Raw genomic sequence first — 72,089 nt, 5'->3', positions numbered from 1 at the left:
ATAATTCTAGTTACATGTATGTTTGTTTGAGATTGGGTGGCTGTCTGTAGGCAATAATACAAGAATAATAATAATAAACAATAAACTTAAAACCATGGAGAGACCTGGTCTGAATAGAGACATTGGATTCTTATCTCATTATACATGATAAAGCTATTTTTCGCCATCTTGCCCCTTGCTTTTTCCTGTAAGGCCAATTGCAGTCGTTAACAGTCGTCAACAGGTTTACCACACCTATCAGTCAATCACCCATTCCCACCACCCTTCTGAGTAATACGCCTCCCCACCTTCTCACTATATATAAGGGCCTGGTGACCTCTGTTTCAGTGTATCTGAAGAAGTCTGCAAGCACACGAAAGCTCATACCAATAACAAACTTAGTTGGTCTCTAAGGTGCTACTGGAAGGAATTATTTTATTTTATTTTAATACACGGTAAGGCTGCTTACACACTGTACTTTTAAAGCACACTCAAAGCCCATTTTTTCCTTCAAATAATTCTGTAGATTATCCCTCTTAGAGTTACAGTTTTCAGCAATCCACAAACTATAGTGTTTATGTCATCTTGTTTTTTAGCTGTGGTTTGAATGTTATCTATTTCTGCCGTGTGACCTTTGGGTGAAGGGCAGACCATAAATATTAATGCAATATGGATTTAAGGGGTGGGGGAAATAGGGGTGGGACAGAGACAGAGTGCAACCCTCTGAACACCCTACCCATGGTTTTAAAATGTATATTAATAAAGTGTTTCCAGGTTGATTTTTAAAGATTTCCCTTTAAAAATCCACCTGGAATGAATAGGACTTACTCCCATCCCCTTTGAGAACTGGGGTAGACTGGACTTTGTTGGGTCCATCCATCCATATTCATAGCTGAGGGGAATTTGACACCAGGTTTCCTGTTCTTAGGCACTTTAGTCACTATAGTAGCTTAGTATGCAATAAAACCAGTAGTAAAACCAACAACAGAATCAATGAAATAGTGTTGTACCTAGAAGCACAACACAGAATAAGAAAAAGCTCCCTTAAAAAGCCCCATCGTTGGCATCTGACAGAAGCTCAATAAGAAGTAAGTCTCACAGGCATCTCCGGGAAACCATTTCTACAGCAAGGTGACAGCTATTAAGGACACCCCATTCCTTGCAATACTTTCTAAGCACTGTGAGGACTTTTGTGGGGCAAAGCAGTTTGTTAGCACTATTTGCTCCCAAGTCACTCCGGGTAAAAGGGTTGGGAACAATAATCGAACGGTTCAGCTTTCTTGGAAACGTCTTGTGTTGAACCTACACAATCTGATGTGTAAGCAAAACCTTAGACTATCTCCACTGCTGTGTTGTAATGGAACAAGCACTTTCCCATTAGCTCTCTTGCTCAAAGGTTCCCTATGTTCATTAGGGAGTCTTTTTGAAGTAGTTTCACATCATTGGGTTTGAATGGTTATTGCTCACTCTAAATTGGGGCCTGAACTGCTGCCTAAGCATCTCCTCGGAATAAATTCACAGCATCTCCGAATATCTGTGAATTAGGATTTCCTCTGTTGCAGCCCCACCCTGCCTTGCCCATGTGTTTTGAAAAGTTGAGTGGATTTTCTAAGCAATTATTACCCAGCAAGCTATTGCTACCACTTCATTTGCTGCTTCAGTTGTGAAAAAGAAAAGGCTGCCATGCAACACTCATCCTCCAGTCTTTCCTTTTGCCCCTGAAGATGGAGAAATGGTAGAGAAACAAGGAGGATGGTCCTCCAAGAAAAAGGGCTATTGAATTATCTAGGGTCTTACCTGTAGTAAGCTTCAGGTGATTTGATGTCACTGGTTTATCTGGTTAGGTTGTTGTCCTGACCACAGGTGTGCACAGGTGAATACCACTGAAAGCTAGGCACTGAAAGAAGGTTGCCACCTAAAATGAGTACGTGCGGTCAGTCCTGAGCTAGGGGAGGACCTCAGCTCAATGGTAGAACACCTGCTCTGGATTCAGAAAGTCCCAGGTTCCATCCCCACCATCTCCAGCTAGAGCTGGGAGAGACCCCTGCCTGGGATCCTGGATAGCTGCAACCAGTCAGTGTGGACCATACTAAGCAAGATGGACCAAAGGCAGCTTCCTACACTCCTAACGACAGTTCCCAAGGCTTGGCCACATCACTGCTCATCCCAACTCCAGATTGTTTGTGAACAAGTTAGGAAGCACAGGTCCCAGTACTGGTCCCTGGCAGACTCCACTTTCTACAGTTCTCATTGGTGTCTAGTATCAAAAGTGGGAAAGAACGAAGGCAAACCATTGATAATCTTACGTCAGAACTACACAACTTGTGATTTAAGAAGCCAAAGGCTCAATCAACTTCATGGTTTTGCTGCCTCTCTGGGAAGTTGCAATGCACCTGGCAAGCTGGGGATGGGAGGATGGCTGATGGGTTACATTCAGCTTGGTGGACCACAAGTTGTGCAAGCTTGTCTTATACCTTTGCAACCCTTCTCTAATTTATTGGATTAATGTACCACCAAGTTTAACAGTCAAAAGTTGGACTGATTAGGCAGTCTACTCCGTAACTGCTTTTCACATATAAAGCAGAATTCTGGTGGATGATTTAGACATGATGGGGGGCTGGAATAGTCCACACTAGTCCTTTGCTAGTGTGGAGTGGGAGATAAATCAAACAAAAGACAGATATGAGCTAATCCTTTCCCACTGCACCGCTCCCCCAGTGTCTGCCCCTCCCAACTGCTATTAGCCACAGACCATAAGGAGTCAGGGGACTCAAACCAGGGAGTCAGATAGCAGGGCTCAGGTGTCTTAATGCCCAGGGTAGCTCTCAGGCCAAGTGAAAAATAGGCCTGCTTTTTCCTATGCTGCAATGCCATACAGATGGTGGTCAGAGAGGAATACTGAAGTTCATCCTGCCATCTTGAACAGCAGGGCCAGTCCTATCAATAGGCAGAGTGATGTGCATGCCTCAGACAGCTGCTTTAGGGTGTCATGTAAAAGTAGCAGATAGTTAATTACAGTGGTACCTCAGGTTACATACGCTTAAGGTTACATACACTTCAGGTTACAGACTCCGCTAACCCAGAAATAGTGCTTCAGGTTAAGAACTTTGCTTCAGGATGAGAACAGAAATCGTGCTCTGCAGCAGGCCCCATTAGCTAAAGTGGTGCTTCAGGTTAAGAACAGTCTCAGGTTAAGTACGGACCTCCAGAACGAATTAAGTACTTAACCTGAGGTACCACTGTAGTTGTAGAATCTTTTACTGCCAAGAGGGGAGGGGAGAAGGACTTGTAGGATTTATTCCTCAGGTGCCATAATAGCTTGAATGGTCTTGAGTATTATGCAGCATGCTGGCATGGAGGAAGCCATTTGGTGCTCAGCTTCAGGCAGCAAAATGTCTTGGAACAGACCTATGGACAAGGTGAACCAAGAAAACAATAAGGCTCTTATTGGCCTTGTATACATTGTTGTTTAAGATTGCTTCCTCAGTAGGGATGAGGGAGAAATTAAATTCAGTTCACATGTAAAAGCAAACTTACAAAATTTGCATTTTCCAAAACAATATGCCAACCAAAGCACAGCTATCCTTTGAAATCTGCATGTATCCGAATTTTGCGATGCTGTGCTCCAGCCAAGTAATGCATATAATGTGGTATATAATGCGGTAAAGTGTGTGCATCAGTGAACTCCTTAATGAAAATAACATAGAAAATAACATATAAAAATACACATTACAAAACATTGCTTTCCAAAAGTGTGTATAAATTGCACACAAAATATGTATAGTAGGAGAAAGGTATGCATATTTCCATAAGGACTTTCAGAAGCACACAAAAACTGTTGAGAATGTAACTTAACATTGGAAAAATGAGAAATCATAATTGACATATCTGCTCCTCCCTATTCCTTAGTCTGAGAAACTCATAAAAGCGTCTGAGTACATGCTCCCATGTCTTGCTTTACCTCCTACCTTTGGAACCCAACTATCTGCCTGACCTTGCAGACTGCCTCTTCTCCTCCTGATCCCTGTTTACTGCTTTGACTTCTTGAGCTGTATGACACATTCACCTCTAGCCCCTTCCAAGTGACCGCTGGCAAGTCTTATATCCCCTCCCAACACTGGTACACACTGGGAAACATTGAAGTACTTCTATCTTACCTGTATGTTTTCTCTTCTGCAGTTAATAGCAATTTGGGGGAGAAATTTGGAGCAGGGCTGCAGTGCTCTACTCTGACAGTACAATCCCAATCCACATCACTTCCAAAGTTACATTTTGGAGTAAGAAATCTAAGGGCTTCCACATCATGTTTAGTTGGGCCCGGGGAGTGCAGGAATGGAGTGATCCCAAGTTGTTTAGGACAGGCAATGATTATTGCACTGAGAAGCCACTTCAATACAGAGAGGAAAAAACAGCAGAAGCTTAGCTACACAAACTCAATAAATGTTTGTGGTCTTAGCCCAAGCCTATTCAAGTTAATGAGATTTCTTAAATTGACTTGTATAGTAGTTCTCAGCCTGCTTACTGTGGTGCTGTCTCGTTCAAATCAATAGGACAACTTCAGAGGGAAAGGGAACAAAGATTACAGCGTCTGTTGAGCATTAATGCATCCCTTGGTTGTATAACATAATTACATGCAACCCTCATTTCTCCCCAGAAATTTTTGATTGTTTTCTGAATGTATTCCGTTAGGTAATGTTGAGAAGCATCTCAACTGTGCTGTGCTTTTTAACTTGTTCATAAATGATTTAGATTTAGGACTGAATAGCGAGGTAACCAAGTTTACTGATGAAACAAAATTGTTCAGGGTGGGTCGAAACAAACATGAAGTTGTAAAGCTAACTCCAAATGGAGTAAATGGGCAATAAAATGGAAAACAAGTGTAACGTGATGAACACTGGGGGGGGGGGGGAATCTTAATTTCACACCTACCCTTATGGCGTCTAAACTGGAACTTTCAATGATGCCAACCCATGGGGAATCAGCTATACAGCTGCCAATACAGTGGTACCTCAGGTTACAAACACTTCAGGTTACAGACTCCACTAACCTGAAAGTAGTACTTCAGGTTAAGAACTTTGCCCCAGGATGAGAACAGAAATTGTGTGGTGTTGGCGCAGCGGCAGGCCCCATGAGCTAAAGTGGTAACTCAGGTTAAGAATGGTTTCAGGTTAAGAACGGACCACTGGAACTAATTAAGTTCGTAACCAGAGGTACCACTGTAAAATGTTTTAAATGTGTTGTGAAGTGCAATATACAAATCTGACACTAGATGGTGACGGTGAGCTATGCTAAATTCAATGTATTTTTCAAACTTTTTAAAAAGCATTTTTACAGTGTTTTTTTTTAATATGTGTGTAGATTCCAACCCAGTATGTGGCAGCTGTGAAAAGGGCAAATTTCATGCTAGGGATTATTAGGAAAATGACTGAAAATAAAACTACTGATAGTGTTGTGGGAAAACCTAGATAAAGCCACAGTATGTTGCAAAGGTTCTGGGTAATACAGACACTTGACAGCAGACAAAAGCACATTGCTGGACAGGAAGTAGAAGTGGATAAATGCTTAGTAAGTGGGAAGGGGGACAGATAAAGCTAAAGGTGAAGATTGTTAGCTATGGCATGGTGCTACGCTGTGAGGAAATGTAAATAAGTGTGTTGCTTGAATTTGAAGTATAAAAGTTACCACATTCTTTTGTTCCGCCTGCCATTTCCCTCACTGACAAAGGAGATTCATGGGCCACATTGCATTGCTAACAAACACAATTTAATAGATCGGACTGGTGTTTGGATCGATTGAACTGGGGCAGCAAGATACTTCTTTTGTATCCTCTCTAACCATATCATAATACTGTTATACAAAGCTATACAGTGACTGCACTTGGAATGCTGTGTATAGTTTTGGTCACCTCAAAAAAAAAAGGTTATTGTAGAGCTGGAAAAGGTCCAGAAAAGGGGCAAGCAAAATAAATCAAAGTGAACAGGAAAGGTTGTAACATTTGGGACTTTTTAGTTTAGAGAAAAGGTTAAGAGGAAACATGGTGTATAAAATTATGCACAGTGTGGATAAAGTTGATAGAGAGAGAAAAAATTCTCCTTCTCTCATGGAAATCCAGTGAAGCAGAATATTGGAAGATTTGGGACAAAAGAAAGTACATCATAAATTATAGAATTTGCTCCCACGGTGATGGCCACCAACTTGGATGGCTTCAATAGAGGAAAGGACAACTTCATGGAGGATAAGACTATCAGTGGCTACTGGCATCGATGGCACCATGCCTCTGAAGGCCAGCTGCTGGGAAACAAAGCTGGAGAGTGTTGTTGTGCTCAGGTTCTCTGTCCAGGCTTCCCTCAGAAATCTGGTTGGCCCTTTTAGGAGAATGATGCTGGACTAGATGGTCCACTGACTTGATCTTCTTAACTGTAAGTCAAGCCTCCCTTGCTTACTTATTAGCATAATTTCCCTCAGTCACTTAAAAAGGCTGGAATGAATGAGACTAAAAGAGCTAAAATCTGTTGATTTCAGGAAGCAGACTTTTAGTATGAGCTAAGGATTTAGGCCAACAAAAATTAAAGCCCTTTAAAAACTGCAAGTTGTGCCGAAAAATTACTCAGGCTTCCATCGCATAAGGAAGACAATACCATTTTCATGTACATTAATTTGGAGAAATTACTAATGTTAATCTTTAAGTATAGTAATTACTTTTTTCTACTCTTGCTCAGGGGTAAAATGAAATCCACATGGGAGCCAATATTGGACTAATTGTCAGTTGTAAGCCTGCTTTGAAATCATTATGTGTCCCAAATGTATCAGTGTTGCTGAAAATATCCTGAATTTGTCTTAATGGAATAACAAATAGTGGGTTCACTGCATAGCAATTGAATTTCGTTAAGCATGCGTGCACGCACGCGCACACACACACACAGTTTGTAGAAATAGATTTGATCAAGATTTCAAGTTGCTCAAATAAAACATTATTATTATTATTGGCATTATAATGTTAAAAAGTGAGTTGAGAATTATGGTTTCTGGTTTAAACTGAAAATGGCAATAGCTGTGAAACTTCAGTTGGAGTTACACTACACTGCACAGGTGGGCAGTAACTCAGACACAAATTTCCTAGTAACTAAATTCTCTAATTGCCCAAAGGCTGGCAATTACCTTACCTGAATGAACTTGGCATTCTTGTTGGCAGACATATTTGCCACCTGTAGGTGATGATTCCAATGTATCTACTAAGAAATGAACTGAGAATGCCAAGTACATAGGCACCAGATGGGCTGTTCATTGTCGTTTTTTGTTTTTGTTTTATTGCTACTCACCTGGTCCAATGATCAAGAGGAAAATCACCTCTACTCTGCCCCCACCAATCCGTCCAAAGTTCTAGCTTTTTATTACTAATCCAACTGTAATGAATAATATAGCACTACAGTAAAAGTGTGGATGTGGTTACATGTTCATTTTTGTACAGGTGTAAAGGAACAAAGGAAGTATTTTTTTCCACTTGAACAAAAAATAATAATGAAGATTTCAAGCTTGAACTGGACTCAGTCTTATGAAAATGAAATATGGGCAATTAAACTGCAAAATAAGACCAGTTATTGGAAATCACCTGCCTAGCTTAAGTCATAATTTTGTTCGGCTTTCAAGCATCACAGTGCTGTTTGTTGCCTTGCACAATGGAACCTCACAAAGCTTAGATAAAGGCATTATCCTGCCCTTCCTTAAAAACAAACTGGATGGTATGTTTCCTGTCTGCTGACGTGTGCAAGTAGTACAATGGTTCATCAAGCTATAAGTTGGTTTATCAGACTTTAATTGAAACACCATTGATGGGAAAATGATGGGTGGGGCAAAGCTTTCTCTGTAGCTGTACCCACTTTGTAGAATTAATTTCCTTAGGAAGCTCAGTTAGTGCCTGGATGTTCTGTCACCTGATCAAGATGCTTTTATTCTGGAAGAAATTCATTTATCATCATATTTTCTTACATTTTAATTCCATCATTCTTCCATCATGGAATGCCAAGCGGCATACCCATGGATCTCAACCTGTGACCTATCAGGGACCTGACCAGATCCAGACCTGCTTAAGTTTCCCTCATGTGCCTTCAGACCGGGGGTCGGCAAGGTTTACCTCATCTGGGCTGGTTCACTCCAGCGGAGATCCTTCTGTGGGCTGGATTGCATGCGTGCACGATTTCCGGTGTCTGCGTTTGCGCAGACGCAGTTTCCAGTGCTGTGGAAGCGAGTCCCCGCATCACACTGCGCTGGTTCAGTGCAGTGCGGGGGACTCGCAGAGTGGGTGGCTTAGTTTGGGGGTGTCTTGTGGGCTGGTTAAATGACCCCTGTGGGCCACTTAGGTTGCCGACCCCTGCTTCAGACCATCCCTTGTAGGACATTGGGTCAAACAAATTGAGTTGCCTGAATATAAAACAGGATTTTTATCTGCTGTTGCCTTGGCCTTTTGAAGGTGTTGTGGCATCCTTATTTTGTAATGTTGTGTTTTTTGTTTGTTTTTAATTGGCATAAGCTGCAGAGAATACTTCTTGATCAAGAAGAAAACAACAGCCTATTTGGGCAGGGGAAGCGTTCAGATTTTCCCTCCATCCATTGTGTGGCATTTTCCTCACTGAGTAGAGATTCAGCAGGAAACCTGCCCAGAAACATGGATGAACTGCCACCGTCACATCTAATTTGGCTCTTAATTTGTTTTTGCTTCAGAGTTTTGGCTGCACAGATTTAGACCTTTGAGCTGCTTACTTGTCAAGGATACATTTTAGCCTAGGGTTATCTAGGAAGTCTTTGCAGATTGGAAAGAGACAAGGAAGGAAGATGAGGCCCTTCTGCATTCAGGTTTTGCCACATATACGGGAAAGACACTTTTCACATTCCTGTATGTTCCTGATGCCTTTTCTGTTCAGATTCTGATAAATGCCAGGAGTATGCCTACAGGCACAGTATCTTTGAACTAGCTGCTATTCTGATTCAGGCTTTTAACACACACACACACACACACACACACACACTTCAACAACTACTTTAGTGTGTTACAAACTCTTCCACTATTATGCAAAAGCTTTCTCTTGAAATTGAACTCATCCTTGGTCCTATTTTTTTTACAGAAGAGAGCTGCTGTAATTTTCACTGGATTAGGAAATTTCATCTTTGTGTTTCGAAAGCAGAGCTTCAAGATATTCTCCCCAGGTAATGCTGTTACCATCAATGAGCTCTGTGAAAACAAATTGATATGCCTGTGAGCGACCTTGTTTAAAAAAACAAAAACAAAACAAAACAGATGCAGAAACTGGTGACTGAAGTGCTAGTAACATTTTAAGTCTAGGAAGTCTTGGGCTGCATTCACACAGCAGTTTATTCTGTTACCCCAACATTTTCCCAACTGTTAATTCTGCATTATATTTGAGCTTTCACATGACAAAAAGACCACTTATGGAAAGCTAGTGGAATGTAGTGGATGTTTAGTGCTTACTTCTATGCTAATTTCTTCAAGAAAAAGAATCTGTTTGCAATCTAGGTCATTTCCAGATAACTTGTTGAGCAATCATCTTGATTTATTGGCAGGGAGGTTAGCTGATACCAGCTCTTTATTCTGATTTGTTTGTGGGGAGGTTATACAATGCATTATGCAATTCTGCATTAAGCATTATTCCATACTTTCCAGTCCATTTCTCCAACATTTTCCATATTTCAAAAAAGGGGGAGTTATTGTGCAAGACTGCCAGATCCATTTTAATTGTTCAACCGAAATTCACCTTATGTGATTGAATCCCACCTAGAAATAGAGCCATTTCGAAAGCAACCCAGAGCACAAAAAAATGCCTTTATGCCATTTTAAGACTATAAATCTAATTGTCACCTGAGGAAGGCAGATTCATAAGGAGTATTTGTCATATGAAATTGACAAGGAACAACCTTGTGATTTAAAATTGAAAACATGGAAATAGGACCTGCACCATGAAACTAAACAGACTGGTTATGCTTCCTACCATTTCAAAATCTTCACAACCTAAGGCTGATATCCAATAAATAAATAGGGGAAGGTTAGCTTGATTATATTGCTGGACCTTCTCACCATTAAGCACTAGAGGTGTTTATAGTGCACTCAGTTCTCATTGAATTTCTTGCATGCATTTTAAACCAAAGGTAAGTGAGCAAGTACTTATCAAAGATGAACCTACAGGCCACTCCTATAGGTGTTTACTTCAACATGAACCCCATTGTGCTCAATGGAACTTACTCCCAGAAAAAAGTGCTTATAAGGCTGCAACCATAATCTCACAACCTTTTAATATTCTTCCACCTTTCCTTGGTATTTGAAATGGAGGCAGAGCAATCAGGCCTTTGCCATTTAATAAACAGAATATGTTTATTAGATTGCAGTCCCAACCACCAGTCCATGCAAATGTGTCCAAAGGTTCTCTCAGAAATGCTGGATGGAAGAAATCATTTAGTAGATGCAGGGATTGGACTAACTGCCAGCTATATTAAGTTGATCTCTGACTGTAGCCAGGCTTTAATTTTGAAGCCTGAGATAAAATACAAAGCTTTCAGATTCAGAGAGGTTTAAATGAAGACAGGAATAACCTTGCCATCTAATGAATCAAGTTTTTCTATTTGCAAATCTGTAATGCTTTTCGTAGGAGTCACCTGCAGCTAAAGGACACACAGACATGAAAAGTAAAACAACCTTCCATTATGTATATTTGACTTAAAGTTGAAATAAACTTGGCTCGATACATTTTATTTTTAATAATAAATAATACACTTAAAATGAAAAAAAAGCCAATAATGTTGGTGTGGGGGCGGGGAAGGAAACACTTTACTTCTCCAGAAGCAAATAAATCATCATTATTTTTTAATAAAGCAACAGGGATAGACTCAAATGAATACCTTGTCAGCACATTTTATTTAAAAAGCACCCCTGATCTATCAGATAATTTTTCTAACTGGATTTATTGCCAAGAAGGAGCAAAGGTGAAAAGAGAAAGTGAGTGAAAATAAAAATATCAGTTCCGCTGTGGGATTATATATTGGATAATATAAACCTTCTGGACTCTATAATAGAAATCAATCTTTGCTGCCAGATGTAAGTGGTACATAAATACACTTTAAAAATTCATTCTTCAATTAACAGGAAAGAGAAATATATTAATAAAATGTTATCGTTGAATAAAACCCATTTAATAAGTCATATTTTGTGTCTGTTTTGTGGCATTATGCTGGCTTTCTGTTTTGCTGTGTTGGATGTCCCCAGTGCAGCAAAGCAATAGGAAGTCGCACGTTATATTGATTTACTGCAACGGTACTGCAGGGGAACTGAATACTGGGACAGCCAATTCTACACTTCTCTAAGTGACATTACTGCCAGATAATTAACCTTGCTGTTTGTTTAGCATCCTCAGAATGCTTCATTACTGACGCAGTCAATTATCCACTCATAATGGGTGCTAGCGAAGGTAGAATTGCTAATTAAAATTATTTGGACCAAAGCAGTTGTTAGATTGGCTAAGAAGTATTGTACAATATTTTCATCTCTGTGAATATGGCTGATAGTGGGCATTCAAACATGGCAAAAGCAGATAAAAAAACTTTTTCACTACGCCGCAATTTGTTATATTTGTACCCTCTTCTTCCTCCTAAGACATCTCAGCATCTAACAAAAGGTTTCCAGATAATATTGCACTGACAAAATACACAGAGGCCAGGAAAGCAAAGCAACTCAAACTTGCTTCAGGCAACCCTCTAAAGACATTCTCCAATCTTAGTCTGTCATACCAAAAAGCAGCAGTGTAATTGATTCACACTCATTATGCTGTAAGCTTAAATGTACAGTATACAAAACCAGTAAAACAGCAAAGCTTGGTGATAGCACACTATTCCTAGGTTTAACACACCTGGAGGGACAGGAAACAATTTCATTCACAGCTAAAAAAAGAGAATTAAACTTTTTGAGATGTTCTAATTGAGTGCTTTCATACTTTGATGAAAAATGGCCACAATCAGGTCATTTTCGAAGTCATTCTCTTCATAATAATAATAATAATAATAATAATAATAATAATACAAATAAATATTCCTGTTCATTTTCACATATATATGTTGTTGTAAGTAATTAATTAAGAGCCTGTTGTGTAGAAGAGCAGCAGCAGTAGGAGGTGAAAGGCAGTCAATCACCTGCATTTAGCTGGAGCCCATAAATAAAGCCATTAGGTTTAAGTGTAAATTTAAGAAATAGGAATTATTGCCTGTGAGGGAAAAATGACCACCTACATGGGGACAACAGCAACAACAAGTCTTGCAGAAACTTTGAAGACAAACAAATTCCAGGAATATACTTGTCAACTTCTGAAAATTCAAAATACAGAGATACAGGTCCTACTCAAATATTGAATGCCCTAATTTTTTGTACTTAGAGAAGAAGCCAGACTATTTCTTTTAATATTTGCATTCATCCTGGGAGTGCCACAAGGAGGTCTCCATCTCTGAACATGTGATAAAAGCAAAAATATTTTAGATATTTTGATGTCATTCATTAAAAGATAGAAGACTGAAACATTCTGCTTTGTAAATTCTAACATAAGTACCTCCTGCTTAGCTTACTAATTAGCAAATTTATCTGCAGTTAAGAATTAAGGAACTACTAATTCCGAGTATAGTGGTACCTCAGGTTAAGGACTTAATTCATTCCAGAGGTCCGTTCTTAACCTGAAACTGTTCATAACCTGAGGTACCACTTTAGTTAATGGGGCCTCCTGCTGGTGCCGCACGATTTCTGTTCTTATCCCGAAGCAAAGTTCTTAACCCAAGGTACTATTTCTGGGTTAGCGAAGTCTATAACCTGAAGAGTCTGTAACCTGAGGTACCACTGTAGTTCAAAGATTCAGATCTAAAGACTGTGTGATAGGCATGCAAGACATTAGATCTGATTGCTAGATCCGAACTAGGGATAGTGAAGAATTCCAGTACAAATGGAACAAGAGCAATTATTGTTGATGTTAGCTTATTTGTCCCAGGTCCGGAACAGAAATCAATCCAGAAAATGTGATTGGTATTTGTTGCTGTTGTTGTCTACAAGTTGAGAACCTTTCTCCCTATTTGCACTGAAATGCATTAGAATAACGCAATTAATATACGTTAAATTCTACAGCACAGATAGTTAAAGGAACATAGTAAGAAATCAAACTGCAGCAGAATAAAAACAGCACTGTATGCAATGAATATGGGTTGAAATGGAAACAAATAACTTCCTACAACCCTAATCTGAGCCACCTCACACCTCAAAGAAAGCTAAATTTAAATGGAATCAAGATTGAAAAGTTGCAGGCATGCGGGTCACCTGATGTGACTTGTTGGAGAGGTGTCTTGTTGTTCTATTAAGTGCCACTGTCCACTGATTTTGCTGGGACCGTTACACATCCAGTGGGAGTGTGCATGAATGCTTTCTTTCAAGGGAGGAGGCATCACAGAAAAATCTCATTTCAGACCACCTTGTTGTGCTCAGTGGCGCAGTAAGAGAAGGCGCAACCAGGGTATACCAGGACAAAGTTCAGGTAAGGATCAGTCTGTGCTCTGGGGAATACAGAACTCTGAAGTTTCTCCAGCAAGGAACAAGCTGAAATGGAGCCCTTACATAGTGGTAGTTCCACCAGCAACCTGGTTGTTAGCCCCATCTGTACTGCAAGATGCTGCTCTACTTAAAGGGCCCAGCCTTTTCAACTACAGTGGTACCTCGGGTTACATACGCTTCAGGTTACATACGCTTCAGGTTACAGACTCCGCTAACCCAGAAATAGTGCTTCAGGTTAAGAACTTTGCTTCAGGATGAGAACAGAAATTGTGCTTCAGCGGCACGGCAGCAGCAGGAGGCCCCATTAGCTAAAGTGGTGCTTCAGGTTAAGAACAGTTTCAGGTTAAGTACGGTGCTCCGGAACGAATTAAGTACTTAACCCGAGGTACCACTGTAATCTCCTGCTATAATTGAGAGGAGGAGCCTCAGGTCTTCCTGGGTCTTCTGCAGTAGTCCTCTGAGTCAAAGGATGCCAGCACCACATCCTCAGGATGTGCATGCATAACCTTCAAGTGTCCCAATTTTCCCTGGACATCCCAGATTATAGAAGCTGTCCCGGCTTCTGATGTGATCCTAGAACATCCTGCTTTCCCCCTCTAGTGCCATTGCCAAGCTTGGGGAGGAGGATGAGCGGGTGCCTGCAAAAAGCACTGGTGTTTGCGGTGGTGCCGTGCTCTCAGCTGGCTCCTGCGAGACCATGACCCCCAAAGACATGCACCCCGAATTTCATAGGAGGAATGTTGGAGGGTATGCCCTTCCCCTTCTGGTTCTCATTCTCAGGAAGAATCTGACTCCAGGGTCATGATACTCCTTCTGTAAGCAGAAGAACCACTTCACATCCAATCCCAATGTTGCCTGATTTCTTTTCAGGTCAAGAGAAGGACAAAAGTGAGCATCTCCTGCCCTGGTTAGGACTTTTGGGAAGAGTGTGTGATGGGCCAGCTTAGGAACTGGCCTTTTCTTTTCTTATATATATAATTTTTATTTAGTTTCCATTTAATAATATACGTTCTGTCAGGGAACTGCCATCAGTGCCGGAGGGAGAGATTAAAATCCAGAGGGATTCCAGAGAGCGTCCCGGGAGTGGGAGAGGCAGCCCATCTTCTGGGGAAGAGAATCAGCATAGCACCAGTGGAGAAGGGGGGCAGATGGGGGAAGCAGCGAGGCGGTCCCATGACTCCTTGCTGGGGACCAGCGGGGAGAGTAGAGGTCCTCCGCTGCCTACGCCCTCCTTGCGCAAAAGGCTTTAGTGCAGAGAGAGTAGGAGGAGACTGGGCGTCAAAGAGCTTCTTTGCTGGAAGAAGTTTAAGAAACGCCCACTGACGGATTCTGCCAGCGATTGAGACAGCCACGAGAGAGTGGCTGTCCGGACAGAAAAGGTTCACTCAGGCAACCCAGCCAGGTGTTTGCACCGGCTTACGCACGAGCAACCCCTAGAACCACTACACGTTCACATCAATACACTCCACTTTACATCCCTGGCTCTTTACAGCCTGTCAACTTCCTTCCCTTCCACCTCATGGCTTTCAAAATTAACCTTTATATCATTGCATTTTGTACATTTTCCAATTCTAATTACACACATTACAAAGTAAACTCAAATAAACTTTAAATAAATATAGAAAGGTAGAAAGTTTCTCATTACAAGTCTTCAAACAACCCTGCTAGTGATGTTAATTGCTTACAATAATCTTTCAGATATTGTATAAATTGACTCCAATCCTTTTGGAATACTTGATCATGCTGGTTTCGGATTTTTCCTGTTAGCTTCACCAGTTTTGCAAAATCCATCCTCTTCATCTGCCACTCTTCTTTCATTGGTACTTCTTGTTGTTTCCATTTTGGGGCTAAAAGAATTCTTGCTGCAGTTGTTGCATATATGAACAGTCTTTTATCTTCCCTTGGTATCTCTTCACCCACTATTGCGTGTCGAGGTCCCCAAGCCACCCCAAATAAACTCACACTTCACACGTCAATTTTTGTTTAAGGTTTTTGGCATGATTTTGGCCACAACTTTATTTAAATACACACATGTGAGTGGTTGCTTAGGCACTGGTTATGGCTACCTGTCCTTGCCCCAGGGACAGAACTGACTTCCGGATTCCAGTGGAAGCCAGTCAGGGAAAACAATATTGGGGAGAATTGAAGCTGGGCATCAGTCCCTCATTTCTCACCCTCATGCCCCCGGGGGCTTGCACGGCTCAAGTCCGATGCCAGGGACTAGGATGAAAGGATGGCAAGCCCCTGGATTCCTTAAACGGAATTCCCTTGCAGCACCACCATTGGAGGGGTATGCACTTACCCCTCCACCAACCAATTTTAACCAATGCCTAACCAAAAACCTTACAAGTTCTGATGATTTGCTACGCAGTAGGCAAAAACCAAATGGCACCAACCAATCAGCCAAATGGACAAAATTCCTACCAGGCCCCTGCCCCAAAAGCAGGCGACCCCATGACAGACATAGCAAGGTCAAAGCAAAGAAACCCCCCCCCCAATTCAGGGAGGGTGGGCGGGTGATCCGGTGCACGCATCCCAAGAGGACGCCCAAAACTGCGTATCCAGTATTTAAAACCTTTGACCCCTCCTCCAAATTGGCAACATCAAAATCTCCCCAGAGACTCGAATCATCCAATCACTGCCTGTGGCCATCCAAACGTATCTGCCCAGCAACAGTGGAGTGGCCTGCTGGCCCCCACCGCAACATGTGCTCTTTGTTAGGGAGAACATGCTTAACCAATAAAAGGGATTCTGTTTTTTAAAACAAAAGCATTTTTTAACATTTTCTTTAACTCATTATATATCATTTCCCAGAAAGCCTTTACCTCTTTACAAGTCCACCACATGTGGTAAAAGATACCTTCTTTTTCTTTACATTTTCAGCACTCATTAGTTCTTGTCTTATACATTTTGGCAAGTTTAAAAAGGTAAAGGGACCCCTGACCATTAAGTCCAGTCGTGAACGACTCTGGGGTTGCAGCGCACATCTCGCTTTACTGGCCGAGGGAGCCGGCGTTTGTCCACAGACAGCTTCCGAGTCATGTGGCCAGCATGACTAAGACGCTTCTGGTGAACCAGAGCAGCGTACGGAAACGCCGTTTACCTTCCCGCTGGAGCGGTACCTATTAATCTACTTGCACTTTGATGTGCTTTCGAACTGCTAGGTTGGCAGGAGCTGGGACTGAGCAACGGGAGCTCACCCCGTCGTGGGATTTGAACCGCCAACCTTATGATCGGCAAGCCCTAGGCTCTGTGGTTTATTTTATTTTATTTTTTAAAATTCTTTTTATTGATTTTCATATACATAACCAAAAAGAAAAGAGGAAAAAATAAATATACAGAAAAAATCTGCATCTAAATTAATCGTTGCATAGACAAAATTCCAAAAGTAAGAAGAAAAATAATAATAATAACAATAATAAGCAATTTTCCTTTCAATTATTAATCCTCTCCTTTGTTTTTTATCTCTTTCATAGTCTAAGTCTCTCTTCACCCCCCTACCAACCTCCATCCCTCCTGCTTTCAGGCTTCTTAATCTTTATGGTTTGGTTCTCCTGCAGCTTACATTTACAACTGGTTTACACATCGTGAGATTTACATCAAACCCGCTATAGTCTTTAAATTTCTATAGTTTTCTTCTATGTAGGTCGTGAATTTGTTCCAGTCGTTAATAAACTTTGCATTCTTTTGGTTCCTAATTTTTTGTGTCAATTTTGCTAAGTTAACGAATTCAAATAATTTTGTTTGCCACTCTCCAATTGACGGTGTGTCTTGACTCTTCCAATTTTGGGCAATTAACAATCTGGCCGCGGTCGTAGCATATTGGAATAAAACTTTATCCTCTTTCTTAATCTCATCTCCTACAATTCCTAGTAGGAATGCTTCCGGACGCTTAGGAAATGTATATTTAAATATTTTTTTTAGCTCATTATATATGAGTTCCCAATATTTCTTCATTTCTTCACATGTCCACCACATGTGAAAGAAATTACCCTCCTTTATCTTACATTTCCAACAATTCTTATCTCCTGTTTTGTACATTTTCCTCAGCTTTGCTGGGGTAATGTACCACCTATACATCATTTTTTCTAAGTTCTCCCTAAGCGCTACACATGCTGTAAATTTCATTCCGCTGACCCATAATTTTGACCATTTATCATACTCAATGTTATAGCCCAGATCTATTGCCCATCTTGTCATTACCCCTTTTATTTCTTCATCTTTCGTATCCCACTCTAGTTAGTATGTCGTACATTTTAGATAATAATTTATGTTTGCTTTCGATTATCTCTATCTGGAACTTCGATTTTTTTTTCATTCATACCTGTTTTTTTATCCATTGTCCATATAGCATTTATTTGATGGTATTGAAACCAACCAGATAACTTGTCTTTTAAGTCCTCATACTTTTTCATGTTCCATCCACTTTCTGATCTTATCAATATATCTTCGTATGTCAACCTTTCTCCCTCCATATTAATTTTTATTATTATTGATATGTCCATTGGGGATAGCCACCATGGTGAACCAGAGCAGCGTACGGAAACGCCGTTTACCTTCCCGCTGGAGCGGTACCTATTAATCTACTTGCACTTTGATGTGCTTTCGAACTGCTAGGTTGGCAGGAGCTGGGACTGAGCAACGGGAGCTCACCCCGTCGTGGGATTTGAACCGCCAACCTTATGATCGGCAAGCCCTAGGCTCTGTGGTTTAAACCACAGCGTCACCCGCGTCCCGATTTAGCTGGTGTTAAATACCATGGAACTGGCCTTTTCATAGCGTTAAGTGGTGCAGGCCTGGACTTAACAAGCTGTAGTGGATGTCATGTTGGAAAGAATGATTTTAACAGCTCAGAACAGCATTTTGTGGAACAGAAAATTGACTTTTTCTTCCTGCAGCCAGCCTAAAACTTTAGTAAGAAGTCTGGACTTGATGTGATGTTTGCTGCTGCTTGAATGTATACAGTTTATATTGGCAATCCCACAAATGCAATTCCACCCTAAAAAGTAGGTGCGAGGAGCACTTTAAATAAGCTCTTGTCATTCAGTGACTGATTTTCAACCAAGTACCCTTAAACGTTCCCCCCCCCCTCCATAGACAATCAACTCAAAATAGACCCTCAAGAGACAGGATAGATGGATACAAATGGATTCAAGAAGATGTCAAATTCTCAGCTGCGGAATACAAACAGTGAAGAGGAGGAAAAGGGTACTTGAAATTGTTTCCTCCTGGAGAAAAAATAAAATAAAAGAATGTAATCAAAGCATAATGAGTATTGAAATTAACAAATTATAAATAACTGGCCACAAAGTGAGAACCCAAAAAATGTGACAATCAATGGTAATTATGTTTTCAGTATTGTAAATGAATTTTTAAGAGGAGTCTCTTTTCATTTCCTTTATTCATTCTATTATCTGCTTTTGTCCTTGTTCCTAAAGTAGTGATTAGGGGTTCTGAATTCTATATAGGATAATATAATAGAAAAGCAAAATAATTATTTAAAGATAAAATGGGAGGTGCTGACAGCGGACTAGTTATATTTTATTCTCTGTTCATCTGTGAAGGAGAAAAAAGTAGAAATGTGTTAAATATTTCTTGCCTGAGCTGGGTGGCATTATTCATTTTGCTAATGGAAGTAATGTTTGTCAGTCATCTTCCTAGAATGCCATTAGATGGCTTTTTGTGGCAAGCCAATTTTGTTGCAACTCTTTAGAGTGTTCTCTTACCCATCCGAAATAAATGGTGAATTAGTGGTTACTTGAAAAATTAAAAATCATTTATTAAAAACATTATGAACATTCATAATTGAAAACAGTCGCATATGTATCTTGGAATGGCCCATTTCTTTCAATTAACACATGGAATTTGGCTTCTGCATATGAATTATCTTTCAAATGAGGATCCATGTGTGCAGCAACCCCAGCCCCCCAAATAGCATCAAATGTGATTTATGTCTCTTGTGGGAGTTGGACAAAGATTGGGAATGTGTTTTGACCCATGGATACTTTTGGAAACCAGGGAAACTGGGAGCAGGGCAGCACATACACATTACAACAATGCACACTACACAACCTATTATACTGGTTACCACACCACTAAATGATATTGCAGATCTTAAAAAAGGTTGCAGAAAAGGACAACCAATATTATCAGGGGGCTGGAGCAACTCCCCCATGAGGAAATGCTTCACCTTTGGGGTAAGGTTACCAGATTTTTTTCAATGAATGCGGGGACACTTTTCAACTTCAATTGATTTTGTATGGCGACTGATCTGTAAATCTGGGGACTGTTCCCGGGAAATGGGGTCATCTGGTAACGTTACTTGGGGAGGGGGGGTCCATTTTCTATTTTTAAAAAAGCAAGGGTAAATGGTAGAGATTTCTAAAATTATGCATGGGGTGGAAAAAGTAGAGAAATAACAACAACAAGAACAACAATTTGTATTTATACCCCACCTCCCCAGCCAAGACCGGGCTCAGGGCAGCTAACACCAAGTATAAAAACAACTGATTAAAATACAACTTAAAAACAAGATTAAAATACAACATTAAAATGCAGCCTCATTTCAGTAGAAACTCAAATCAAAACCTTTTTGGGGATGAAAACCTCAAATCTTCACCAAGGCCAACTATCCAGACGCGGGCCAGAAAAAAGCCAGGGAAGTTCCCAAATAGGAGTTCCATCACAAAAGGAAAAAGAAAAAAGAAAAGAAAAGAGGGGGATCAAGTTGATTCCAAGCCAAAGGCCAGGCGGAACAACTCTGTCTTACAGGCCCTGCGGAAAGAAAGTAGATCCTGCAGGGCCCTGGTCCCATGAGACAGAGCGTTCCACCCAGCTGGGGCCAGTGTTGAAAAGGCCCTGGCTCTGGTTGAGGCTAATCTGACTTCCTTAGGGCCCGGGACCGCTATGGTGTTGCTATTTATGGACCTTAAGGTCCTTCGTGGGGCATACCAGGAGATGCGGTCCCGTAGGTACGAGGGTAGAAATTTCATTCCTCTCATAGTCCGTCCAGTGAAGTTGAATGCTCTGAGATCCTGGGCAGACTAAAGGAAGCACTTCTTCACATGTTGCATAGCTAAGTGATGGGATCACTAATTTAGATGGCTTTAAAATGGGATTGCACAGATTCATGGCAGTCAATGACTGCTTGTCTCAATGGCTTTATACTCCCTCCAGTATCACCAGTAGGAGAGGACTATTGTACAGTGGTACCTTGGGTTACAAACGCTTCGGGTTACAAACGCTTCGGGTTACAAACTCCGCTAACCCAGAAGTAGTACCTCGGGTTGAGAACTTTGCCCCAGGATAAGAATGGGAATCACATGCTGGTGGCATGCGGCAGCAGGAGGCCCCATTAGCAAAAGTACGCCTCAGGTTAAGAATGGTTTTGGGTTAAGAACGGACCTCCGGAACGAATTAAGTTCACAACCCAAGGTACCAATGTACTCATGTCTTACTTGTGGACTTCCTGCAGAAATGTGGGTGACCACTGTTAGAAGAGAATGCTGGACAAAAACTTTGGTCTGGTCTCAAAAAGCTCTTCTTACGAAAGTCAATGGCATATGCAATTAACAGTGCATTCCTTAGGCGCCATGGGATGATCTGACCAGGATCAGGACCATGTTGCAAGGGGGGGGGGAGGGAAGCAATGTATGATTGCATTCCTCCTTTGATCATTTGTGTGTGTCTGTAAATCAATTCTGCCCAGACTAAGCGGAGGGCAGGGGCAGGTAGAAACTATATTATTGATTGAATGGGATGAGCCACTTTCTAGCCATAAAGACCAAAACTGAGAAGCTGTAGCCTTCCTAATAGAAAACTGAGATTTAAAAGTGAGTAACAAAGGTTATTTTCCAATGTTATTTGCAAAAGCACCAGGGGTTTGATTTAAATTTTGTTCATTTGAGCTCGGCTGAGTGCTTTTCTCCACCAGTACATGCGAATGCAAAATATTCAGATTGGGATTTGTTGGTTAAAGTTCCAGAAATTGGGTAAGTGTCCATAAAATATAATTTACCACAGCAGTACAGTTTGGAGGGCTGGAAGGAAATGGGTGCATTGTTCGTGATTAGATGAAATACTGCAGGATGAAAAATTTATTGAAGAAGCTGGAAAAAAGGCAAAAATAGCACATAAACCAAGGTATTGCTAATGCTTCTGATCTGCAAAGGAGATCTCTACTGCTCAAGAAACATTGGCTGAATGCAAATGATTTAAATACTCCTTGAAGAGAGCCAAATGGCATTACTGTAGTCAAATGCTTACATAGGTAGGTGCTACTCAAGATTTTATGGAACTATCAGAAGCACCAAGAAGTTTTAGTAGGAATCATAATTCAGAAGTCATCTTTCTGGTCTAATAAACCAAGATATGTTTACTAGAAACAAGACACAAGCTCAAAGCTCTGCCTGTCCCTCCCCTCTGCCCCTTCCATGTCTGGCTTCCTGATTTGTTGAGCCACAGTTTGGCATCATGTATACACCAGATAATTGTGGTTTAATTAAACTATGATTTGCAATCTTGCTTTGCTAGGACCAGTTAAACAGGAAGGAATGGATGAAAAGAGGATTCTGTGCTAGAGGATGAGAGAGCTCTTCTGTCATCCAACAAACCATTTCTTGGACCAGGAATGTGATATTTGAACCAGGTGTAAATGCACCTCCTAAAGCCAGTTTGAAGTATTTACATATACAATGATCTTATTGATAGCAGACCAGCTATTTCAAAGACTGTAATTTAGCAGAATATAAATTTACTTGCTGTCACCACTAATTCTGAAATTGCCTTGTGCGGTTCTAGAACAGATGCAGGCAAAATAGCTTGGGGAGCAGCATTTTCATTCTATTTGTAATTTGAGTAACTTGCAACATATAATTAAAATTAACACATCTTATTTCTTTTCTTGACCATCTCTCTTCCAACAACAAACCCAAAATATGGGCTATATGGAAAAACCTGAAAAAATTAAAATGAAACTATACTGGTAATGGCTAGTTAGTGTGTGAGCTCTCCTGTGCTCTTTTTCCTTTGTTTTTGCAGTTAGGCAAAGTGTGTTCTCCCTCATGGAGAGCACAGGTTGCGGGTGGGGCTGACAAGACACCTCACTGTTACTAGGCAAATGGTTTGGCCATCCTTTAAGCAGGGGCGGGCTGTTACTGGGGAAATCTAGATGTTGCCATTTGTTGATTGACAGCCCTATTTGTTAAATACAATGCTCGCAGCGAGGAACTTCCTCTTTTCGCTGCTTACTTCGGATCACCCGCCCTCCCTTCCCTAATTTTAGGCTGTTTGCTTGACCTTGCTATGCCTATCATGGGGTCGTCTGCTTTGGGGCAGGGGCCTGGTAGGAATTTTGTCCATTTGGCTGATTAGTGTGTGCCACTTGGTTTTTGCCTACTGCGTAGCAAATCGTCACAACTTGTAAGGTTTGCGGTTCGGCATTGGTCTTGGAATTGGTTGGTGGAGGGGTATGGATTCGGCTGTGCCTGCCCCTCCAAATTGATGCTGCTGCTTCAAGGGTTTTCCGTTAAAGGAACCCAGGGGTTCCCCATGCTTTTGTCTGAAACCCCCTGGCAGGGGTTAGGGCCACGCAAGCCCCTGGGAGCATTCTGGGGAGAGGTGAGGCATGGTTCCCAGTCCTGTCTCTCTCCCCAGGTGACTTACCTTTGCTGACTTCGCAGGGGGTGCGAATGTCAGAGCTGTCGCCGTGCAGGGTCAGTTAGTGCTACCAATGCCTAAGCAACCACTCACATTGCTGTAATTTGAATAAAGTTGTGGCCAAAATTATGCCGAAAACCTTAAACAAAAATTAAGTGTCAATTGTGTTTTTCTTTTGGGGGCGTGTGTCTTGGGGACCTCGACGCGCAAAAATGCTGAAGTCAAAAGGAATTGTGTATTTGTGGAAAAAAGAGAAAAAACAATGCAGAGTAACTATTTTATCCATGTCTCACCTCAAGTATATACTCCTGATACTTGGGCATCATAAGAATGTTTCAGGTGTTCACTGGAACAATGGGAAGTTTTTTTCAGACTCAGATTTGCTTGGCAGTTAACAGTAAACTATTCTTACCATTCCCCCCCCCCGACCTGTTTCATGCAGTGTTGCTCACTGCAGTCAATAGGTATACTGTAGTAAATGGCCAGAGAAGCACAGGAGGAGTTACTGACTGATGAGACAACTGGAAATCTATTAACAGAATACCAACAATAACTGATTTACTTTGTTCAAAGCTTTGGAAAATGGAACAATTCATTAAGAGAGAACCAGCAGAAATGACAAAGTTGCAGACATGGATACTTGAGTATAAAGAAATATAATTCAGTGCCCCATGGTTTCACCAATAATCACATCTTTTCACATGGAATAAAGTATTGGGTAGCTGATTGAAATTGGAAAACATCAGTACAAAGACACGCTTGCTGGTTCTTTAAGCCTAGAAGTCAATGTCCTTCACTACATCTATAAATAGTAGCAGAACTCAAGCTTTTTACACACACAATGTCAGCTTTAGTTCCTTCTATCTTCTGAAAGGACTGGGAAAGATCCCAGTCTGAGACCCTTTAGGTGGAATCCTGGGTAAATTTGCTTGTGGGGAAAGTAGTCAAGTGGGCAAGGTCAACATCCAATGTTGACTGGGCTAAGCACACACACATGTAGCCATTCTCTCATACACCCCCTTCATCTGTTTGTGATATATAAATTGCAATTGTGAATGTGTGTTGTCTGATCACTAAAAAAAATAATAATAATAATAATAATAAATTTTATTTATATCCCGCCCTCCCCAGCCGAAGCCGGGCTCAGGGCGGCTAACAACAATAAAACAGTACAAAAGTACAACATAAACAACATTCTAAAATCATTCATTATAAAAATTAATTAATTCAAGCCACTAGCAACCATTGGGCCAGAGCTCTGCGAAGATTGCCGAGGGAGGGGGTCAGGCTGTGCCCTGGCCAAAGGCCTGGTGGAACAGCTCTGTCTTGCAGGCCCTGCGGAAAGATGTCAAGTCCCGCAAGGCCCTGGTCTCTTGTGACAGAGCGTTCCACCAGATCGGAGCCACAGCCGAAAAAGCCCTGGCTCTAGTGGAGGCCAGCCTAACTTCTCTGTGGCCTGGGACCTTCAAGATGTTTTTATTTGAAGACCGTAGGTTTCTCTGTGGGGCATACCAGGAGAGGCGGTCCCGCAGGTACGAGGGTCCTAGGCCATATAGGGCTTTAAAGGTTAAAACCAGCACCTTAAACCTGATCCTGTACTCCACCGGGAGCCAGTGCAGCTGGTATAGCACCGGGTGAATGTGATCTCGCAGCGAAGACCTCGTAAGGAGTCTCGCTGCAGCATTCTGCACCCGCTGGAGTTTCTGGGTCAGTCTCAAGGGCAGCCCCACGTAGAGCGAGTTACAATAATCCAGTCTGGAGGTGACCGTCGCGTGGATCACAGTGGCTAGGTCAGGGCGAGAGAGGTAAGGAGCCAACTGCTTAGCTTGGCGGAGATGGAAAAATGCCGCCTTTGTTATAGCTGCAATCTGCGCCTCCATGGAAAGGGAGGTGTCGAAGATTACACCCAAACTCTTAACGGACGGTGCTGGCACTAATTGCGCCCCCGCAAGAGATGGGAGTTGCCCCCCCAATCCCATATCGCCCCGTCCCAGCCACAGGACCTCTGTCTTCGAAGGATTTAGCTTCAACCGGCTCCCACGTAACCATCCAGCCACAGCTATTTGTATATATACTTGTATATATACAACCGGCTCCCACGTAACCATCCAGCCACAGCTATTTGTATATATATTTGTATATATACCGTAGTTCACAATAAATATACTGCACTGAAGAACCTGGAACTCTGAGCATTTCTGCTAAAGCGCAGCAAAGAATTTGCAACAGTAACACCAGACTTGATTAAAACCAATAAACTAATCTTCTTCACACAATTCTTTTTAGAATATCGTATTGTTTGTTGTCTGCCTCATTTCAAAGTTTAAGTAACTCTGGTTTCAGTCAACCTAAGCTTAAAAATGGCTTTAGATAATAGGAAAAGGCACACTTCTAAGTCTCCAGATTTACACTCAAATCAAGCTACCTTGAACCAAAGACCTGGGCCCATGATTGGTCCATTTGAACCCAGCATACTGGCTGGGAAGTAACGCCCACATGGCCGCGATGGCCAATGGGAATTCTCCATCAGGCGGTGGCCATACAAGTCCAGCTGGCTAGGAAGGAGGCAGAGAGCGAGGGTACACAACCAACGTTAACCAGGGAAGTGGTGAATGTCCACTAGTTACAGACAGTGCTATTTTTCTAGAGAAAGAGGTGCTGGAACTCACTCTAACACCTCCCTCATTCTCTTAAGATTGTAAGGGTACTGACCAGAGGTGCGGGAACCCACCTGAGAGGTGCTGGTCTGAGTTCCTGTGAGTTCCTGTTTTTAAAAACCCTGGTTATAGACATCTTGACAAATTCAGTCTGCTTTGGTCCCAGTGCTGAACTTACTAGGATGAATAGGTTGCTAATTCCCAGCTACATTAGTTATAAGTACAGATATTTTTGCTGTACCTTTCCATTTTGCTCAATGGAAAGGCATATGTGAATCAAAATCCTTCATTTTACACAGAGGTCAGCTGAACAAAACATATTCTCAGGTATCTCTTGCATTCTAATGCTGATTTTTTTAGTATCCCTATTTGACTCCCTAAAATGCAACGCAAAATGACATTGATTGAATAAGTGTGGTGATGCCAGGCAAACAAGCCAACATGCTGTCATTCTATCAATGATTTGTACTCTGTGCCTGGAAAATCATATGTAAGCTGTGTGCAAATGGCTTCTTTAAATTCTTCACCCTATATATATATGCACAGAAATGAGTTGGTGGAACATTTCAATGGATTTCTTTTAGCGCAGGAGAAATTATCCAACAATTTCTCAGTGGTAAGAGCCTCACCATTAGCAGCGCCACTAGGTCAGATTCATCCTTTCCCCCCTAAGTTTGGAATCATCCATACTTCTGCTCATCCCATGCTTTCTAGACACAAGTCTGAGTGGTTTTGCCTTTGCTCCACCGCTTTCCCCTGGAAAACCCCCTCTTTAGTGCTAAACTGGAGCAAACGTCAATCCAGAGAAAACCCAATTAACATTTGCTCTGATTCAGCACTAATAATTGGGTTCCTCCAGAGGAAAGCGGCAAGGCCAACACAAGTGTTGCTGATGTGCAAATGGTAGCAGTAGGAACTGGGCTGGCATCTATTTTGTATGTTCCACAATGCTACTCCTGCCCTTTGAGCAATATGTCACCTACCCTTGGGCATGTTTTTTCCCATGTGGAACATATGGGGATGGATGCGCCTTTAATAAGGAGGCTGCTATTTAAGCCCAGTCTGCCCTCTCTGCTTCCTCTTTTTAACAGAATCTTCTACAGTGTGCTACTTGCCTTTTCTAGGGACTATGTAGGATTTTTAAAGTTTTTTTTTTTAGGGGGTCCCTTTATTGGCCTTTGGGACTCCTCTTTTTTGCCTTCTCCAGTGGTAGGAAGTATTCGGAGAAATGTTTTCACCTTTTCTAGGGTGGTAAGACAAAGTAATGTGTCTTCTGTAAAATTTCAGCATAGAATTAAACACATGTCAAGAACAAGCCAAGGCATCTGAACCCATTGATATTCTATTAAAGATGAGAAACTAAAAATCTCAGAAAGCTAAATCCATGACTGTTATTTATGTTTAATAGACCTTTGTAAAGTAAGTGTTCCAAGAACATAGAGAGTTGTGGAATAGTGAATTTGAATATGCTATATGACCTAAAGAATGGAATTTTGTTTTAGGTTTTATTGTAGCATTTCTCTCAGTTTGAAATTCCGACTCATGCAGCACAAATGGAGCTTTGTATGTTGGTCTCAGCAACAATTATACAAGGAAGGCACTTAGTACCGATAGATGCTGGAGTTGTAATTCTGAAAAGGCCTTGCTTCGGTATATAATGTGGGCATGCCCAGTGATATGTTCTGAAGTTTGTCTACATTTTGTACAGATGACAATTGTACAGTGGTACCTCAGGTTAAGTACTTAATTCGTTCTGGAGGTCCATTCTTAACCTGAAACTGTTCTTAACCTGAAGCACCATTTTAGCTAATGGGGCCTCCCGCTGCTGCCGCGCCGCCGGAGCAGGATTTCTGTTCTCATCCTGAAGCAAAGTTCTTAACCTGAAGCACTATTTCTAGGTTAGCGGAGTCTGTAACCTGAAGCGTATGTAACCTGAGGTACCACTGTATTCTCAATGTGAGCTGACAATGTGTATTGTCATCCTTCACAAATATATATTTCTTTGCTTCTGTTTTTCTTCTTTGTTAAATTTGACACTTTAAAAATATATAAGCCAGGCTGTAATATTATGCACATATATGTGAAGTTTGTTCCATTGAACTCAGTGAAACTTACTTTCAAGGATTCATATAAGACTATTCTGCAAATGATCTGTCATGGAGATACTGAAGTAAAAAGTTACACTAAGCTTTTAAACTTAAGTCTTGTTTTATCAAAGTGGCTAGCTGGCCAGCGGAAGAATCATCATCCAAGACAACAACACCTTTCCATTTTTCAAATAATCAATAACAAAATGGTTAATTTTTAATGGCTCTATAAAAACTCTTTCAAGTATAGTAACAGATCCATAATTCTGTACGGCTAAAGGAGATAAACATAGAGTGGTCAGTTCCTTTAATAAGGAACTGATTCACCCGTAGAATAATTGTTCACAGTGGTTTCTAGGTCTGAGGTCTATCTTGATGCACTATTTTTAACTATCTCAATTAGAGTCAATAAAGTTTTCATTTACAGGCTTCAAGGTTTTTTAGATCTAAAGTTTTACTGTAATATAGGCTTAGAAGCTTGTAGTCAGAGTTTGGTTCCACATGACATGTCAAGATATATAACAGACCTTTAAAGTGATTTTCCAAATACACTATGACCTCCTTATGCTTTCTTGTTAATTTTAGACAGTTTTCACTCCTCTTACATGTGTACGAATATGAAATGCATGCATGAAAGGCTTTTGACGTAGCCGCTGGAAGGGAAGGTGACCTTTGCTAATTCTCCTGAAGCCCCCATTGCCTGCCCCCGCCCCAAACCAACACCCCCCACCCCACTGTTTTGGAGGTCTATCAACATGCACAGCTGAGCAGACACAGCACCTCAGCTCTGCTTCCCTTTTATAATTTGCATGCTGATTGCAGCACCTGGGCTTGGTGAGGCAGGTGACCCTCACCTGTTCTGAGCCTACCCCAGCTGACAAATCACACACCACCTCCCAGAACTAGCGAGCCCCACCTGGCCAGCTAGTGAGCTTGTCTGTGGGCCCTTGCCTGTCTCAGTCTCCTGGATCACCCTGCCTGCTGCTTCCTACACCTCAGAGCCCACTGTCTTCATGGAGACAGGGCTCTGGTGAGTACTTCCTATACCAACCTCTCATTCCCCGTCCCCAGTTTGCCCCGGTGTGTCCCAGTCCAGGCTACACCTGGTATTGCCAGTTCATGACACTATTGAATAATTGACTTTTTAGAGACGTTTGGCTGAGGCTTATGAAACTCAGTAATATGCGATGTTTTTTGTTAGTTTATGTGGCTACTCTCTTTTCTGTCTGTGCAGAGGAAGTGCCACAGACTATTCAAATGTGGTTTGTGGAGACTTCCGGGTTAGCGCCTCCGGTAATGGCTGAATTCCTCTGATCGGGAGGAATTCGCTTCATGGAAATTAGGGTCTGGCCGCCACAGCGAAGGCGGGGACCCACAAAAAATCACAGGCGGGAGAAGCCTGTGAACGTGGGATTCGGCCGGCACCTTTTGTGCCTCCCCTACTCGCGGGGAAACCCGGTTTCGGGGATCCAGAGCGACGTGGGGTGAGTGGCGCGGTGCTTCGAATTGACTGCTTCTTTCACAGAGTGAAGCCGCATTGCTGTTGCCGGAGAGCGCTGACTTTTTCCTGTAGACAATTTGATTTTAAAACAACTACCCGTGAGTAGAACGGAAAATTGGATTTTTAAACGTCTTAATTTGGTACCGAAACGGGGAGGTTTCAAACAGGAAGTCCGCCTTCCCCTTTTGTAAATAGACTGAAGCAAAAAAGGCTGCAAGCTAAAGTCTTGGAAAGCTTTTCATAAAGGATTAAACTTCCATCGGCTAAAATCATCAAACCCCCCTTGGAAGCAGGAGGAGAGGGGGGAATTTTTAGACCTTGTAAGCCTGCAGGAGAGAGTGAAGAAAGTCAAATTACCACCGCTCTGAACCTGGAAACGGACTGCTAGTAAGACTGAAGTTTTGGATATGCTCATTGACTGTGACTAGATCGTTTGTTGACAGTAAGTTAAAGAAGAGAAATACATTGTTTCCATTGTCTCCTTCTGCGTTTAAAAAGGAGTAAATGTAATTGAAAATTGAAACTAACTTTATTGCTTGAACTGTGCTTAAAAGGACTGATACAAATAGAAATTGTTTCCCCCTAGAGGAAGCCTTTGAAATTGTTACATGAGCAGAGCTGAGGGAATTTCCAGCTGTAAGACAAGACCGTGAGAATCTGGGATTGACCTTGGACCATTAAGAATGTTGACAGAAGAAGCCTTAGTGGTTGCATTATGTAAGATTAATGACTCATTGGAACAGCTCCATAGGAAGACGGATGTGATGATTATAAAAATTGATAACTTGGAACAAAAAGTGACCAACTTGGGACAAAAAGTGAATATTAATACAGAAACTACTCGGGAATCGATACAGGGATCTACTTTGACATGGCAAATTGAGGAGAAGGCAGGGGAGAAAGTTGTTAGAGCCCCAGCCTCACGTAAGCAATTTGATGATTATAAGTTGATGCCTGTTACGACTGAATTTAGAGAAAGCCAGACTGTGAGGATTGGAGCCCCGCTTGGACTGGAGAAGGAAAGTTGGATAGATCCCTTCATGCAGGGATTTATTGACCTTTGGGACCTGGACTTGGGTCAGGAGGAGACTGGAGTTGTGGGAACTGCTAGACTGGGAGGAACTTTGAAATACGACTGGAAATATCTTGTGAATTTTACTTTTAACTATGGAGATTTGGCTGATTTGTTGAGAAGGAATAAAAACATTGTCAGGTGGGAATTTCCCCGAGATTTACCTTTCAGCATCAAAGGAAGGAAAATAAGAACAAGATCAGGAGAAGACAAAGTAAAGTGCATGTATAAACATGAAGAAGACTCGCAGAAGGTACTTGGAAAAGAGTTAAGAGCCTCGGACAGAAGATCACCAGGTTGATGGACTATATGGAATTGATGGAAAGGACTGGCAGAATCCGAGACCAGGGAGAAGAGACGGTGGAAGAATATTGGAAAAAGTTTAAAATTTATATATGGGAATAATGCAAAATTAATGAGTATTAGAAAAATGTTGGAAGGAAATTATATGGCTTTAGTAGAAATGTTTTAAGGAATTAAGCATAAATGTTATAGTTTTAATGGAAAATAAGGGTAAATATGTTAGGATAACCATACGACAGAAAATAGAGAAAGATGGAAAGGATTTGCTGAAATAATTAATAGACATGGAATACAAAAAGGGAGGTGAGAAGAGGTCGATGAAACAAGGGAATGAAAGAGAGGATATTGAGATGGTATGATGTGTGTTTTTTGAACTGTTTTTGCTTTTTTGTTTAATGTGTTAATGTTGTGTTGTGTATTGTTTATATATTGTACTGTATGTTTTTTCTTTTTTTCTTTCTTCTTTTTTTCTTTTCTTCTTTTTGTAAGGTTTAAAAGTAAAAAATATTATTTTTTAAAAATAAATAAATGTGGTTTGTGAATGCTCACAAAGCTTTCCACCTCTAAGTGTGGAAACTTCTTCACCTGAACAACTTGGTATAGTAGTGTTTGTGTCATGTTCATTTGTATAGTGTTCGTATGTATTCTTCCATACTGGCAGTCTTTTTGCCCCAATGCTAGGGCGTCCTCTCCATGAAGGAATGAGTAATCTGTGGACTGCAAACGTGTCTTAATTTGCTACAGTTTAGAAGACTTGTGAAGTCTATGGTTCACGCAGGTATTGCAGTGAGGTGAATTAAGGAAAAAGGATGCAGTCTGAGGCTGCTTTCTCTGACAGCCTGCTGTTGTTTCTGTGCTGTAATTGCGCTTGCTGTCCCCCCCCCTTCCTCCCCCTTTTGAGCTCATCACTATGCACTTTCTGGAGTTAACCTTTCAACACAATTAAGGCAGATGTAAATCACAATCATCAGCCCTCTCAGATCTGCCTGGAACACTCACTGTTTGATAAAGGTCTGTTGTGCTTACTAGAGTGTGTTGGCTTATTATTCTAGAAGGTTGTTTGAGTATTTTCTCATCACAGCTGAATGGCTTATTGAGCTCATAATTGTTCCTTGTTTGTGCATTCCAGGGCTTTTGCTTTGTTATTTAATTAAAAATGGTAAATTTTTAAAGTCTAATAGTAGTGTTGTTTGCCTATGCATTCTGGCTTTATTTAGAGCTGATCCAAACATCTGATAATCCTCTTGCAATACTATACAACCTCAGAATGAATGTAGGAGAGCTTATGTTTAAAGATATCCCCATGTTGAAATATCCATGCATGTGTAAAGTTAACACTTCAGGGGGAAATATTTCTCCATGGTGCAAGCTTTCCTTTTATTTTATGAAATTGTCAGACAAACCAGTCCCACCTGCATTTCCTCCATTAGAAACAGCAACTTGGAATCTTCACAGAGTTACTTCCTACTAGGAGTGGGGAAGAAATTTGGTTCAGTTCACATTTAAAGATGAACTTACAAAATGTGCACTTTCTGAAACAATATGTGATACAGGCATCCTTTGAATTTTGCAATGCAGTTCTCCAGCCAAGTGGACAAGACTGTATATATTAGGGGGAAGCCTGCATGAAATTGCATATATTAGTGAAAATAACAAAAAATGCATTACATATGGGAAAATTATTTCCAAAAACGTGTATATGGATTAAATCTGCATCCAAAAATATGATTATTAGGAGAAATATGCACTAAAATGCTGATGAATTTTCCTTTAAAAGTTTTTTTGTGTGGAAGTTGTTGTGCAAACATGGAGAACTGCATTTAAAATTGGCAAAAAAGAAAAACTTGAACTGAAACCAACAGATTTGTCCATCCCCACTGCCTACTAATTTCCTTCTAGCCAACATACTTCATAGACCATTTGTATAATGGTGGTGATATCACTGTAATTATGGTTTAAACATGCTTAAGTATAGCAGTGCAAACTATTGACTAATACTGAACCACAGTGAGAGATATTTATTTGCAACAGCTCTGGCATCTAAAATACAGAAATGGGAATAAAGCACACATAATTTATTGTCAGCAAATAAAACCTGATCCTATACATCTCTGCCATTGTTGAATGGCAAAATGTGCATAGGAATGTTGCCTCAGTCATGCTTAAGCCTTCCTGTCTCTGTCCCTTTTTCTCTCCTGAAGCCTGAAAACTGTATAATAAATTGTTTTTCTGGTTACTGAAGAAGATCTAGAATTGTTTATATGCATTCTAACAGTGGCAAAAATAGAAAATCTTGTAGCAAGATGAAACTCACAACCAGATGTCCAAAGTGAAAATCTGTGGAAATTATAGATTGTAGCAGAGCTGACTAAATTAACAAATTTGATGAGCATCAGAAGTAGTTGAGCATCCATAACTAATTATTTTGGATCTAAATAGGAGTTATTGTTTTCATAATAAATATGTGAGCTACTAAGCAATCTGTTTTCAACTTTTTTGTGCTAACAGAAGTAGCTTTCACCCAGAGGTTAATAACAATACTTTTTGATACAAACTATGTTAGCTACAACTTAATAAAATTGTTTAACATGATCTTTCATTCAGCATTTTCAGTGGAACCCATTGTTTAGTGGAAGACTGTAAGGTAGCTCCTAACTTATTCAGCTAAAAAGATCTTAAATAGAAAGATTGAGGAGAAACTCTACCTAAGACATTGAATAGTCATTGACAATCAAAATAGGTAAGACAAGGTGAAATGAATGTAATGTTTGGCAGGGCAGGACCATCAACAGCAGTCTGAGGTTTGCTGGGTGTCAGGATCGAAGAATAAGCCAGAAACGAAGAATAAACCAGTATGAAGGACTACAAGGAGCAAGCCAGAAGTAGAGACCCAAGAGCATAGTGGGAGAGACGGATGATAAAATGATACAGCAACATACCAAAGCATAGAAAGCCCTTGTTGCTCAAGAAATGCTTATCTCTTCTTGTGTTTCTTACCCAGGAAGACTCAATGACCACCCTAGGGGGACAAGGTCAGTGCAGAGACTAAGGAAGCTACATTGCCTAGCCAGATACTACAATGCAAGCAGTTCAATGGCTTCTTAAATTTAAGTTTAATCTGCATAAAATGCAATGTTTGGATGCATTATGTCTGAAAACATTTTGTAAAGAAAAGTTTCCATTAGGCAGGTGGCTAAACTCTAGGTAAATGTGACAAGGAGAGACTGGAGATCTTCTTTTTCAGTGATGATTCAACCATAGGAAAACTTGATAACTAAGTGTCATAGCAGGGAGATGAAGGCAGCAGCACCAGCAGTAGCGACTCATCTCAACATTGATGAACATGCAAGTTGATTAGGAGCTCTCTCGGGAAACAGAAAGAAGATAGTTCTTGGACTAAATTAAGGATTTAAAGAAGAATGGAACCCATTGCTAGTTTATTTAAGAGCAATGTGTTGCTTTTTATTTTGTAATGTTTATATGTAACCCTTTTAAGACTGTTTGCTGGAAAGCTTTAAAGCTCTTTTCTTGTGGTAGAGAATTCATTCAGTTCTACTCTGCACAAGGTTTAGATCAGGGATTCTGTTTGCAGCAACTCTAATATGGCTCACCATTGGGGACCGTTGTGGATAGATCTAAAGAGTCTGAGTTCAAACCACAGTAGCTCCCGACAGAGTGGGGCATTGTGGATCTGAGGTAGCCACAAACCATGATGTCTGAGAGTGATATCCAGTGGGTTTTTTCCTGGGGATACTCAAGGGGACACAGTACTGGGGACACACTACATTTTTTTTCTAGAAGAAAAGCACTGGTGACATCACCGTATCACGGATCCAAACACTTTGAAATAGAGGTCCAAATGGTGAGGAGGAGGTGGAAAAGAATGAGCTGAGACTGATGTGGGCATCTCTGCAATGGGAAGGTTGGTGGTGTGTTTTCTCCTTGTGGTGTTATATTAAAGGTAAAGGTATAGGGAACCCTGACCATTAAGTCCAGTCGCGGACAACTCTGGGGTTGCGGCGCTCATCTCGCTTTATTGGCCGAGGGAGCCAGCGTACAGCTTCTGGGTCATGTGGCCAGCATGACTAAGCCGCTTCTGGCGAACCAGAGCAGTGCACGGAAACACCATTTACCTTCCTGCTGGAGTGGTACCTATTTATCTACTTGCACTTCGTGCTTTTGAACTGCTAGGTTGGCAGGAGCAGGGACCAAGCAACAGGAGCTCACCCCGTCGTGGGGATTCGAACAGTCGAACTTCTGATCAAGAAACCCTAGGCTCTGTGGTTTAACCCACAGCGCCACCCGCGTTCCATAGTGGTATCTTAGGAAAAGACTAAAACTTTCTCTGGAAACATGTGCCACGCTTCCACTCATTTATATGGACTGCTATAGGGAAGCAGGATCTGAGGTGCCCCTCTGCGCCCAGAGATGACAAGGTGCAGGATAAAGCAGCTTGAAATGTTCAGTTCATGCATGCATCCAGATGTCACTCATCAAGCATTATATATGCATGGGTAAGACAAACTTAAGCATATCTAAATTGGGTTAGCTGTGGTCACAGAATGCATGAGCTACGTAATAATTTAACAGGCCGAGCATGTAGAAGAATCCTAGTGATGGGAAATCCAAAGGGAGTTTTAGTGAATGTCAGGATACTTACAAACAGCATGTATTCTATGAGCCAATCCACACCACACATTTCAAGCTCATTCAGAGCACATTTAAAGCACCTGGTTTCCCTTCAAAGAGTCCCAGGAACTGTAGTTTGTTAAAGGTGCTGGCAGTTCTCATTCAATATGCTTTAAATGTATGATGTGAATTTGCAGTGGGACGACCATCCCATGTTATTTATATGTAAATGTTCAAGTAATATATACAAGGAAATATATCATATCACTGCATGCTATGCAATTGCTTGATAAATATACCGACAGTAATAAGACTAGAGCAGAGGAGAAAAGGGGAAGTTGCATGATGTTAATATATTTTATTTATACTTAAATAAGCACAGACAAAACCCAATGAAAAAGTCTCCAGAATGCATTTCCTCAGCATTATGTACATTAAGATATTATGCAGGAATATATCATTCCATGACACTGACATTTCTGCTCTCTAATAACATAATCTCAAGCAGAGTTACTGTTTATATGTGTTTTAGCTTTTAAAATGATGGTTTCAATAAAAAAATGTAGAGGGGAAGAGCAGAGTAATTCACTAAAGATACTGCTTGCGCCCAAAATATAATTAAAATGTTTTTTAGCATATCAAATTTAAATAAGTATTTAAAAGCATGAATTTTACGCCAGAACGTATGACAGCATAAATATAGTGGTTATTTTTAAAATAAATGTTTATTTTGATTTCTCATTTCATTTTTGAGTTTTATTCATAACCAAGAAATAACACCACCACAAATGCCACATAATATGACTGCCATTGACAGGATGCAACAGTAGGAGGCCCTTAATGTGCTCACCTGCAAGGAGCTGGATATGAAGGCTAACAGCATGCAGAGATCTCTGTGTATGCAAGGCAGGGAACAAGTTGCTTGTAATTGTCCATGGGAGTCAGTGGTCAGCTGACTCCCTGCTAAGCTGTTGAAAGATCTATAGCCAGAAACAAACTCAGGTTGCTGGCTTATGGACTATGTCCACCTGGATTGTACTCAGAGTAGACCCATGGGAATCAATGTAAGTTAGTGAAAGGATCTCTTTTGTTGTCTTTGTATTTTTATTCCTCTTGTGTCAGGTCTGTTTGTATCCATGCCTTGTTTAATGCAGAGCTGGGTAATGTGTGTTTGGACTGAAACTCATGTTATCCCTGAGCATTGGCCATGCTGACTTGGACTGATGGGAGTTCGAGTCCAACCACATCTGGAAAGACACAGGTTCCCATCCCTGATTTTAAAAAGTCACAGAATACTTTGGGTGCTTTCTGCTACAAAAGACTCATATGACTAGCACTCTAGAATTAATTGGTTTTGGAAATGTATATGCAATAGACACAGAATAAGGGTTATCAATGTCCTTAATTCACTTGACATTCCTACTCGTCAGATAGAAACAAGTGCTTGGCGCAGACAATGAAACTTGAAAACCAAAATCAATTTGATACTCTCCATTATTGCTTTGGACACAGGATTGAAAACTTGCTTTTGTAATTGATTTGTTTCCCACTGCAAAACTAATTACATCCAATGCACTTGGAAAACTGTTTTGGCAGTTGGTGGCGTCTGCCTTAAGCGTTAGTGTTCCTCTTGCTCTTTTGCTTGCTCTCTTTTGAAGACCCATAGTTTCTTTAGGCTTGTGATTTCCTGAACTTTGGAGTTTGGGGACTAAAAAACAATTTCTTCAGTTTGGAGTCCCTCTGCCCATTTTGAGCCAAGCTCAAACCTCTGCCATCTTTGGGCCTAGGCTGCACTTGGAGTGGGCAGGTGCCAGCTCTTTGCAATTTAGCCTCCTGTTCCTTTCCCTGTCGAAGCTTCTCAAACAGCTACAGCAGCAAGCTCATGCCATAGGACCTCAATTTGGCTGATGATGTTGCAGCAGCCCCTTAGCCACAGTGATCCATGGGAGCTGCAGTTCTCATGAGTTCTGATGCCCCAAAAGGTCACCAAGAGCCATTGGGACTCCATTTTACATGCATCCTTGCACATAGTACACTACTATGTGTGTTCATGAGAGCACAGTATCTCAGGTGTAAATAACAGGTATGCAATTTGCAAGGATGCTAAAGGCCCTCTTAAGGGTGACAGGATCCACAGATGACGTTTCCCATCCACTCTTGTGGCCAGAATGCTGTCAAAGGTCTAATAGAACCCTGTGGACAGTTGGGGATGGGGCAGAAGAGAAGACTCAGAAGCTTGCTGAGAACTGGGCTAGAGAGGAGCAGTTATGATAGGGTTCCCAGGTGAAAGACAAATAAAGAGTAGATGCTGTGGCACATCTTGACCAGCTTATCAAAGAGTTGATTGAGGAAGGAGCAGGAGAAGATGGGGAAGGGCAAGGATCCAGAATATGAGAATGAAGAAGTTGGTGTGGAGGAGCATCAAGAAGAGGCGAAAGTTGAAGAGTAGGACAGGCCATAAGAAGTGGGATGCTTAGAGGAGGAACATGGAGACTACCACCAAGGAGGCTAAAACCAGGCATTGAAGGGAGTGGGAAAAAGTGAGGCAGAAACTCCTGTGAGGGTGGACCATGCCATGAGAAAAGGTGGTCCTCTGATGGAAGAGATTCAGTGTTGCTTTGCAAAAAATACTTGAGAATGCTGCAGTTTGGAACTATGAAGAGGAAGTAAGGAAAATGAGGGCACGGCACCAGGGTGATGTCTACCAATGGGCCTGAGACAGTAGTGGCGTCAAATGGGCCTGAGACTGTAGTGGCGTCAAATACTATCTATAAACTGTCGCTGATTGTCAGTTTCCCTGTGGAACTTGGTGAAGAGCTCATGAAGAGCTCATGGAGTTGGTCCCTACAGGCTCTGACACAACATACCCTCACACATTGAGGCTTCCAGCTAGTGAAGCCTTGCCGCTCAGCTACTTTTATGGGAAAAGAACAGTTTTGGCTGCAGGCGGAGGCATGAAGGCCCCACCATGTTTCCAATAACATAATCAGGAACACGATCAGGCTTCACAGTGGAATGGGGCTGAGATTAGATGAGTTTAATTTGGGACAGGATTGAATCAAGTTCAAATTGAATCAAGTAAAGATTAACTCATTTGAGGTGAGCTCATTTCAAATGAGCCTGTGGGAGCTCAGCAGTCACTGGTTTCAGCAGAGTCATTGACTTTCCAGCAAGTTTCCCCAGATATATTATTGCCTGCCAGGCACATAAAATCCAGACATGCAACACTAAGAAAATTGTGTTGGCGCATTGAGAACGCCTTCATTGTTCCACTGTGTAACAGCTGATACCTAATTACCAAGTGACAGAGAGATACCTACACATTTGCAACTTTTTCCCCAATTGGGTTTTTAAAGGGTTGCTTCATTTGACATAATCTAGCCTGGTTGCTGCTGTTCTGTAAATTCCTAATGATAGTCTCCTAACTCCTTAGAGCTTCTCTTCTACACATTTTGATTATTATGTGTAATAAAGTTCAATTCATGGGACAATGGCAGCGATGCTTTGCAGCTTGGTCTGTGATTTGAATTCATAAAATGTATCAATTGCTAGGTATTTACATGCATATTAACTCTTCAAAGCTTTTCTACTCAAACAGCCTACCCAAAAACTAATACTAGATCACACCTCAGCCTGTGAGTTTATTTATACTTACATTAAATCATTTATATCCTACTCTCCAGCTGAAAAAGGCTTCCAGGGCAGCTTACATAGATCAGAAATAAGCCCTGAGGCTTACAGTCTAAAAGATATGGTGTAAAAGCAAAAAGGATTGGCAAAGAGGTAAACAGCAAACTCAGACACCAGTTCATAGGTACAAAGTTTACCAGGATGTAACTGAGCCAGTCATGGAGCTAAGAAAGGGGCATAGTTTATGGTAGGGCACCTGCGCTACATGCAGAAGGTCCTAGATTTAATCCCTGTCATCTCCAAGAAGGCCTGGGAAAGACTCCATGCCCCAAACCCTGGAGATCTGCTGCCAGTCAGTGTGGACAATCTTAAACTAGATGGATCGATGTTCTGACTTGGTATAAGGTAGGTTCCTATGTTCCTGTGGATTTTAGCATGATAGAAGGACAATTGTTCCCCCTTCCTCTGTTGGTCTAAGGCAGTGTTTCCCAAACGTTTTTGGGCAACGGCACACCTGTTTACCGGAAAAAAATCTCGCGGCACACCACCATTAAAGCCCCGCCCCCGTGACGTCATTCGGGGAGCCGGCGGCCCGGGCCTGAGCTGGAAGGAGAGGCGGTGCTTTTCGGCACAAGGCAATCGGCCTGGAATTGTTTCCCGCGCGCTGCGAAAGGGAACAGCTGCGGTCGCGCGAACCCTCCGGCGCTGGGAGGGGAAAGGGCGGAGTCGCAGAGCACCAGCTGGCCGAGCGGTTGCGCGCAGCGTTGCGCTTTTGGAGAGCGTGCGGCTGCTGCTAGGGGATCCGGGGACGTGAGCAGGCCTGGCCCGACCCGGGTTGAAGGAGGACAAGCCGGCAGCGCGCCAAGTGAGTTCGGTTGCGCGCGATGGCCCCCGCTCCCCCCACCCCCGCCGGATCCTCGCCGCCGCCGCCTCTCGCCTGCCTCCCTCCCACGGCACACCAGCCGATGTCTCACGGCACAGTAGTGTGCCGCGGAACACCGGTTGGGAAACACTGGTCTAAGGGGTGGCACGTGGTGGCTGCGCAGAAGGAAGTTGTCAGCTAGAATGGTATCCTAGCATAATGGAGGGTGCCCGATAGCTTGTTCTTCTCCCTCTGATGGCTTCAGCAAAAGCAGCTGAAAGGTGAAGGGAAGGGGTCTCAGCTGGAGTGGAAGGACTTGGGCTTGCCAATCAGAAGGTCAGCGGTTCGAATCTCCATGACAGAATGAGCTCTTGTTGCTCTGTCCCAGCTTCTGCCAACCTAGCAGTTCGAAAGCACACCAGTGCAAGTAGATAAATAGATACTGTTGTGACGGGAAGGTAAGCGACGTTTTTGTGCGCTCTGGCACTCGTCACAGTGTTCAATTGCAGCAGTCATGCTGGCCACATGACCTGGAAAGCTGCCCATGCACAAACACCGGCTCCCTTGGCCTGAAAAGCAAGATGAGCACCACACCCCATAGTTACCTTTGGCTGGACTTAACTGTCTAGCACCCAATTGTGATGTGCAGATACAGATGTCTTTTTTTCATCGGTTGTATTTCTGTACATTCCGAGTAGGGACAGGAGAGAAATGCAGTTCATTTTGCATTTTTATGTGAACCTACCTGTACTTCCAAACAATATGGGAACCAAAACACAGCTATCCTTTGAAATTTTGCACTGCAGTTCTCCAATGCACAGGAATCCATGTATTAGGGAAAAGTATGCATAACTCTCTCTCTCTCTCTCTCTCTCTCTCTCTCTCTCTCTCTCTGTGTGTGTGTGTGTGTGTGTGTGTTTGTATTTATATACCTCTGTGTGTTTGTATTTATATACCAACTTCCTGCCAAGGCACTCATGGTGCCTTACCATTTTAAAATATTGAAACAAATATGGCACATAGAGTGTACTTTGACATAATCACCTCAGGCTACCTAGGAGGTGATGGATGGTATGGGCTCCCTCTCTTCTGCCCCAGGGAATGCATGGGAGTAGCTGCCCCAACATCTCTCTTGGGCTGATGATGGTTCCGTCTTTATTAATGCAAACATACAGAAATACATTATATTCTGGAAAATTACTTGCAAAAGTGGGTGTATTACATGCAAGTAAAATGTGTATATCTAGAGGAACTTGCATTAAACGCTGGCAAATTTTCAAGGACTTTTTTAAAAAAACTACAAACTGATGTGGAAATTTGTGGACCTGAACTTAAGAATTGGAAGATAAGAAACTTGGAGTAATGGCAACAGGCCATTGATCCCTAGTACTGAGAGTCCCCAGCCAACATCAGCATCTCCTGACTTGGCTTGGTGGTAGAATACCAGCTGCTTCATGAGTGAGGGGCATATCCATCCTTAGCAGTAGGCATAGTGAGGTGGTGGCTAAGGTAGGGGGTCACCCCATTAGTACATTGCTCTTTTGACTGCTAGGCTATCAGTGGTTATGTACTTGCGTAGTGTTGCTGTAGCAGTCTCCCATGTCTCATGTCCTTCTCCATTGAAAGCATTGGTTCTCTCTCTACTACTCAGTGAGACTCCTTGTGGCACTCCTTGCTGGAAGCAACTACGCAAGACACTGCATGGACCGCTGCGTAAGGCACTCCGGTAATGAATGCTTGCTACTCCCACTGAAATCAATGAACCTGAGAGCTCTCTAAATATTTCATGAGGTGTTCAGTATCTCAGAAATTGAGCTTGAAGTTAAATCAACATCAAATTAGGTGGAATATAGCTTTGAGTTGTTCTTTTAGTTTAAGTGAATATCTTTAACGCTTCATTGCCTCCTACTTAATGCATTAATTCCACGTTATGGTTTCTAGGTTATCTCCAGGTTCCCAGTCATTTTTGTGGATGAATGACTTACAGGTATATTACTATTACTATTCTGATCCTCTGCAAGAAGCTTGTTTAAAGCACTGTTCTGCCAAGGAATGGGCGCCGTTATCAGATATTAAGTTTTATGTACCTCATTTGTCTCTTAGATGAATGCAAAGGAAATGGGGAAAAGGAGAAGAAGGAAGTCTACTGGACTTTCCCTTAAGAGCATGTGGAATGCACACAGGTGTTGCATTTTAGCATCTAAACTTTCATTTCATGGAGGTGGGGGAGCACTGAAGACATATTCAGACTTTTCCCAGCTTGAAGGACAGACTTTTTTAGCCTCTTATATGGAAATGCAATGGAAATGCAAACATTGGTATGTGTCCAATTACAACATGTGGTAAATCCCCATGATACTGGAACAAAACCACAGCAGTTGGGTGACTAGATGTCTATGTTCCCAGAATAACAAACCCTCCAATTCTATTGAGTTGTTCATATTTCTGCAATTGCTAGGCTAGAGGATGGGGATAAGGCAGCATTTGTGAAAGACATGTTGTGCTATTGAGATCAGACTGCCTTGAGTGCTGCCCTGAATTTTTATGAGGTTCAGCTTTTGACATGACAGTTGCCCTTTTTTAAAGGGATAAAAGAGTTTGTGATAATACACCTGCCTTCCACTCTTGTGTGCATTTTGTTTACACCTGCTCACAGCTGGTGTCCTCCCTCTCCAATCTGTTGCTGCTTTGGTGCCATTTTATCACTGTCTGATGGTACCAACCCAATCAGGGACCATGTTGTGAATATGATAACAGCACATAGTCAGCCAGGTCTGGCTATGCAATGACACTGAGGGAAAATAAAGCCCTTCCACTAATCTAATTGTGAAAGGTGGTATGTCCCCAAAGTCAGCAGATGCTTGTCCATTAGGATAAATGGGGCATTGCCCCACAAAGGTTACCCTGTCCTCAGCTAGCACCCCACTTTTTTTTTTCAACCAGCCCAGGGGGTTGGCCCTGGCTGTTATCACCCTCATTCTCTTGTAGGCTTCATCAGGAGGATGGGAACAAAGCTAAAATTAGTTGGCTTCATTTGTCATTAGTTCTGGCTCCACCTATCACTGACTCTGGTTCCACGTAGTATTCGCCACCTTGCTTTCCACCCTACAAGTCCATTGGTTCTCATTGCCAGGTGTGCTGTGCTGTGCTGCTAATTTCATTGCCTTCCAGAAATGGATAGCAAGACTTCTGATTCTGATCCTGTTCCAGATGCATATCAGGTTGTGACTACATTGCCATGTACTACAGTCTTTGTGGCATGTGTGATTTTTGTGGCTACTTAGTTATATACATAATGGCACCTGATATGTTTTGAGAGTAAAATCTCTCTTTCATACGCTCACGAACTAGTTCAAGTGCTTACTATTGCTAGCAAACCCTTGATACTCCCACCAGCTCTAACTTGCCCATGATTTCGATGCATTCTCATCTGATGTCACCACAGCAGTAAAACTGGTGTGTTTTCCCTTCCCGGCCAGAAATATGAAATTTATTTGTTTGTGATAGTGAGTGTACCTTGCTATGTGGCTATATATTTCTGCAATTTATTTACCAGAGTTCCATCTGAAGTGAGCTGTGAGGTCTACAATTATAAGCTGTAGCAAAACTTCAGAATAGGAAACAGGCTTGCATGAAGAATTAATCCTAAAGGCCAAAATACAATGTAATGTACAATTTCATGTTCAGGATGTTTTAACAAACAGGTGAAGTAAACTATGCCCCTTGTGGTTCTTAGCTGGTATTCCTTAATTCTGCATCTGTGTTCTGCACTTTTGGCACTTCTAAGAAGGATCACTTCTCTCGTCCTGAATGCTGTGGTATGTCTTTGCTCCCATTGCCCAAGCTATATAGTTGGAAAGGAATTGGGTCAACTTTTTTCATGACCTTTGTAAAAGTGAGTCCTATCTGATTGCTTTGCCTACTCTGTCCCAGAGCTCACCCTCCCCAATTTTCTAGCGTCCACTTAAACTTGGTGCCATGAAAGATACTCAATGCTAAAATAATGGACATACTGCAAAATGGAATTGTAGAGATAGCATAAAATCAATTTAATATCAAAATAAGCAGCAACGAGGCTACTATAGAGAGTGTATTATTCAATTTCATATTTCATTAAGAACCTTCATTTTTAATTTAAATTAAACTGCATTAGAATTTCCAAGCCGCTGCACCAGACTGCCACAGATCCAGGAATTTTACATCCAGCTCATCACAGACTACACAAGAATTCATTCATGATCATGTGCTTGCATTTTCAGGTTGTCATTCAGAGAAGTAGCCGTGCATGTCATCTAAAAACAAACAAACAAGAGTGTATGTGTGTAACACATACTACTACTGCAAGTTATAAAAGTTATAGCAACTACAGGCACATCCTTGATATTTCAGCAAAAATGCACATGAGAAAGTGTCCAGAATATGGATGCATGATGCAAACCTGATAATTATTCAGCAGATAACAATTATTTAAAAGTCAGAAAACATCTCATGAGGTGAGATTTGAATTGTACTACACATCTAGAGTGAATGGAAGAATAAATAAAAGTCATTTCATATAGCCTTAACTTCTAACCAAACACACCGAGCTAGCAAATATGTAAAAAAACCCAGCAGCTAATGATTCATGATTTCTTTTAGCATGATTTCATTTTCTTTTTCTTTTTAAAGATTCAGTTTCACAGGGAACTACTGGAAAGGCATTTTTTGCATATTTTTAAACGAATAACAGTACAAATCCTATCTTTAAATTATGCATTTATGCCTGTTCAGCAAGGCATAAAAGTTAAAGGTAAATGGACCCCTGACCATTAAGGTCCAGTCGTGACCGACTCTGGGGTTGCGGTACTCATAATTGCTACTAAACAATACTAAATAATAATTGCTACTAAATCCTCATGCTCCAGTGAAACCAGAGATATGTTGACATAATAAAGAGGCTCTCAGAACGCACTCCAGGCCACACCCCAGCACTCTAAGCCACACCATTCATTGGTCCTGCTTTTCTTTCTTTCTTTCTTTCTTTCTTTCTTTCTTTCTTTCTTTCTTTCTTTCTTTCTTTCTTTCTTTCCCTGGCTTCAATGTGTCCTTGAACTCCAATAATGTCTTTCTCAACCAGTTTTTGCCTCTGGCCCTGTCTACCATTGGCCTTTGGGGTGGGGGGGGCATGGTCCAGAAAGAAATGCTGCGTACGGGCTGAATATTACAATATATTCTATTTAAATATACATGTAAGTGTACATCTTCTATGTACACTGCACTACTGTAATATTATGCCAGGATATCTACATTGTTGATAGTGTGCCATTGGTAAAAGGTGTAAAAAGTGAAGGAACCAGGGGACAAGCGGGGTTAGTTTTTATCCCTGCCTATTCAGTGGTTGATGCCCACACAAAAGATGGGATACTGTCATATCTATGGGGGGCAGGGGTAGTCCTAATCAATTTAGTGGTGAGTCCCAGAAGTTTGGATCCCCACCTCCTCCTCCTCTTCCTCAGAGTTACAATGGAGGATGCTGCTCCCAGAATCAAAATAGATGACTGCAAAGATCTACCATATGATCACTCTTCTCTTTACATTTTGACAAACACCAGTTCAGGGGACCCGGAACTTGACTGGAAGCACTGTGGGCCTGTGGGAATGTGTATTCATCTTACTAAGTTTTCTCTTACTTCCTCTGGTACTGTTTTTCTTTCTAAGGCTAAGAGTGCAAAGGATCACAGCTACATTTTATGCTGACATAATTTAGGATAGCAAACCATAGGATCAGGTAGTTTGTGAGATTGCTGGTGGTGTGACTTTCCTAGACCTTTCCCCAGATGTTTTATTGTAGTACACATTTCAGGAGATGTGTTGCTTCTACTAAAAACAGCAGCCTCACTTCTCCTTTTCTTCTATCCCCAAGTGGCATTTAGTAGATGAGGAATCCTGATGTGACCCCATTGCAATCTTATTTTCTAGTGTTGTGCATCTCATCAGCCAATGAAGGGCAGTACTGCCCCTTGCCTTTATCTTTGATTTCACTTCTTTTTTAATGTCAGCTCAATAAATGTATTACGTATGCATGTATAATATACTTACTGTGCCATTTCCTGAATAGCCATCACAGGGCAGAGGTAAGGCCCAGGGAAAGCAGAGTTTGGCAATGGGATGTAGCTGACAGCAGTTTGGGGAATAGGGTGCATGAACTCCTGGACCTCTTTTGGGAAGTGGTTCAGGGAGTCAGATCTCTAAGGAGAAACAGGTTAATTCATCTTACAATGCACACACCCACCCCTCTAATTTTTTTTCCAGAATTAAGTGCTTGCAAGCTGAATATCTCAAACACAGCTCATGCACAAGTCAGTTCTGTCCCCTCCTCTGCAAATGGTACTTATTATTTTGATATAAAGCTGCTTCACACACACATTACTTGGCTTCACAATTGCTATAATCCAGGCATGGGCAGAAGGTCAACCAAAATCCATCAATGGACAATTGGCCTTTTAAATGTAGGCCTTTTAGTGCCCATTGGCTGTTGGGAGTATTGGAAAGAACGCTGAGCTAGGTGGACCTGGATGTCACATCAAAATGGACTTCATCTATTCTTAATCAAGTATGCACCCTCAGGATCAACACAAAATTACCTTTTAAGAGATCCTGCATATGCACTCTGGCATTGTATATTGGAGGGTAGGTTGTCAAGATTCAAGCTGGAAAATCAACTATATAATGTTTTGTATACAACAGCTCTTTACACATTATATGCATGCAGCACTATGAACTATACCACAGTTCACAGCACCCCTGCATGTGTATTACAACAAGTGAAAAGGGCTATATTATAGTGTTATAAGTTTGTGGGCCACCTGGACTCCCCTTCTAATTCCTGCGTGCCAGACACTGAAATTAGCATGTTAAAATATAAGCCATGCTAAAAATACAAGCTAGGAGCCAGGATGGCTCATAGTTGGGATAAAGAAGAAGAAGAAGAAGAAGAAGAAGAAGAAGAAGAAGAAGAAGAAGAAGAAGAAGAAGAAGAAGAAGAAGAAAAGGAGGAGTTTGGATTTGATATCCCGCTTTATCAAAGGAGTCTCAAAGCGGCTAACATTCTCCTTTCCCTTCCTCCCCCACAACAAACACTCTGTGAGGTGAGTGGGGCTGAGAGACTTCAAAGAAGTGTGACTGGCCCAAGGTCACCCAGCAGCTGCATGTGGAGGAGCGGAGACGCGAACCCGATTCACCAGATTACGTGTCTACCGCTCTTAACCACTACACCTCACTGGCTTTGTGCCAGAGGGCAAATGGGAGGGACCGCTCTGTTAACTCAGAATTAGTTAGAAAGACAAAAGCCTGAGAATAGAGTTTTAGAGTTTTTGCTGTGATGTGAGCTGGAGGGGTAGGGGGCCAGTCTGCAAAACACTGTGAGCTGCAGAAGGTCAGAGAACCATGGGGTATTTGTTTTTGGATCCAGGGCTGTGCTTATGGAGGGAGCAAGACCCAATAGGAGTGTAATGCTTTGAGCCCCTCCACAGTAGGCTCAGGTTGTCTATACAATGGAACCTTGGTTCTCGAATGGCTTAGTTGATGAACAAATTGGCTCCTGAATGCTGAAAACCAGGAAGAAAGTGTTCCACTTTTTGAAGGTTTTTTGGAATACAAACATCTGATGCGGCTTCCGCTTGAGTGCAGGAAGCTACTGCAGCCAATTGGAAACCGTGCCTTGGTTTTTGAATGTTTCGGAAGTTGAATGGACCTCCGGAGCGGATTAAGTTCGAGAACCAAGGTACCGCTGTATGTGTGAATAAACCATATATCATAAAGACACCACTGTCTCCACTGTGCCTCATTTCCAAATTCCAAACACAAACCCTGGGTATGCACCTGTAACCTCTGGAATCTTGCATGGCTGTGGAGATTGGGGTGGTGTGTAACAATACCAATTATTAAACCCCTTTGATAATTGCATGTTAACTTTAGCATGCTGCTGAGTTAATACGAACATGTCCAAAATAGTACATTTTCTTAATGTCATCTTTAATGTTGGATGATTTGGCCTGGCACAACTTCAAATTGCACTCAGCAGGTAGAACCCTGTTTTAAAAAGTGTCTTTCATTTCCTCACTTGACATGATTCATGAAATTCTTTTATATTCTTGAGGGTGAAAAGAATGAAAATATTGTTGCATCTGTTCTCTAAAGAAAGGAATAAGACCTGCAGCTGAACACACACACACACATAGTATGAATGGGGGGGGGGTCCCCATCATTCTCTGGGACCTGTAAGGTTGTCCAGGTTACCATAGTTCCTGGTTTCCTTAGTAACCCTTCTCTCTATGGCTTAGAGTAACAGTCAGAAAATAGCGTTCGGCTAGTAAAGGATCTCTGGAAACCACCAATCTAATACAGTCATACCTCGGGTTGAAGTTGCTTCAGGTTGAGCATTTTCGGGTTGTGCTCCGCGGCGACCCGGAAGTAATGGAACGCGTTACTTCTGGGTTTTGTCGCTTGCGCAGACGCTCAAAATGACGTCACGTGCATGCGCAGAAGCGGCGAATTGCGACCCGCGCACTTGCAGGAGCACAGACGTGGGTTGCGTTCACTTCAGGATGCAAATGGGGCTGCAGAACAGATCCCGTTCGCATCCAGAGGTACCACTGTACCTATCTCTTTGGGGCCTTTTTTGTGTATGTTTCTGTGGTAGAGGGTTGGAGAAGGAATGGGGAGCAAAGTAAAGAGCAGGCAAAACTCTAGTAGAAAAATCAAATGTTTTGCTTTTATTAAATACATCTGGAAGTTAAATTATCAATTAGCACTGACTTTACCCAAAAAATAATATTTGGAAGTTGCATATTTGCACATGATAAAGATCGGCAACATCCCAGAATGTATAATATAGCATTCTTGTTCATACACCAAAAAACTGGAGACACATCATTTTCCTTATTTTTCTGGTGGGTGGAAAATTGTTTTTTTCAACATGCATCTTTTGTCTTGTATAAAGAAAGGAAAATATTGCATGGTTATTGAAAGTATTTTGAAAGTACACCTTGTGTTAGATTTTTGTGGTTCAAGCACATAAAAAATGATGAACCCGAAAAGTGATTTGAAAATACAATTAACAAATCCATGTCCTTTCTCACAACATCCAAACTGTTGCTAGAAGTCTCTGAATAGCATTTTCTCTCTGAAAAGTTGATAAGAGATTGATTTTGAATACCCGTCTTCTGGGTAGAAAAATTAAATAGACACTATCCTATCCTAGTGCATATCAAAGTTTTAATACCTAGAATTTCCCACCAGCTCTTTCAGAATCCCTCAAGGGTGTCTTTCAGTTAAAGTCCTATTTCTGCTGCTCCCTGTAGCATCGTTTTTATTCCTAAGTAAATGAAAATGTTCTACTACTTCGAAGAAACCCCAGTGTATGAAATCACCAATTTTGCTCTGCAAGTGTTTCAGTGCCATAACCATAATGTTTAAAATGATCCATGAGGAAAATAAGTAAAATTCTCTTCTCTTCTACAAAAAGCATTAAAAAAAACTGCTTAGGGCAAAATAAAGTTGCAATTTAATATTACAGAAATGGGATTTGATTTTTTTTTTGTATATTTTTTTTTTGCAATGTTCTTCTAAAAAGATCAGGTTGTTCATAGATAAACAGGTTGCTCCCTAGCAGACCAAACAGAACTTGGTAAATGAATAAATTTACAGGACACAGCAATGCAGGCCCTATTTTCCCCCAGAAAGGCAGTAGCCCTTTTCTCCTATCATAAGGTAACATAAGAACTCTCATCCCTCTTGTGAATAAATCATTTTTTTATTATAAAGACATAGCTGTTTATAGAGTTGTGAATGATTGTAAGCATTGTCCTATGGCTAAATACCTCGACTTGAAAGGAAATATGAGGTAAGGCTGACCTACTTGCATAACACATGAAACCAAACTTTGGCTTAGTGAGACTGCAAGAACATGTGAGCTCCCAAAGAGGAACTTGCAGATACCTTGATCCTCCCTAGTCCTTTTTACTGCTGCACCACACTAAACCAAGAGAAGTTTTGGCTTAGCCTTTTGTGTGTGTTGTATGGTGCACAGTCACATCATATAATTAAAGCACTATGACGCCGCTTTAAACAGTCATGGCTCCTGCAAAAGAATTCTGGGAATGTAGAATTTTGGGAATTGTAACTCTGTGAGGGGAAACAGGGGTATTTTAACAACTCTGAGCACTGTTAATAAACAACAGTTCCCAGAATTATACTGGGGGAGCCATGACTGTTTAAAATGGCTTCATGTTGCTTTAAATGTATAGTTTGAATGTGGCCTGAGTCTCAGGGTTACGTTCTCTTTACACTAACTACACACTGAAGCCAAGGTTTGCTCTTGGCTTACTTACGGTGACTATTTCAGAGCTTATGATCAACGTTACAACTATTGCAGATCAATTATAGTGCATTAAAAGAAGAGCTAGAACAGTTAAGGGCTGCCAATATTTTAGGAGAGCCGGTAGGCACATGAGGAATTTTTTTTAAGTGCCATGGGAGCCAGTCACAAAAAGGCTGCTATGTGGGGCAGGGGGCGGGGCATGGCATGGCACAACAAAAGGACTGAAGTGGAGGCATGGCGTAACACAAAATGGCTGCCGCATCTAAAAGAGAAAAGAGACGGGATCACAAAATGGTGTGGCCGTGCCTTCCATCAATTAGAAGAAAGCAGCTAGTCACTGTTGTGGAGGGTGGGGGTGCTTAAAACAATCAATCCTCCTGTCAGACTGGGAATATCCCCTCTCTCAGCCAGTTTAGGATATTCCACCATTCTTCATCAGGGTTTATTTTCTTTCAGCAAAGTAAGCGGCTCACGTACAGGGGCGTAGCTAGCTGCTCCAGCACCTACAGGGGCACGGGGGCACCAGGGCAATCCGCCCAAGGGGGCACCATGGTGAGCTGTCCGTGTAGTCTGCCTGGCAGACGCAAGCCCCATGCTGTCGTTTCAGGCAGCGTGAGGCCCAGAGCCACCGCGTCACTCCCAGGAGAGATGCGTGGCTTGGGTGCACAGCAGGCCAGGCCCCACGGTAAGTGCCGCCCCTTGTGGTGTGCCATTTTGTCACCCCCTCAGGCATGACACTCGAGGTGAACCGCATCCCATGCACCTCCATTCGTACGCCACTGCTCATGCATACAGTGGACCCTCAAGTTATGTACCGCTCCAGATACGTAACTTTCGGGTTGTGAATGTGGCAAACCCGGAAGTGTATACTTCTGAGTTTTGCCCCACGTGCATGCATAGAAGCGCTCTACCGTGCCGCGTGCGCAGATGTGGTTCCTCCAGTTACAGACTTTTCGGGTTGAGTACAGACGCCCGGAACGAATTTAATTCGTATCTGGAGGGTCCACTGTATGTCAAAGAAAGCTTTACTTATAAAGAACATTGTAACAAAATAGCATACTGTCTAAGAGCAACTAAAACAACACCATGAGGCAAGAAGGACAGTTGGTCTCTCTAACTGAACTTAACTGAACACCCAAAGGGAGGGGCTGATTCCAGAGCACAACATAAAAGCCCCACCCACCAGATGCCAGACACTCCACTATTCAAGTTAGGCCTCTATGTTTTTCTAACAGTCACCACCACACTCACTCACAGAGAGAAGCTCTTTATGTTTCTCCTCTATTCAGAATGGTATTCAAGGAATTGTCTGAGGGGGCATATTCAAAGTAGGAAGAGGTTTAGCTAGTACAAACAAAAACAGAGAAAGAAAAGTAAGCAGTCTCTTGTGCATTGTGGAATTCTGAGAGGATATGAGAGGATATATGCCATATGAGGTACTGCTGGGCACACAGGCAGCTGTTGGCACCAAATTGTTGACCTATGAGGAAAGTGTCCAAAGTAAATTAATTTTTGCTGCGTATTGGGAATATTAGGAATGACCAAATTTTTCATACGATTATCAAATGCATTTCATTTGTGATACAAAATATATTAGCATTGTTGGTATTCCAGGTCTACTATTAACCAGCAATAACATTTTATAAAGAAAAAGGGATACATTTACACTTTTGTTTTCTGCTTTATTAGTTAACGTGATAAGACTGAAGCAGTGTGCATCAAAATGTTTGTGTGTATATGTATGTGTGTGTGTACACACACACACATACACATAATTCAGAAACAAGCAATTATATGCTTGATTGAATTCCCTCATTAATCTGCTCTGAAAAATAAAATAAAATAAAATAGTCATGGTCTTAATTCTGCAGTGTGGAATGTCTGGAGCCAGCCAGTTTATCTCAACTTCATCAAAGGGCCTGATTCAAGAGTTTCACTGTGGACCCTGAATATTGGTGGCAGCAAGGACCATTTAATAGTTCCCCTCAGGTGTTTTGAGTTGGATTTGCCAACTTGTAAGCAGGTCTGGAATGGGGCTAGAAAGCTACAAAGCACTCAGAGCTGTTCACATTTTGGCTGCATCTTCTGAGGGAGCTTTGGATTGTGAAAACAAGGGAGAGGGCCTTTTGGGTTGTGCCTCCCTGCTTATGGTATGCTCTCCTCAGCGAGCTCCAGCTGTTGCCGGCATTAGTATCCCTTCAGTGCCAGGTAAAAACTTATCTCCTCTCCTAAGCATCTGATGGATTATGATAATTTTAGTGTTTATTGGTGCTGTTTTATTGGAATTGTTTTATTTGCTATTGCATGGTTTTGATCATAGTGTATTTTTCCTTCATATGTTACACTTTATGCTATTTAAATTTCATAAGTTGCTTGGAGACTTCTTATGTGGCAAGCGACTAATAAATTGAAATAATTAATTTGGGGGGGGGGTCTGTTGGTGGTCCCCCTTGGTTCAGGTGCATGGCTCTTAACTAGTAGAAGTCAGGCATTCACTGTTGTAGAACCTCCTGACTGAGAGTAGACCGAGACCCTCCTTGCTAAATTTCAGATGCGTGACAAAGACTTGCTTATTTCTGTAGGAATTTTGGTACTTTTCTGCTTTTGATGAATTTTAATCATTATTCTCTCTTTGTTTCCGCTTTTATATTTGTTGTACACCACTTACAAATTCTGAATGTTAAGTGGTTTCTAACTATCTGAAATAAATAACAAAATAAATTGTATGTATGCATTATGAACGGTATTCTTACTATTAGCATAAGTAGGTGGTTTTTATAATCCTACTGTGTAGTTTAATCTCTTTATGAATTTTACATAACTATTTTGGTTTCACATATTTATTTAAAGAATGTATCTCTTAACACATTAAATTCATAAATAGCTTTTGCTAACCTGCCTGTATACCCTCACTGCTTCCACACTAGGACTCCTTAGTACTGCTGAATCATTACTTTCCCACACCAAACTGTTGAATAAAAACAATAGTTCTGTGGTGTACTTAATATTGTGCTTTACCTACATTGTTGTTGTTGTTTAGTCGTTTAGTCGTGTCTGACTCTTCGTGACCCCATGGACCAGAGCACGCCAGGCACTTCTGTCTCCCACTGCCTCCCGCAGTTTGGTCAAACTCATGCTGGTAGCTTCGAGAACACTATCCAACCATCTCGTCCTTTGTCGTCCCCTTCTCCTTGTGCCCTCCATCTTTCCCAAAATCAGGGTCTTTTCCAGGGAGTCTTCTCTTCTCATGAGGTGGCCAAAGTATTGGAGCCTCAGCTTCACGATCTGTCCTTCCAGTGAGCACTCAGGGCTGATTTCCTTAAGATAAATAGGTTTGATCTTCTTTCAGTCCATGGGACTCTCAAGAGTCTCCTCCAGCACCATAATTCAAAAGCATCAATTCTTCGGTGATCAGCCTTCTTTATGGTCCAGCTCTCACCTCCATACATCACTACTGGGAAAACCATAGCTTTAACTATACGGACCTTTGTTGGCAAGGTGATGTCTCTGCTTTTTTAAGATGCTGTCTAGGTTTGTCATTGCTTTTCTCCCAAGAAGCAGGCGTCTTTTAATTTACCCACATTACCTACATTAACCTACATTTTACATTTACCTACATTAACTTCCAGCAATTCTGATTTGTAAGGTGAAGAGAGGAAAAAGTGATGACTTTTGTTTGTACTATCTGAAGAGAAGCGGGTGCAGGCAGCATTAATCCTCCACCAACTTCTTGTTTTGCTGAATTTTATTTATTTTTCTTGGGGGGGGGGGAGAAAAGATGAAACATCTTGCTGTCAGAGGTTCAATGCAAGTGAAGGATAATCCACCCCTTCTCATATTGAGTTGGAACACAAAGCTTTGAAAGCAATGGGAGGTCCTGCTGTTTTCCAAGCTGGGATAATGCAAGGAAGGGAGAATTCCTGTTCTCAGCTTTGGAAAGCAGCCCAACCTCTTGGTGCTTGAAAAGCTCTATAGCTAGGGAAAGGGAGAACTTCATCATTTGGACTGAAACCTGAGAGCTTTGCAAAAGAATTAGACTTTTCTGCAAAAGTATAATCATCTAGCTTGGTGCAATAGGAAGGCCCTGCTAAGGCTGGCTTCGGCACCTTTAATAGCTGTGTAGAAGAATGAAATCCACCGGGTATAACTTGTCTGGATTATACGTAAAGAGAGAATAATCAAATGATGATTTTTGCATTAAAATTATGCAAAATGAAGCTGTGGAAGCACTTACATGTCTGCCACTCAAGCAAAGACGCAAAGCTTTCAGAGGCAGGGTAAAAGAGGGTCCAAGTGACATAAACACATTAGCACTTTGTTTCCAAATTAATGTGTGAAAGCAGTCTCACCATTAGTCCATCTAGCCCAACTGGCAATGCTCCAACATCTTGAGGAAGACACTTGACCGGCCCCTTGTCCTAGCCCTGCTTTGTATCGTCTTTTCATTGGTGATGACGGGAGAATGACTCTGGGATTTTCTATGTGACAAGCATATGCCCCAATAACAAACTGCTAGTATCTTGAAGCTGGAAGTTTTCCATCTCAGTAGCAGATGGCCTCAAAGACATCATTATTGTGTAGTATGTGTCTCTAGATACTTAATGGGAGAAAACACCAGAAATTCACGCAAGCTGCATCTGATGAAGACACAAGCTGGTGTTCCCACTGAGCAAGCCGTGCTGTTATATATGTGGGTGGGACATAAATAGTGAGGAGTTTATTCAAATTTGAAAGTGATTGGAGTTATGGTACATCAAATTACTACAGTTCAACATATTGAAACAGTGTTATGTACTGAGTTGAATAGGATCCAAATGCAGCAGTCTGATTGGTCCTAGAACAATAGGATCCAAATTGCAGCAGTCTGATTGGTCCTAGAACAATGCAGCAGTATGATTGGTTGGCAGGAACCACCTAATCATGCTCCAGATATAAGTGAATCCACAACCTGATTGGCTTACAGTAGAATTCCAGAATTAGCCAATCATGTGCAGCCCATTGTGTAAATAATGTATATAAAGCAGATACTTTGAGGGGACATTCATTCATTCCTCCTCACCACTATGAGCTGAATAAAGAGCATGAAATCACTTTGCAACTCTGAGTATATTTCAAACAGCAACCTAGAAATACAAGCAACAGCCCTATACCAAATATCAGACCATTTGTCCCTCTAACTGAGTGTTGTCTATGCCAATGGCAGTAGTGTTCCCGAGTTTTCCCCAACCTTAACTGGGAAGGTCCCAGGTTCAGACTCTTGCATCTCCACTTGGTACACTTCCACTGAGGTATGGTCCTATCTCTTCCAGGTGCTGTGACTCAAAAGTGGAACCGAGCAGCTGTGCTGGTGGAGCTCTTCTCTGGCCCAAATTCCCCACTCTCAGCTACCACTTAACCCTCTAGAACACTCATTGGCTGCTTTGAACTACAATGTTCTATACATGGATGTCCTGCATATGTGCACTTCGGCCCTATGATATATTTATGAATTGGTTTAGCTTTCGTATCACATTGATAGGCAGCTACATCCTTTCTCCAACTTTGGAGGCCGCAGCACAAAGGTGGGAGGCACTTGGCGACAGTATTGGCACTTTCATCCTACTTGCTTCTTAAAAGAATGTTTCTTATAGGCTTCATTCCATCTCTGCCAGAGGGGCTGTGCACGGCTATCCCTGAAGCCGGGAGAGCGATAGGGGTCGGTGCACACTGTTGCCTCTCGCTCTCCAGGCTTCACCGAAAGCAACGCAAAGCCTCTGGAGTGCGGAGGGAGCGCTCCCTCTGCGCTTCGGAGGCTTAGTGTTGCTATTGCTGAAGCCAAGGAGCCTGCATTCACTCCATAGGATGCGCACACATTTCACCTCAATTTTTGGAGGGGGAAAAGTGCATCCTGTAGAGTGAAAAATACGGTATATTGCCTACCTTTTCAAACATAAATGTATTGCTATTTCATAGACGGGACACAGTAGCAAGATCAAATGCAAGAAAATTGTTGCATGCTATAGAACATTGATTGGGAAATTTGATCATTGCGTGCCTCCAGCTTTATGTTTTTCATCAAAGATGAACAGCTATTATTGCCCTATAAATCTGTTGCATACATCACATTTATGTTGTAATTAAAGGATTTACACATGATAGCCTTGATTACGGCAGACCTGTTGTATACTTAGTAATATTTCTAAGCCTGCTCAGATGAACTAGTCTTCTGGTTTTGTTATTCACGCCTGAGCTTCAAAGCAGCCAATTTGCATACTGCAAATGACATTCCTTTACGGAAAGGTGGCTAATCTTTTATAAATGGGGGGGGGGGCATTGGCATTTATTGTTCACAAAGAACTCTGCTGGTATTTGGATGGCTATTATTTGCAATTCTAAAGAAACTCCACTGCAGTTTAACATATATTAATGCCCAATTATATTAAGTGTTATTCTACCTTTCTCTTAGCTAGAAGCCTTACATTTTTGAAAAAGGTACTTATTTAGCTAAAAGATTTCAGGTAAAACTGTTAAGCTTGAAGCCAGCCCAGTAATTTAAATTAATTTTTGGAGGGAGGGGTAAAGCCTATTGCACTTATCCCACTTCCCCTAATACATGCAGGAACATCAGAATGGCCTTGTTCCTTTCTTCCACATATAAAGGTCAAATTCAGCCCACGTTTATCATCCAAATGGATCATCAGCTTAAAATTTCAGTCCAGTAATGCTGCCGTTAGCATTAGTTTTATATCTTGGTCTTCAAAACACAGCAGGCTTCAGTCCCATTCATCTCATCTGAACTATTGCCCAGGGAAGATTTTGAAAATAAGATCCCAAAGCTGAAAACCGATCACTTAATATTTACAGCTAGTCTCAGCATCCATAATGCCTACAACTTGCAGGTATATTAAAACTGTCAGAGGGGTCGTACTGCTATCATACATTCCAGCCCTTCGTTGAGCTGCGCTTTTACACTGTAATTGAAAAGAGCCACAAGTTCTGGGAGAGGAAAAGCAGTAAATAACTCATAATCCAGTACAATGTAATATTTTAAATTCACAATGATGTAAGGATTCCAAATGAAGGACTGTTTTAAATGTGATCCTGTGTTACAAAAAGAATGATTGCCTGATAATCTGGTGCATTTATTTTAAAGCACAGAATGGGTCCAAGTGTGTGTAGGAGGGAACACCCTAATGATCCTTAATTTATATCTGTGGATTACCATCAGCAAATGTACCAGCAAGGATAAGTGATCTGGAACAAGGATATCTGAAGAAGTGGCTCATCCCACATATGCCGGTTTGTATTGGGCTAACATTTGTTTCCCCCTCAGAAGTAAAGCAAGTGAGCATGAGAGATGGGACATTTTCCTTGATGGAGGGGCACTGTCCAGAGGGGAGCTCTTTTGCCCAATCATTTCATACTTTCTACAAGCAGTGAAAGCCCAGCTTTTCCATATATATTTTCTTAATTTATTAATTCAGTTTATTTCAGAAGATTTACATACCACTGAATCAACCAAATCTTCTAAACTACTCACATAAAACAATATAAAATGCTCACTCAAAATGACAATAAAATCAAATGTTAAAAAAAACTGGCATGCACCTTTGCAAAATAAAAATAAAATCAGCATTTCTAAAATGAATCTAAAATGACTTGAATCTAAAATGGCATGTTGAAATTACTTGTCTGGATAGGCTTGCTGAACAAACCCTTGGGGTCCCTTCCAACTATACAATTCTAAGATTCTATGAAAACAGTTTTTATCAAGCGCCGAAAGCAATAGAGAGAATGTGGTTCCTGCTACTTTGAAGGATCATTTCCTAGCAAGTCCAGAATGAACACTGTGTCGCACCTGTAAAAGTGGTAGTTGTATTTCTTAGAATCATAGAATTGTAGAGTTAGAAGGGACCCTAAGTATAATCTAGTCCAACCCCCTGTAATGCAGAAATCTCAACTAAAGCATTGTGAATTAAGTGAGTATATAGAGTTGGCAAAATTAACTTCAATAATAAGATATCAATCAAATCAAAAGTTAAGAATGGAGTGGAAGAATTTCGAAGATTATATGTCAAAATATTGTTCTAAAAATGACATGCTAATAGGCTTAGAATAAGAATTGTAAGCAATAACAAAACCAATAAAGAGAGAAGGAAAAACCAGAATTTAACAAAAATAATTTATTATAGAATGCAAGGGGGGAAAGGTAGAAAGAAATATAAAGAAGTTGAATTGCTGTGGAAGGAAGTAGAGGGTGGGTGGTGGGTTTTATAATTAAGTGTATAATTATGCAGCTGTTGGAATTTAGATATTATATTTTATGTGAGGGAATCATTGGGAATTGTGGTTATTATGTATATATGCTAAGTTTCAATAAAGAGCTTTGGGGAAAAAATAAAATAAAGCATCCGTGACAGATGGTCACACAGCCTCTGCTTAAAAACCTCCAAGGAAGGAGAGTCCATTGCCTTCCAAGTAAGTCAATTCCACTTTTGACCAGCTCTTACCATCAGAAAGTTCTTCCTGATGCTTGTTCAGCCTCTCCTTTCTTGTAACTTGAAGCAACATATTCCCACCTATTAGAAAGCTAGCAGATTGGCTCTGCCACAGCTAACAATCTGCTTCTGGACATCTCTCTGAGAACCACATGCTACAGGTGAGTGTGTTCATTCACACACACACCAGCCCAGCCTAGCCCACAGAAAAGATTGTTGTTGTTGTTGTTGTTTAGTTGTGTCCGACTCTTCGTGACCCCATGGACCAGAGCACGCCAGGCCCTCCTGTCTCCCGCAATTTGGTCAGACTCATGCTGGTAACTTCGAGAACACTGTCCAACCATCTCGTCCTCTTGCGTCCCCTTCTTCTTGTGCCCTCAACCTTTCCCAACATCAGGGTCTTTTCCAGGGAGTCTTCTCTTCTCATGAGGTGGCCAAAGTATTGGAGCCTCAGCTTCAGGATCTGTCCTTCCAGTGAGCACTCAGGGCTGATTAAGAATGGATACGTTTGATCTTCTTGCAGTCCATGGGACTCTCAAGAGTCTCCTCCAGCACCATAATTCAAAAGCATAAATTCTTCGGCGATCAGCCTTCTTTATGGACAGAAAAGATTACATTCTACAGAAGCTTTTGCCATAGTTAATTTGTTGCCCTCTATATTTCAAAAGACTCTTCAGTATTCCTCAAACTGTTGTGTAAAATAGTGCAATTGAAGTTTTGAGGCAAAAGTGATTGGAAGATTGCATGTGGTTGTGGGCACTTGCACCTTTAAAAATTGCATGATAGGCATTCAATAAGTGCAATGTCGCAATATGGAAATGAAATGATGGGCTTGCATTCTTCATCACCTTTTCCAACTCACTGGACCTCGGAACTTGCTACCTGGCACAGAAAACCACTGTATAATCTGCAAAGCTATTATACACACACATAAACATACTTTCCATATTATTTATTTCAGTGCTTAATCCTGTCACATGATTGGTATAATGCTTAGAAAACATTCAGGAAAAGAATGAAAGAACTGCCTGCCCCTGCCCCAAAAAGCAATTAGAAATTAAATTGAAATATCTATACTATATACCCCATCAGAAGCCATATTCAACAAAATGGCAAACATATTAAATCTATGAGATATCCTACCTGAAAGGCACCTTTTCCCAATGATAAATATTGTATGGATTTCAGTACAGAGAAGCTATGAAGGTCGAAAAGAAATTTCACTTGTTACAGTATTTTCAGGGGTAAAAGTCACGCACAACAATTATTGCTGTTTTCACCCTTTGGTAATCATTTGATAGAAATAAGATTGATTCATGTTTCTCTGTGATTTGCTTTGGGCCAAATTCAAAGATTGTCAAATTAAGGTTTATTGTAGTAGAAAGGACTTTACCAGTTTTCAGAGTTGTTGGGTGTTGTTGTTTTTTTAAAAAAAATCTTCTACACATATTGCAGACCTGTCACCATCTAATCTGAAGACCTATAGAAAGGGAGATTCTTGAAAATACCAGCTCATGAGCATGACTTATGGGAATCAAATCACAGAATTGTTATATAAAAAAAATGATGCCACTTTAGACTCTCATCCAAAGTACAATAAAAATGCTCTGACTTAATTCAAAGCCTTTTATTTATATCTTATTTCAGCATGTCTTAATAACTTGGTGTGGATTCAAGTGTACAACAATAAGAATAAACATGTAAAATATCAGGGTAACAGTTCTGTGCATTCCCCTAAATTTTAAAATATCCTAATATTATGGCATCTCCAACTGAAATTAGGACTGTCCATTTTCTCTAGTAGCTTTGGTAGAATGAAATTACTAAGTGCCAATAACACATTGCAAAACGTATGTTCAAACTATTTCAAAGGGTCCTATGTACCTCCAACTTACAGCAGCCCCTGAAGTCCATATTTTTCATGGATTCAAGCAACAGGTATCACCAGCAGTATTCGAAGCTCCCATTGTTCTAGGCGCATTTTGCGACAGGGAATTTCATTTGCGCTAGCAGTTTCTGAGGTCTGGGCGTAGTACTGCACCTAAGATTTCAGAGTGGAAGAAAAGGAGGATATTTTTCTGCCTCCCCACTTCCAGCTGCTCTCTGAAGACTGGAGCAGAGACCCTCTTGAGAATATTAGAGGGGTGGGTAGGGGAAGGAATAGACCATGTGAAAAATGAACATAATATTTTAGCTGCAGTTCATTCATTTTCAAGTTTGTATTCTTGGTATAAAAAAGTGTGTCTAGACATTCCATTGTTGCGCCTATAACCTAAGTTTAACATGCCATTTTGCTCCTAGTTTTCATATCTCAGTTTCTAACACTGATCACCAGCGCTGTCACAGAGATGTTGTACCAAATGTATTTTCTGTTGTTCCAGAGAGTAGGACCAAAATCAGTTACAAGAAAAATGTTTAGACTAAGCATTTAGAAGAACTTTCTGATGAGAAAGCTGGGAAACCCAACAAACACAGAAATTAACAGTATTCAACCCATTGAATATTCCAGCAACACACAAATAACAGAGCTGAGCCAGCAAAATTACAGAATTAACTACAGGGATTTTTTAAAAAACCAAGTCTTCACCAACCACCTGAAGTAGTATAGTGCTAGAACCTAATGGACCTTGGTTAGCAAGGCATTCCGTACTGCAGGAAAGGCCTTACCTGCTACTTGACCCCAGCCTTGCCTCCTAAGTGTCTTTGAAAGTGGTGGACTTCACTTCATTAGAAGTTTCTATACAGAGGCTGGGTGGTCACCTATCAGAGATACAGTAGTAATGCTTCCCCTCTCATAATAAGGACTTTTAATGAATACAGTGGTGCCTCTGGTTATGAACTTAATTCGTTCTGGAGGTCCATTCTTAACCTGAAACCATTCTTAACCTGAGGTGTGCTTTCGCTAATGGGGCCTCCAGTTGCCGCCATTGCCTGCGATTTCTGTTCTCATCCTGAGGTAAAGTTCTTACGCCGAGGTACTACTTCCAGGTTAGCGGAGTCTGTAACCTAAAGTGTTTGTAACCTGAGGTGTTTGTAACCCAAGGTACCACTGTAATTGAAAGAAGAAGTAATACTATGAATTACAGGTCCCTTGAAAAAAAATCATTTCAGTCTGCTAATAAAATCATACCCCACACCTGCAAGCCCTTGGGCAATTAGAGCTTGATAAGTCATGAATGCTATCATACACCAGAACTAAACTATTAATTTTAAACTGAGATTCTCCAGGCACCCATATGTAATCCTAATCCCTGTATTCAATAGGCAGAATCAAGGCACAATAAATTAAAAATACATATATACTCTGATATTGATTGATTGCAAGCTTTGCGGACAATTTCCCAAAATGAGATTTTGTACTAGAAAATGGCAGGTAAACTTAAGATCATCACAGTAGGAGGAATAAATTTTAAAGCAGGTTTCCAAGACCCTTCATCTATTTTGGAGCTTGCCATGTCACCATTTGGCCTTCTTCCTTGACTTATTTATCCATCATGATAGCTTGATATGACAGCACAAATCTTGAAACCACATGTAATTCTAATTCTTAGAATATATGCAGTGTCTATTATGTAAGTGAATTCTCTCACTATTAAACACTGTTAAAAATGGTATCCATATAGCTTTTTACAGTAATTTAGCCCAGCAAACTGCCACAAATTAGCACTGGACTCATTTGGAATCATTATTGTAACTTTCTCTGTTTGATTCAAAGAGAATGTAATAAGAGTCCTGCTGGTCTGAGGCTTGTCTGTCATCCTGTTTTCCACAGTTGTCTTGGCCAACCAAGTGCCTATGGGAAGCCTACAAAACAAGAGTGCAAAAGCCTTCTACTGCTCTTATTCATCAGCGATTCTACTCTTGGAGATACAGGTAGCATATGTGATGTTAGCTGTATCAGCAGGAAGGCTGGTGCTTTGCAAGGAGGTTAGAAGCTGCAAGAAGGAAAATAAAGTTAGCTAGGTTTCACTTCTCCCAAAATGGTGCAGTGGCTCTCAATTAATCCTACATGATGGAGTGGAGTGGAGTCTACCTAGGTACACTGTAATTTACCTATGTCCACTATCCTGATTTACCCCATAGCTGCCACTGTGTTCATTTGAAACATACACATAACTTGTAGATATTCCATCTGGGTGTTTAAAACGCAAGTACAGAGTATAATAATGCTGGAGCGTGGCAGTCATTACTGTATATGATTCTTCCAGATCATTGTCTCAAAGCAGCATCGGCTTAATGTTGGTTTCTTAGCAAACTCTGTCACAACCACCTGCTGCTCTAGTAAACATGCCCTAATGAAAAGCACTAAAGTAAAATTTCTCTCCCAATCTTTATTCATTTATTCATTTGAACAAATGATTGTTTCTCACCCTTGCATTAGAGTGGAGCATCTTTCCACAGTCTTCTCCCACTACAATGTATTTGATCTGTTAGCTACTAATAATAGGTTTTGCTTCTGTTTTCCGAAGGTTTTTTTTTATATATAGGCTTGTTACATCTTGTACATCTGAATAGCTTTTAGCAGATAATATATTTCTCTTCCTTTAACGACAACTTCAGTAACTTCCATAAGCAAATAAGCATGAAGCTCCACACAAAGACTTCTTAAGTGCCTGGAGAAATACTTACTACCTTTATTCAAGGGGGGGGGGCAGAAAGCAAGGGAGGGGAGAAAGACCTTCCTTTTGTTGTTGTTGAAAGTCAATGAATTCTATTGCAGTGACTGAAACCCTAATTGTGATTCTTTTCATGTTTTCATCACCCTTATTCATTTCAAATTTACTACAATTTATTATAATAGAATTTAAATCTTGTTGCAGTCCTTCCATCCATATTACTGTTCACATTTTTTCTGCGACATGCTGAATCTTAATATTTCCTGCTAATTTAACCTACAGCATACATGAATCTGTCTGCCATAATAAATTGTTCGTGAGCTCGCAATATGGGGGAGCTAACCAGTGATATGGCTTGCATTCTGTTGACGTTTATGGAATATAGTACAATAGTTTGATAATCAGTATCTACTAGTGACACATTTGCAGGGGGTATGATGGCATTTGGCAGAGGATAATTTCATCCTTAGTCTTTCATCTGCAATCTGGGCTTGTTGCAATGAATACTGAGTTAAACCATGAAGGATAAGGCTATCAGTAGCTACTAGGAATGATGAGTCTGCACTACATGCAGTACTGGAGGCAGTATGCCTCTGAATATCGCAGTTACTGGGAGTCACTCATGTCCTATTTGTGGTCTTTCAATAGGCATTTGGGGGACCACTGTGAGAATGAGCACTCACACTTTACATTGTGGGTGCCCTTTGCAGGATTGTGTGCAGTGCTACAGTTCCCAGGGAACTTAATAGCAACAGGGGCTGGCCTGCCTCTCAGTCGGCTCAAGAGATTCCCACCCAGCCTCAGTAGTCAAGTTTCATTGCTGGGAGGTGGGGCCAGTCCCATTATATATAGGGGTGGAGCCGACAGTAGCCAGGCAGTCGGCTCAAGAGATTCACCCACCCTACCCTCCCTTAGTTTAATATTTTCTTGTTTGCAGGTTAACTTTTTCTCCCTGTTTAGCAGGTGCTGCTACAGTCTTTGACTGGTTGCTGTTGAAGGACCGGGAAGAAATTTTCCTGCATTGGCAGGTTTTGTCTTCCCTGTAACAACTCGTCACAACTTTGGCAGTTTATGGCCTTGGGTGGAATCCTTTAGTCTTTTCTTCCCTATAATGGGGAGGGGTGAAATGGTGACTCACCCCCCCCCTGCAGCGCCGATTCCAGGGTTCCCTCTTAAAAGGGGTTATATAATAGGTGTCACTGGCCATACACCGAAAGGTTGTCAGTGAACTACCCTGTGTGCAGAGATATGGGCTGGGCTGCCTGCGTACACTTATGTCTCACAATGCACCCCCATATCCCATTTACCCTGATGTTCCCCAGTTCCCCCAGCTTGGGGGCTGGGAGGGATACACACCAAAGGCCTAAGCCAAGGTCTTCCTACATTTGAACGTTTAATAAAGTTGTGGCCTAATTTTAATTCCATAACACGTTGTCAGAGTCTTTATTCCTTTCTTATGATCCCTAGGGGCTGGGTCTGTCATGGCTTGGTCACACAAAATAATGCTGCAATAGATTATTCTTTGGCTTGATCTAGCAGGGGTTATGTGCTTACATATGCCAGAGTTAAAGTGCTCCATAAATGTGAGTTGCGATGACATTGTACGCAGGTTTCCTTTAATCTAGCTCAGTGTATACAATGTGAACCAAATTTATCCCAAGCTTAAATGGATAACAACTGTAAAGCTGGTAGAAGTTACTTTGTAGTAACCTAGACAAGAGACTTGCATATTTAGAATCTTTCTGAGAAACACATTGTATTATTTTTCATAATTGCAATAGCTCAGTAAGAACCTCTTGATTTGCCCTTGTTATTAATATGTTGGTGGGCTTGACTCTGATATATTTACTTATGAACATTTTGTTGATAGTATCTTTGGACATTTTGCTAACTTTAAATAGCAATTTTAGAGGTATAATCCATGTTTGACTAAAGCATATATCTCCTAATACTTAAGTTCAAAGTGTATTACTTTACAGGGAATCTGAAGCTCGATTTATATATCATCTGTATTACAAAAAGTGACATTTTGAAATTTTCTGTTCAGCAATGCTTTTTAGAATTAGCCATTGGTATTTGGGGTTTTCATCAGTCTGAATGTCACCTGCCTTTCAGATAATGCTTTAAATAAGGTCATACATTTTCATATAGATTTATGGATTGTACAAATAAAAACAGGAGCCTTTAGGTCACATAAACTACCTATCAGTACTGGCTTTCAGTGTGTTACCATTTTCTTCCTTTCTCAACCTGGTATCTTCCAGACATTTTGGACAACATTTCCCACAATCTCTCACCACTGGCCATGCTCATTGGGGTTAAAGAGAATTTTAGACCAAATCATCTAGAAGGCACTAGGTCGAGGAAGCTACATTCAATGGTTAGCAAAAGTATCAAGTCACTGTACATTTCTGTTTGATAATTAGAAGATACAGTGTGGCCAATCAAAAACAGTGCCCAGTGTAGTGGCTTGATAAGTAAAACTCATTGTAACTGCAGTGTAGTAATATAGGAGGAAGAAGAAAATACATTCATAACAGGTGTGCCTCAGCCAGTGCCAAGCAATTGCACAATTGTTGATAAAACAGTTGCCCCCACATGATCACAGGATGCCAACAAGTGGTTGCATGGTACTGCTTCCTGAGTGTATCACCCTCAGCTCCCAGCAGCAGGAGCGGTGTTTTTCCTCTCCCTTTATTGTTATCTGTGGCAGCCACTAGGTTTGCTAGCAAACTGTCTCGCTGGCTACTACTGACTGTCAAGCAGTTGTGCAGTTTAGCAACAAATACATCCTGCCAATCCACTGATCACAGGCTGTGCATTAGTGGCTACAATTTGGTGTCAGAAGTGACCGTCAAGCTTCATGTCTGCAAGAATCAAGGTTCCATAAGAACTTCATGAATTTTGGTAGATCTGCCAGCTGTAGCAGAATACTGTCCAGCTTTCAGCAAAACTGCAGATTTTGAGTGCCAAAGTTTTATTTGAATTGGCAACCCTCCAACAAACACTATTTTTGGTACATGTGTCTGTCTCTGTGTGTATGTTTGCAATATGTATTATGGAGATGGGAATACAAACCTGTTTTTGCCCCTGAATATGAATTTGAATATGAATATGAAGAACTGCAGCTGCAAGGAGCAGCATTAAACTGAGGTAGTAGTGTATGCAACACAACTTCCAAAAGCAAAAAAGTATTTTATAAACACCTTTCCACATGTATATATTTAAAGCACTTTTTGTTGGAAGTTTTGTTGCGTTGCTTCTTGAATGTTTTTCTCCATCTTGTAGGTGCAGTTATTTGTGTAGGCATTCATATTCAGGTAGTTAACCAGGTTTGTATTTTGCATTCTCTTTTTAGATACCTTCACACTGCAGTGGTTTGCATTCATATCCCTCAGCAACAAAATGCATGTGGGACTCTCTGGTTGCTGTGTAAATATACAGTTGCACTAAATAAAATTTATCTTTGGGGACAAGTAATTTCTGCTGGCAGCATATAGCTTTGCTTGCAGGAATCCAAAGGCCTGATTCCAATCTTACACATCATTATACTACAACTCCACTGGCTCCTGTAAAAATTCCTCCTATTTCCTTCATTAGTGTATATAATCTCAAAGCTTCATCACATTAGAGCTTGTGGCTGATACTTACGGGAAGGTGAACAGAGGGTGAAAATCAAGATAGAAAAGGAAGAAGGGACCAAAGAAAAAAGAAAAAAGAAATTTGGACAGGCGATGAGGAAGAATGAGAAGGAACAAGATAGGGTGAAATTGCAATCATTTCCAAAGCCATAGAAAAGTTACTTAGACTGACAATATGGCTAAAGTTTTTTAATACTTGTTTCTACAGCATCAGTAAATCTAATGTTAGGAAATATGTGAAAGATGATTTCAAATGGACTTTATGTTTACTCAGAGAATTTCTACTAAGAAAGCATGTTCTTTAGCTTAAAGGAGTGAAAATGAAATCATTGATCCAAACTGGTGCTACTGAATTCTGTAGACCCAACTGACAGTAAATGGCTTCCAAGTATAAACTTCAACAAGCAATTTAATGCTGCTTCCAACAGTGGGTGTCTTTTCTGGAACTTACATCATTTGTCCCACAACCAGAATGAAGACTCAGCACAAGGGTATGGTAAAAGGTTATATTTATTAAAATATAAACAAGGAATACTAGCACCAAGCCAAACAAAAGTATGGGCAAGCATAACCTATGCCAGCAAGCAGAAAATCTAATGGCTGCTGCTAAGGGCCAAACTAGCTGAAGGAAACACCTTCACCCAAGCTGTTGTGAAGGGAGGCAGAACCATCTTTCCATAAAGTGAAGCTGTAGGCCTGTGACCAGAGAGGAGCCAACCACCTTTTTGTTCAACGTTCAGCAGGTGGCCTCTACCAGATCTCAAGATCGCAGCGGCCAACCAACAAGCAGGACCTGATCAGAACAGCCCTCTCCCATCCTGCAGTTTCCAGCAGCTGGCACATGGCCAAATTACTGCATTTTCTATTTTGTCCTCCCATCTTTTTTAAAGAGCTGGTTGGTACACCAGCCCAAACAAATGATGAGATATTTGCTAGCAGCAGGACAAAGTAGGCTAACATCAAATTAGTAATGGTACTTAGGATCTATGGGATGGGCATTGTGGGCTTGTAGTTGGGATTATAATGCTATGTTGTGTGATATGTGAAGCTATTGTTTTGACTGCAATTCCCACTGACTGCAGAACAGCAATAGCTCATGGCACTAAAGGGTCCTATTGCAAAACAGATCTTAAACTTTACTAGGGAAAGAAATCTAAAATATTATCTCAATAGATGGCCAGATCTGCTCATAAAAAGACTAATGTCTACTCTCTAGATTCTCTTTAATAATTTTTAAGGTTCAGTTCAAGACTCATTTTGTTTGTTTAAAACCATGGACTGTCACATTCACAATGAAATTGGTTAGTTCCGTAGATATGAGCTCTGATCCTTCAGATGACAATGTAAGGTAGACTGCCACAGAGGCATATTAGATTGGAAGATCAAAGCTTTGAACAACGCAAAGCAGAATTATTTCTGATCTTTCTTTGCATTTTTGTAGGGCATGCTACTTCACTGACATTTGCCCTCTACATACAAGACCAGTATCAATTCTACCCATGCTACAAGGGACCTGCTATGATTGTTTTATGACTTCTATTTTAATCAGTCTGAATATCACCACCACCCCTGCATGAGTCCCTGAAGCAGATTTGATGATGTCTACAGTAAACAAGTTCATGTTAATAGCTGCTACAGAGAAACACATATTGCTGGCAGGTGGCCAATGAGCTCTGTAATTGTCCAAGGTTTGTGTACATAGTACACAACTAGAAATCTATGCTTGTGGTTATCTGTTCACACTATTGCTTTTTAAAAATGCATGTGTTCATTCTTCCCCTCTCTATCATTTTAAAAGGCTATAGGGATTGAAACGAACCCTCCCCAAAAGTTTAAGGTAAAGGTACCCCTGCCCGTACGGGCCAGTCTTGCCAGACTTTAGGGTTGTGCGCCCATCTCACTCAAGAGGCCGGGGGCCAGCGCTGTCCGAAGACACTTCCGGGTCGCGTGGCCAGCGTGACATCGCTGCTCTGGCGAGCCAGAGCCGCACACGGAAACGCCGTTTACCTTCCCGCTTGTAAGCGGTCCCTATTTATCTACTTGCACCCGGGGGTGCTTTCGAACTGCTAGGTTGGCAGGCGCTGGGACCGAACGACGGGAGCGCACCCCGCCGCAGGGATTCGAGCCGCCGACCTTTTGATCGACAAGCCCTAGGCGCTGAGGCTTTTACCCACAGCGCCACCTGCGTCCCCCCAAAAGATTAGTTGAGCCCTTATTCCAAACAAGCCTTCTAAATACAATATATAAGTCACAGCAATGCCCTTCCTCCTCTTCTTGATGGTTTTGCAGCTTGGACATGTATAAAACACCATTGTTAGGAAAGACCACAAATAGGAAATAACTTGTTGTTGGAATATACTTGGGCAGAGCACTGGATCTGTCTGACTCCTGAACTGAATCAGGCTGATTCGGGCCCTGTCTGGATCAGGTTGAGGCAGCTACAATTCGCTGCAGAGCAGAGCTGCTCCAAATTTATTGATTCTGATTTGTAGCTCAAAGCAGTCTCTCAGAAAGCCAGCTAGACTGCCTCCAAACTGTTGCAATAATTAATTATAACACCATATAAGGAGACCATCAAGATGGGGAGAGGGGAAGAAGGGGAGCTGGAGAAAGGCTAGAATAATCTTTTTTTTTTCATAAAATTTTTATTAGGGTTTTCAAAAAGTTTTTTAGACAAACACAACAACATACAGACACAACACACAACACACACATAACAAATATAGTTTTAAAATCTTAATTTCTTAACCACATTCCCGGACTTCCCCCACCTCCCCTTCTTGCATCCCTATTCCAATAATTAACTCAGCAAGTTCTTATCCCCAAATTATCCCTTATTAACATTTTACTTAAATTATCTTAATTTATCGAATTTAAACTTCTAAACCTCATTTTAATACATAACATTTACCCCTTTTTCTAAGGTCGACCCAAGTTCCCTTTCACGAGTTTCCCAATTTTTATAATTGTTACCCAACAACTTATCCAATAAAAACATATAGTTATACCCCTTTGGATTCCAAAATCTCTCCCCCCTTCCCCGGTTTTGCTCCCCAAAAATTGTCTTTCAGTCTATCAGTTCTCAGCCTGGGTCTATCACGTCTGAGGCCCTTAAGTCTCTTTCAGTCCCTTTCAGCCGGTTTTGTTGACAATCCTTCATGTTGAACATCAAGTCTCGGAGCAGCTTTGACCCACTAGGGTCTGTATTTTTTCCAACCAGGCCTCCATATTGAAAGAAAAGGTCCAGATCCTGTTTCTTGGTCTTTTCAGATACCAATGTCCCAAATGTCCCAAATGCTTCAATTTTCACCTTTATCAAATTTGTAATCCAAAGGTCTTTCGGACTCCCCATAGGAGAGAGTCCCCAATCTTCATTCTCCATTTCATGCCAAGTTTTCATCATCCGAACCTTGTTTTCCTTAACTTCCATCCTGACAGGCCGCTGGTTGTCCTTCTCCACCTGCCGCATTTCAGCTCCTCCATTCGACTCCTCTAAAACAACACAAATTTCTTCTTCTCCAGCTACAGATTCTTCTTGAATCAAATCCTCAACGATTTCAACAGAGTTGTTTACTTTAGAGTTCAAGGTTGTGAGATTTGTAGCCATAACATCACTCAACTCTTGCAATATTCCCAGGAAATGAAACACTCTATCCAACTCTGCCTGTACTTTTCCATCTGCAGCCATTGTAGTATCTCAGAACCCCCTCTAGAGGGATTCTGGTTACAGTATCCAACAATCAGGTTATTTTGTTCTTATTTCTTATTTCCAAAAGCTTAAAGTCCAATGTAACAAAGATAACTGGTAGAAATAGCACAAAGCCAAATTTCCTGACTTTGACAGCTCATTTGACAGCTGTCAAACTCTATTTAAATCCTCCGCAGGCTCACTCTCGGGTCGCTCCCGGATCCGGGGGGGGGGGTTAAACTTCAGCTCACACAGTCGATTCTGGTCCTCCAGCACAAAACTTATGTAGCCAAATCGTGAAATTAAATTTTTTTATCTCAACAAGAGAAAGACAGTCTCACAACCTTAGTTATCCAATTCTTGCTTTAAAAATGCCTGCAAGGGGGGGAGGCGGGCTTCCTTTTAGCACCTCCCCCGGTCGTACCGAATTCAATTAAAAGAAATTTTTAAGTCCAATTTCCGTATTACTCACAGGTTGTTACTTTTAGAGCCCAAATGTTCAAAGAAGAAGTCAGTGCTCTCCGGCTATGGCTTGCGGCTTCACTCCGTAAAAGAAGCGATCCACTCACAGCACCACGTCACTCTCCGTCACCGGCTCTGAAGCCTTTAAAAAGGCTTCTTCGCTGGTCGGGGAGGGCGCAAATTGTGCCCGCCGAGTTACCAGGTCCACAGGCTTCCGCGCCTGTGGTTTCTGAGGGTCCCCGCGTCGCCGCCGCGGCAGGACCCGTCTTCTACAAAGCCGATTCCCTCCGGAGCTCGGAGGGAATCCGCCATTTGCCGATCGCGCTAACCCGGAAGTCAGAAAAGCTAGAATAATCTTGTCTCACCCAACAGTTACAGTGTTTAAGATCTCTTTTACAAGTTTTGTCTGTTAGAAACTTTGGTGGAGTTGATTGGGCTGGGCATCTCCTCAATTTGTGTTTGTTTTCTATCCTTTCCAAAGATGTCCCAATCCCATCCTTAATTCTTTTAAACAAAATGTTCAGTGTCTGTGTATTTACCACTCCTTTGCCTCTAGTTTTTAAGGTATATTTACAGCTATGTGCAGTTTTCTAAGTCTGTATTTATTAGTACTGTGTCCTGTGTGTGAGCACACTGTGCATATCCAGTCCAGTACATTATTATGATAATGGTTTTCTGATTACAACCCAGCCAACAATGTAAAAGCCTTTATGTTACAATATTATTTATTAAGTGCATGGTTAAGTATTCATGGTCTTTAATTTTATATTATATATATATAGTGAAAGCGAATTTTAAACATAGCTAGCAAGAAATCCCCTGGGGCTACCCACCTGACCTTCAGCTACCTTAATCACCCATATAGGGCCTATGTTGTTGTCAACTT

This window comes from Podarcis bocagei (assembly GCF_964188305.1).
Source record: "Podarcis bocagei genome assembly, chromosome: 6".
Taxonomy (NCBI): domain Eukaryota; kingdom Metazoa; phylum Chordata; class Lepidosauria; order Squamata; family Lacertidae; genus Podarcis; species Podarcis bocagei.
This window is presented reverse-complemented; position numbering follows the sequence as displayed.